At 37.9% G+C, this 63883-nt stretch overlaps 1 protein-coding gene across 1 annotated transcript; it reads left to right on the forward strand.

Annotated features, from left to right (window-relative positions):
- Positions 1 to 17697: 17697 nt before the first annotated feature.
- Positions 17698 to 42968, forward strand: LOC140238667 (uncharacterized). The gene is made up of 12 exons (XM_072318567.1): positions 17698 to 17830; positions 19391 to 19563; positions 20598 to 20703; positions 21509 to 21609; positions 23198 to 23359; positions 27318 to 27411; positions 32050 to 32214; positions 33380 to 33831; positions 36457 to 36514; positions 39228 to 39445; positions 41017 to 41228; positions 42695 to 42968. The coding sequence occupies exons 1-12, from the start codon at positions 17698 to 17700 to the stop codon at positions 42966 to 42968; spliced, it is 2148 nt and encodes a 715-aa protein (XP_072174668.1).
- Positions 42969 to 63883: the final 20915 nt, after the last annotated feature.

Consider the following 63883-nt stretch of genomic DNA (forward strand, 5'->3'; position numbering starts at 1 on the left):
ATATATATATATATATATATCATGTATGTATGTATGCATACAAGTATGATATCGCTGTTGGTTTGACAGAACCTCATATCTCAAAAATGTCAAACAAACAGAAGAGCGAAGAAAGATTAAGAAGAAAGATATTTTCACCAAGATTTAAGAACAATGTGTTATGCCTCCACCCCACGCGACGACGGGTTGTCACAGTCCCAGGGTGGAAAAGAAAGTTGTTAGATATCAATCTTACGGCATTCCACTCATCCTACCAAGCTCCAAACAGAAAACCATTATACTCCGCCGAGAGTCGGCATACACGTTATACACAATATTTCGAGGGCGATTGGTTAGGCCGCTGTATTTTGGAATGAATTGGAATGAAATTGCCTTTTAGCGTATGTGGATTCCGTACGCGTCACGTTACAATAGGCCTATACACTATTAGATACCTTCATAAAAATCCCTTGTTAAACAGAACATTCCATCAGTATACAAATCAATTTCTCATTGACTTCCAAGGATGTGCATGCTTTGTGTTGAAGTACCACTAAAGGTATTTTCTGTTTAATGACAAACATCTTTTCTGACCCTTAAAGGACAAGTTCACCTTCATTAACATAAGGATGGAGAGAATGTATAGCAATATTAGTAGAACACATCATTGAAAGTTTGAGAAAATCGGACAACCGGTTTTTGAAGTTTTGTGCAGTCACCGCTGGATGAGAAGACTACTGCAGTGTATGATGTCACATGCGTACAACAATATAAGGAAGATATAAAGAGATTTTTCACAAAATTTCATCTTGTGAAAAAAGTACACATTCCCCTGACTCGTTACTGACATATGTTATGGGTAATATTATTCCCATTGCATTTAGAAAGAGGCAAGTCAATTTTATAAGTGATCTGTTATTATGCGAAAAATTGAAAGTATGTCTAATTTTTTAATTTTTTTTTTTACATTTTCTTTATACTGTTATACTCATATGACAACACGAGCCTTAGTAGTCTCCTCATCCAGCGGTTCCAACACAAAAATTTTAAAAATTCATAACTTTTACATCGATTGTCCAATTTTCCTCAAACTTTTACTAATGTGTTCTACTAATATTGCTGCATTCTCTCAATCCTTATGTTTATGAAGGTGAACTTGTCCTTTAAATTTACCCATGAAAACTTTCAGACTTTTGAAAACTTTCAGATTTTGGAACCTTATCAAGGTTTGTACACTTTCTTCGTTAACTTTCGTATTTTTGCGAATATCTGGTGTAAAACCTTCAACACGTTTATCTATTTACTGTCATCATTTTTATTTTTGCATCAAGTGCGCTTCTATCATTTGGAATCAAGTGGATTTTGAGCCACATATAAATCTTATATACTTCATTTTCATTATTATTTACGCAAGAGTTGATGAAAGAAGTAGCTTGAGGCAATGTTGCTTTGTTGACTTATAGCGATGGCATCGGAAAGATTCTTTGGGCTGAAAGAATTTATCGAGCGAGATCTCGATGAGATTCGGGTTTTATGCTATTCAGTAGAACCTTTGGCCTAATTATTATTTTCTTTTATTTATAGCCGTCACTTCTAGTGATAACAAAGCGTTACCCTAATCTCCAATGAGAAGAATTTCTCCGGGCGCAGTTCTGTTTTTCTTTTCCTTTTTGATACCGAACTATATCACGTCAATAAATTAGAAAATGACTCTGACGTATATACAAACCTCTGATATGACATGAAAGGAATCTACAGCCTGAAATTATGAAAGAGATCAAAAGTTCTCCTAGAGTTCTATAAAGCTCGCGGACCGATTCTAAAGGTTGTAAGGTCCGAGGTGAGTAAAGATAGGAGACGAGAGTAGAAGACAAATACATTTGCATTGTGACATGTGATATGCGGTTCAAAGATTTTCATTCGCATCTAAAGAGTTAATGGCTGGCATGCTTACGATAGTTTTGCTCCGTTGTATGAGAACGGAATTTTTAAAGAAGGACTTGCCAATTGGTTTGACACTTCGTGAAGGGTTTATGCCTTCCTGGATGGACAGCGTCGTGTTGAAACCTGCGAGGACTTAACCTGTTAATGTCAGAAGGTCTTTATTTTAGCAGGTCAAGGCGGAAACCATGTAGGCGCCACGCATTTCAAGCTTAGAACCACACGCGTTCTGGGTGGACATTATATTTCTGTGAGGAGGCGAACGGGGCCATCTGCGGTGCGGTGCAGGTTGGAACAGGTGCTGACCACGAATACTTAGTCAGATTGTTAGATGTCCCCAGCAAAAGGACCGCCATAGCCTTATAATCAATCCTTTCATTTTCGGGTTGTCTAGACGGTGGTGACTGCACACCTCACTGGTATACCCTTTACATTTTCCTCACTTCCGGAGGAGCACTGACGAGAAGCCATGGAGGTAAAATTACAGTATATATTAATCCATATCCAGATGAAAAAAACAAAAACCCAGCTTTGATTCAATGTAGTTCAAAATGTGAGTTAGGGATAGAAAAACCAATACAAAAATGTTGATCAGTACAGTATAATCAATGTTAGATATTGTTGAATATACAAAAATAAAATGATTTTGATTCTAGAATAGACCGTCTAAAGTAATTATAGTTTATTGAGAAAAATAGTGATATCTCCTTATGTTTTAGGCCTTACTGCGAAACTTGTATTAGGTAGGATGTGTTGTTGATATAAGTTACTTACACATGATAATGCATCAAATGTGATAACTCGATTTTTTTTAAACAGTAAACATAACCTTTAATAGATCGATCCAACTGCTTAAATTCCACTTGTTGCATTCGACAGAATTTCCAACAATCTCACAGCAAGTGCCAGGTTTAATCCTTCTTTTTCAGACTAGTTCATATAAAAAAAAAAGAAGATATGTCTATCTTTTATTGTAGCAGATTAAATCAGACTTGCTATATTGGGGAGACTTATTGCAGAACCTCTCCAAAATAAGTTGTACTTAACTTATATATTGCAACTGATTGGCATGCATTTGAATTATGCGTTTGTGTCTGTGTGTGTGTGTAACAGATAGTACGTAAGCAAAGTGTCAACTTCAATAATGGCTGACATTGCTCAATTTATATACAAAATTTCTCAGAGTTTATCTGGAGTTTAGACTATCGTGGAATAATCTCAGTGAAGTTCAAAGGAGAATCTTTAAAAATACCGATATTATAAGCAAACTTTAATACATGTATATACCAGGGGCGGATCCAGGGAGGACCTCAACCGGCGCACGCCCCCTTTATTTTTTGTTGAAACAGAAGAAATAAAAAGAAAAAATGGGGGGAGGGGTGCGTGCGCCCCCCCCCCCCCTTTAATTTTGTAAACACGCCCCCTCTTTACGGAATTCCTGGATCCGCCCCTGTATACTGCCGAGAAGCGTCTTACGAATGATATATTTGTATTCTCATTCTGTCATTACATTGTTACATAGCATGGGCAAACACATTCACTTTAGATGTAAAGCATTAAATAATTATACATAATAAAGTAATTCGAATAATTTCAAAAGCGCAGCCACGATCACAATGTTAAACCACTTTATCAGGGATGGACACTTCTGTATGTCACTGAAGTTGTGAGATATCAACTGGGCATCTTCACTTTATCAATGGGTCAATGGCCTTCTGCCCACTCAATTCTCTAATCTGCTTTCATTGTCAATACAGTGCCCGTTCCTCTTTATCTTCGCACCTGCACAAATCACGCCACGGGACGCCCAAAAATCTGGAACGAGATCCCGCTCCTCATGCATAAAAGCTTTCAGTTCGCTAAACAACTTCAAAACTAAAAGAAAATTCATTCCATAATATTGTTTAATTCTATTTCATGACCTCGCGTAGTATGAATACACAGAGGGTATGTCTTTTTTTTCTCTCTCTCTCTCTCTCTCTCTCTCTCTCTCTTACTGTTACTCTAGGTGCCTTTATCTCGATCTTTACTGGCTGCCTAATGGCTGTCCCCAATTTTCCATTCTTTATGTACCCTCGACAATCCTTCTGCATTACGTTCGTTTGTTGGGTGCCATTATTAGTGTTATATAAATCGAAATTGATGTCCCTATCAACGTCAATGCTTGTATGTATGCCGCTGTTCCCCCCCCCCCCCCTTTTTTCTGGTTTTGTCTGTTTATATTTCTGTCTCTGTATTTGTCATGTCTTGGTCTGGTATTTCTGTTTACTGTGATACTGCATTATCTCAGGATATCACACTCATTAATGTTAAGGACACACTCACCACAAGTTTTTGTTCTTCTGGAGATGGGCCCCCAGCATTTTCAAATAGATCGCGTATTGATTGTATTGTATAGTATTTTGTACTTGTATATTTTCAGGATAATGTCATTGGACCTTTTTACCTGAAACATAATCAACTCACTTTATAATGTTATAACACTCAGAACTGTTTAGCCTTACAGTAGTACAAACGTACCTCAGAAAAATTTACTTTTGGGAGCAGTGATTTTAGAAATGATCAAGATATCAAATTTGATGCGTGTAGGTCACTTGTATCACAAAATAGCCTGCATGCCATATAAAACTTTCACAATAAAGCCTAAAATACAAGGAGATATCACTGTTTTTCCAATTCACCATAACTGCAGACAGTTTAGTCTGGAAACTTTGTTATTATGACTATTGTTCAAATTTGTTTATTTAACAAAACTTAGCATCGATTATACTGATTCAAATCTGTACATTGGTTGTTTCTATCCCTAACTCACATCCTAAAACTGTTTTGAAGCACAAATGCTGTTTTCTTTTGTTTTATATGCAAATGGTATATATTATGCCTTTAACCTCTGACATTTTATCTTCTGCAGGCTTTCCTTCTGTCATATTTGCATCTTACGTACTTATCGCCGATCAATCATCATAAATAAAATCTAACAAAACTTCAAACCAAATATGATACTTGTTAAAGCAAGAAGTGGTATCTGGGTATCTGTTTACTAAAATACATAATTAGCCAGGGAGTTGTTCATTTCAAGCAAAGGCTAAGCCTGGCTGTCAACTCTCATGGTATCACAAGAAAATGAGCGAGAAAGCTCATCACTTCAGAAACCACGGCTTTCTTAATACCCAGAAACAGTACAGGGAGCCACGTACATGACCGAATAAACCGCGATGGGGAGGTTTAACTCTTTTGGGTTAAAAGGAAAATCGGCTGGCGTTGACAAAAACAGAATTACGTGCACAATCACTCTACCAACACTTTTCTCCTCTCATCTCGTTATGTAATTGAGTAGGCAAATGAATCCTTACTCTTCCTATCGTTGATCTTTTCCGTAGCCGTTTAATATCTCAAGTTTTAATCCAGATCTTTCCGGAATAGCTTTCGATGTCAAAAGGACTTAAGAAAGGAAACGATAACAACCAGCTTAACTCTTCTTTTTCTGCTTTTCGATATAAACGTAGTAAACAGAAAATTACTTAATTTTGTCATCATGCTGGACTAGCATAATGCTAGTCCAGCAAGAGATAGACTAGTTTAAGTTTTCAGAGTGTAGTAAAAAGAAAATTTCTAAATTTTGCCATCATTAATTGTATATATTCATGAGGAAAGCGCTTATCTTAGAAGTTATCTTAGAAGTTATAAAGGCAAATGAAAGTTTCATTCTATGGGAAATGAAATGAGAAAGTTCTGGAAGCATCTAAAAATTTCATAAGTCATATCGGTCTTTACCACAACCAGTAAGAAGTAGATGGAACCATTGGTTTGAACCTCAAACGAATACAATAAAAACATTTTTTTTTCTTCAATAATTAAGGAGGCACAGTTCCTCATCATAAAAGTCATCATTGCTACGTAATGTATGGAAAGATTTACTAGTTGGGAACTCCACAAAATACAGAGCGTAGTTTGAAATGTATTGATTCTTCATCTTTTCCTTTCGAAGATGGAAATTGAGTGAAGAAAAAAAAATGTAGAGTAGAATGGAGGTTGGTTGACCTATATAGTGAAGCATTATGTACTAATACTCTGAGTACTATGTTTTCTACATTGGTGTAATATATTTGAGACATGCCCTCTGCAAAATATCATAATTTTTTGTTAATAATTTTTATTTATTAGGGTTTAAATGTTAATCTAAGATAGTATGCAGAAAACGAAAACGACTTAAAATAGACTAGTCGACCCCCTCAATTCTTTCAATGAAACGATGTCGATTTTTTTTTTCCAAATACGTATTGTATCGTAACAATAATGAACGATAGTGATATGCACTGTAATGCGCGCTCAGCTAACCAATTGACATGGAATCTCGATATTATTTTTAAAAACGTACTATTATAGGCGAATAACTGGAACGCGCACACATCAGTACCGGTGCTTACGGAGCAGAACTTTAACCCGCGAAGAACAAGTGCCAAATTGTTATAGAGATAATTTTATGATCTGCTTTCTTTTTTTTTTCTCATTCGAAATATGTATGATACACTTTCAAGGGCGATCACAGGTGAATTATAACTGTTTGTTGTGTACTCTAGTTATACACATATTTGATTTCCAGGGTATTGCACCATGTAATAACCTCATAATCGTTGACATAATGATTGTGACCAACTGTCCTCTCGGAAACATCCTAAGTCGTGTGAAACTGACTATAAAGCTAATGTCCGTTCTTAGTTATTGATTTTCTTTTTCATTTTTGATGATTTTATACTCTATTTTTCCGAGTTGACTTGATCATGAAGATGATTTTCACTTGAAAGGTCGTCGTGCAAGGGATCCAAACTCTCAGAATATCCTTCTTAACGGAAGGTGACCCACCCCTATGCACGTGCAACCCCGTCATCATGTCCTATATTTACAATTAATTGCAGGCAACCTTACCGGCGCAGAAGTTGCTCATAATGTCAGTCGTGAACGATCAGGGATGGCATTTCAGTCACATCGAGGTTCAATGCCGTCAGAACAACAGTTCGGAAATGACTACCACATGGCTGCTTCTAGAGTTGACATCCCCATTTATCATATCGTTCGACATTGCACATATGTTTTATCAGAAAAAATGTCTTTTGTTTCGAGGAAAAAAAAGTATGTCCAACACTTCTGTTACCAGCGTTAATTTTATTTTTTTTTTCTCTAAGACAAAATATTTGGCGACAAGAAAGCACTTAATTTTCGCTTAAAGATCTACTGATTTGGTTTAGATGATGTTTTGTTTTTATCTATTTTCATAGTAATCCCATCATGTAAAGTGTTCACGTAGCGACAGAGATGGCTTAAAGGTAGGGGATACCTTTTACAGAACTCCCAAAATGCAGCAAAACATTAAATATGAACCTCAGCACTTGTTTAGGCCACTGCTTAGAAATTTGGAAGTCAACAGTTATCTACAATTTGAATAATGCACAAAACTCAACTACTCAGTAGTTCTGTGTGTCAGCCACACTTAAGCCTTTTTGTTGCAGTCTTCTGTATTCTTTGTCTATAAACACAAATCTAAAAGTATTAGAGCTGATGTAACAACATATAGAGTGTGTGGCAAGAATGTATATAGAAATGTTTGTAAGTTTTGATGAACTTTATTCACAAAATATACATGATGGACACACATGCAGTGCATGGGTCTGCAAAGGTAGCCTAGTAATGTACTGGAATTTACGGTGAGCCCCGAAAAGAATTCAATTCAAAATCTAACGGTCAATAAAAATGTACTAAATGTTACCTTCCACTTTCAATACTTTATGGGAGTTTCTAAAATGATACTCTCTTCAACATACCACTGTGTTTATACAACTCTTCATCTAAGGCATGCAAATGGGATTCCCTACCTTTAACGTCATGATTATCATTATTCACGGGATATATAGTTGATGGCGTGATTACAGTCATGCAGCATCGCTCGCCGATTGATTCAATGAGACTCGGACACAGGCCATTCGATTGCAAGGCAGATGTGGCGAAATTATTCACTGCGAGTGAGTCCCCTCATCACCCTGATATACTGAGATCAAAGAGTTATAACTCCTTGCTGTGGTGACGGAGACGATCACTTGTACAGGATATGTCTAGCCATAGGACAATTGATAGCACAGAGTGTGTTTTTACGTGACTGAGTACTACAAATATAATCTTTATTTTACTTTATGTAATAATGCTCATGATGAGGTTTATACATAATTGATAACGTGATATGACAAAGTAGAATTATGTATTATGATGTATACTATAATATAATAAAATATAATATAATATATATTATATTATATTATATTATATTATATTATATCATTTTATATTATATCATATCATATCATATTATATTACATTATATTATATTATATCATTGTGTGATATCTAAGATGAAAATGAGGGCGACTCGGATTTCTGAATGGCATTTTTCCTCTCAATAAATAATACTATCAGTAGGATCGTGCGTGGTGTCATTATGAACTCGTGTAGGGACACAACAGCACTTATTACTATCAACGATAATGCACCTGAATAATATCCCTCTGAATTTGAATACTTTAAAGGGGAATCTCATGTTCTTCGGATGTTGCTAACTTCTTCTTTATTTCATATTGATTCATCTGACGCATCTTTTACTCGCAAAAAGCCAGGAAATTCCTTTGTCGGATGTTTCACGTTGACAGCTATCAAATGACCTTCCTCTTTCACTTTAACTCTTTTATTCCTCCCATCCATTGCCATCACTTTGAATTACAATGATAATATTTCATATCTATAGCATAAAACCTGGATTTTCACCGTAATTATACTCATCAACTATTTTTTTCCCATCTAGTTGAGTTGACATATAGAATAATTACCCAAGCTATAATACTGAATTTCGAAAAATTAAAGATAAAACGTTACACGTTTTACAGTATATTTCTGGTAGTTCGGGTTATTTAGCGACCTGTTGTTGTTTTTTAAGCGAATTTTATGGCGACTCTGCTGCCGTCAGATTTGCTGTTATTTTACAGCATTTTTTTTTTTAAGTAAAGCATGCTTTTAGCGACTCTGCATCCCTTGTTCGTTAGGTGCCTCACCTGAATAAATACCGTATACAACCCTGACTGGACTGTGAGTTTATAGGCATATTTCAATAGCAAACAATGCTAAAAATGCTTTTATAAGGGTCATCATTTTATGACGCCGTCGTCCACCCTGACGTAAGGTCACAAGTTTTTCGACTTTTGACTTCTTTCCTTTTGAAGATTTCAGTTGCACACAAAACCACATTATTACTCTGAACGTCACAGATACTGTAGCGATGCTTCGTGCAGATTTTAGGCGGCTGTTGTGTGGTTTTAGTATGAGTGGCTACGGCTAAGCTGGGTCGGTCAAAGTTCCTTTGCACCTGTATATCAACTCATTCGTTCTTATTCTGAGCCTGATCTGAGCCAGAGTCACTAGCTATATCCACACCGTTACTTAACGGTCGATGAATGTGATTTACCGATGGACTGTGACATTGCTCCTTAAGTTTGGGTTTCTTGACAGCATGCATGATGCTGATTGTCCATGACCAGTCTCATAGCTTTTAAATAAATGATGAGTACCACCCAGTGATAAAGTTCGGGTAGGGGTGAATGGAGGGAGGCTGTCATTTTGTTGTTCAGGATTTAACCACGCGGAATCATCTGGCAAGAAGTGTTGATGGTTACTACGAGTCATGCAGTCCCTAGCGTGAAGTCTAACTCCCTTCCGCACCCACTCACCCGCACCCATGGAAGTTTAGTGAACTCCAAGGCAACATAGAGTTAAAGGGGAATAAACCCAAATCTCTAACGAAAGTCTTGTTATAAGTTCAAAAGTTATGCATTTGTAAAGTTTCGGTAAAGCCACCGCTGGACGAGAGTAGTACTATATAGTGTTTATGACGTACCACAAGTATTGAAAAGAAATTTATGTAAAGAAATATGAAATAGTAGAGCAGATAAACCGAAACATTTTGCAAAATTTGACTAAAGCGTGAAACTTTCACCAGTGTTTGTACATGTTATAAGATTCATTTTAAAATCGGGAGGTAAGTCTGAATTGACCTCTGATAACCTCCAAAGGTCAATGACCTCAAAATGAGATAAAAATGATATTTTGCGTCATTAAATAATGTTAGATATGGTAATGGTTAGTAAAAACTAATTTTTGTTACAGTGGAATTGTCTTCATGTTCCAAAGAATCCTGACAGGTTTCTACCTTTTACCTCTGATGACCTCCAGAGGTCAATGACCTCAAATTATCAGAAGTTTGACATTTGGTGCAATTGGTTGATGATAAATATGATAACGATGTCCTAAAAATCCATTTGTGTTACAACTGGATCGTTTTCCTATTCCTCAGATCAAAGGAAATCATCTACATATCTCTGCCTTTGACCTCTGAGGACTGTGACAGGTCAATGACATCAAAATATCTAAAAATGATATTTGACGTATATTCAATGGTCAACTGTATACCTGGTATGCAATCATGCATGATGCTATTAGCATTTATGCTACAATAGAAGTGTCTTCTCATTCCACAGAACATTGGTCATTACCCTGTGTATATCCAACTTTGACCTCTAAGGACAATGTTAGGTCAGACTTTTAGAATATTAGAATTTTGTGTAGGATGACAAATATTGATGTTTAGCTTCATTGGTTTAATCAGGGAGGTGAGACTCACCTCCCTGGTTTGATCCTGAATGTTTGATCATGTACAAATCACGCCTTGACGTTATGATCAAAGTATGTATGCAAATTCCACAGAGCATTGGTTCATAGTAACAGGTCTCAGGAATGTGAGCGGTCAATTACTTCAGAAATGAAGCTTACGTGTCTTCAGTGATGGCAGTGACCTCAAATATAATATTTATGTTTGGGTTAGTTATGCAGCATAGCTTGCATGAAATTAGGTGCAACATTATCCAATGGACAAAATTTGAACGCTTAAACATGAAAGGTGGGGAGAGGAGTACCATATTTTGGGTTGATGCTTGATAGTTTGTGAACAGGCATATGGCAAAGTCCCTTGAACTGGATGAAAGGGTGAAAGATGGTAACCATGCAGAAAACAGCAGGCCCACCTCATCAGGTGTACGTCACAAGGCAAACAACCCAAGATTCGTACAGCCCATGAGTTACGCAGCCCACGAGTAATACATCCCGTGACCTAAACACTAGATGAGCAAGGTCCATGAGCTCGACATCAAATATAATTGGCCCACAAACTGTACGGTCCGCGAGCTCGACACTCAAGGAAACAAGGCCCACGAGATTAATATATATGTATTACATCAGAGAGCTTAATCTATTCAGTGTAGGTCTTGTGGACCCCCCCCCCCCCCCCCCATGTGTCGGACTCTTATGGGCCTGGTTTGCCTAAGTGTCAAGCTCATGGACAATGCTCCCTAGTTTCGGCGAGCTGGCGGGCCTGTGTTGGCCAGTGTCAAGCTCGTGGGCTGTATGGTTCCGATGAATGACTCATGGTCCTGGAGCATACACTGACGTCATGGACCATCTAGAAAACGACATACTGTGAGGCCTGAACATGCATTCCACATGGAGCAATCCTGTGTCTTGCAACATCCAAAATAGGAGTGGAACTACTATTTGCCCTAATTGTCTTCTTTATACTCGATACGTACTCCATAACAATTGGGCCTGGCCAAGAGTTGTGCCCCCATGCCCAAATATTGCTTGTTTCTAATATGGCCGCCATCCGGTTTGCATCCAATGTGTAAATCAGGGTACGCTGGCATCGGGTAATATCACCAGAATGATCCGGTTAAAACTCTCTGCCAGCAAATGATGATTCAGTGTAACCTCCTGCTGAAATCGGTCTAGATCTGTACCCGCGATTTCTATTAAGACAGGGCAGCATCTGCGTCTTCAGTGAAGCACGCGATTGAGCTTACATTGCACGGATCGGCACACAGATCTTAATCACGACTAATAGACATCCTGAGGTCAGACCAGCGTTCTTATAGGTGTACAGCCACCGTATGTGATCATCAAAGTCTTCCAATGGCAATATCCAAACAGTTTGATTGAAGGCAAGCTTGTCTCTCTGATGGGTGCATTGCACATAGAGTACAGGATGCACGAGATGATAAGATAAAGCTTCTTTTTGGCTCGCGGGATAGGCTACATTCCTTTCCTAGGCAGAGGTTCTGAATTATCGGGTCGTGCTCAGTCTGCACACAGTGAGCTGAACACCAATTATACGTATACGTGTGCAATGATTGTGTGTAATGGTATGAGAAAATGCATGGAGAAATCAAAATAATTATGTTTATATATTTTACGTGGAATCAGTTCCCGTCTGTTGTCTTGGCAGAAATGCATCAATCTTGCAATGTTGTTGTTTATTATTTTCCCTCTCCATCACGAGTATCTGTAATACCAAGGAGGTATGAGAGACGATCTCTCATACCTCCTTGGTAATACGTACCTGTGTTGATCATTTCACGTGAAGTTGTTGTGATGTCGGAAAATGCGAGGCTGTATTGCAGGTGACCTAGTGCAGGTGGCCTAGTTCAGTCTGTTTTTCACATTTTACTGACATGTTTAACAGACTGTTACTCACCAAGATGCCTCTTGAAATGCTTTTAAAAATTTCTGCTTGATTTCACATGAGCGGATGATTATTAGTTGTCTTTCTGAAGGCGTTGTGGTGTAGATAAGGATCTGAACATCTCTCATGAAGCGAGACTTCTCTTTTCTTTTCTTTTCCCCACTAACAATGTGAAACAGAGTATTGTTTCTCTTCAAAAGATAGCGTGCCAAATATTCTGTACTTACGGTTGGTGCTCTATACAAGACATTCCAACCCACCTCCAGCTTAGATATCCGTAGGCGTTGTGGTGTAGACATTTGTTGGGGCGAGACTTCTCTTTTCTTTTCTTTTCCCCACTAACAAATATGTTTAGCAGGAGACATAGAAGCATTCGCACATACTGTTTACATTTCCCATCACATGCTTTTAAAGGGTGTTTACAGTTCTGGTCGAGGTGAGGATTTAGCTTTTAACGTTTTGTGAGATATTCAGAAACCACTCTATATGAGATGTCAAAGAGCATGCAGGTCTAAGGGATATCAAAAGTTTATTCGATGAAAATCGGTTTTGAAATGGCTGAGATATCCAAAAACAAGGTGAAACAAAGAGATCCTAATAAAGCTGTGGCATGTCGCCTTTTTAGCACTTTTTTGAATATCTCAGCCATTTGAAAACCAATTTTCATCAAATAAACGTTGAATCCTTCTTAAAATTACATGTTCTTTCATATTTCATAAGAAGCTTTTCATTATCTCACTTAGGAATGTTCAAAACATGAATCCACACCTCAATCAGTACTGTACAGTCTCTTTAGCATTGGAATTTTCATGTACACATTTTTTTTTTTTTTTTTGCCTGAAAAAGAATTACCAAGAACTTTTCAACATAATACATGTTCAAAAGAAACCATTTGGTTCATACATGATTTACTCGACATAGTGATTTATAGGGGCCTACTTATCACCGTCCATGTACTCGAACAGTTTTCGCTAACTATACAAATATGTTTACAAGACTGCAAACAGTAAAATGATTTGCCTCAGACTACATATCTTGAAATGTCTTCAAATGTAAATTAAAGTTATTCCTCTTACTTGATTACTCTCTTATATATATATGTATATATATATATATATATATATATATATATATACCTACTGTCCTACTTTAGCGGGGGGGGGGGGGTTCGACAAATTACTCAAATCCGATTTATTGGTTTTCCTGGAAAAAAAATATGGCGAAGAATTCAATCCTATTGAGATATGTCATTGGAATCGTCAGCGCAATACTTTTTTTTTATCATTTATAAGAAATATATCTCATTTGTCACTTGCTGCCTTTTACCAGGGTGGGGCGGTACAGGTTAGACAGATCTGCGAGTGCATTATACAGTGTAATTTCTTCCCCGGGGACATGGTGACATGCACTTTACAATTCCATGTTCACTTTTTTTCTTTTTCGTGTTCACTTAAACACTTAAACACTTAAACAGGGGCGGCGGAATTGTGTGTGTGTGTGTGTGTGTGCGTGTGTGTGTGTGTGTATGTGTGTGTATTTTTCTATTAAGAGCGTGGGTGGGGGGGGGGGCCCTCCGGGGCAGCGTTTTTGGCAAGGGTCAATGGTCGATGTCTTAATTATGCTTTTTCCGTTTTCAGTATGCACTAGACCAGATTAGTATATAGGGCCAACCACTGCTCTCTATAGAACATCATCATGTTTACCATTAATCAATGATACCAAACATTAATATTCTGATACTTTGCGGTCATTGAACTGTTAAGGTCATCGGAGGCCAAAGGTAGAAACCTGTCTGTGTTCTTTGATATAATATTTATATTTGAAATAATATTTATATTATATGAAGACAACGTCATTATTGTGTAAGTTCCCCAAAACTCCTTACGACTTTCTCCAAGCCGGCGACCAATATTATTGTACAGAAGCGAATAGATATTGGATTGGTCATCACATTCACAGCGTAGGTCGATGGTGCTCTGAGCGTCGATAAAGATTAGTTGATTGACTTGGAGGGGGCATGATGTACCAAGGAAGGGGAGCTCCTGACTTCATCTCTGTGGTCTCCAACTATTCTCAAAGTTCCTCAAACTTCCAAAATACTCTGCAGCCTTTGCTTCACTACATAGTGTGAAGCCGCTCCCATTGTGCTTGCCACTCTAACTGATTTCTCGGCTCAAACATGTTTTGTTTTTGTTTTTGTTAACTCACTAACCAAGTTCCTTTCCCTAAAGCATTTCATTGGCTCAATCTTATATTTGGGTGTAGTGTTCACTAGAAATTAATTCCTTATTGGTCAAATGTTCAATTTGCTCCTCCTATTCGTTTCTGTGAAAACTCAGTTTTCTATATATGATTCATCTCAATTTCTGATTAACTCGCCCACTGTCTTGTAGTTTCTTCATTTACTTCTTCTCTGTAATCACTGGTAAAGATTTATTGTTTCTTGGATAACAAAGTGATAAACCAAATGAATATTAGTGTCCTTATGACAACCAACGTCATCCTTGTTCTGGGTCGTTGTCCCTGAATTTGTCTTTGGAGTTCCTCTTTGACCCACTCCACTAAACAATAAATGCTCTGGCAGGAGGGCGACCTTCCAGCTCAGAGGGTCATTTATGTTTGGGGATCAGAGGGCAAAAACAACACGTCATCATGTCATTCCCCGTAATTTGGTGCGGGGCTTTGGGGATGGAGAGTGCATGGAACTGACCACTAGCGGGGGAAAGTAGCCAATGTCAAACTCATAAATTCCTATGACCATAGACTTTTCTTGGGAGAGGGGGTTTTGACCACAAAAAAAAAGAAGAAGGAAATAGCTGGAAGGAAGATAAACAGTTTCATAAACTCCAAGAAGGGGACAAGAATGAGCATATTGATGTCACAGGGTGACAAGGAAAACGAATACAGTGTTCTGGTTTCTTTTACTCTTTATCCTATTCTATTCTATTCAATTTCATTCTTTGTTATATGTGCTACTACCCATCTGGGCTACAATTGTAAAACAGATATGTTTGTTTTGTATACATCCTCTAAAGATCACCAGAGGTCAAAGGTAGAGCCCTGTCTGTGCTTTTTGGAATATGAAGACAATTCAATTGCAAAACAGATATGATTGTTTTGTACATCTAAACCATGTTTATCATTAAGTAATGACACCACAGTTCAATATTATGATATTTTGAGGTCATTGACCTCTAAAGGTCACCAGAGGTCAGAGGTAGAAACCTGTCTTTGCTCTTTGGAATATGAAGACAGTTTCATTGTAAAACAGATATGCTTGTTTTGCACATCTTAACCATATTTGTTACTAACTAATAACATCACAGATCAATATTATGGTATTTTGAGGTCATTGACTTCTAAAGGTCATCAGAGGTCAAAGATAGAAACCTGTCAATGCTCTGTGGAATCGGAAGATTTGTAGTACAAATGCATATTTAGTGCAGCGTAACCAAGATCTAGGCCTATCATTCACAAAAATGCCTCCAAACATCAATATTCTGATATTTAAAGTTCATTGACCTCTGGAGGTCATCAGAGGTCAAATCAGACTTACCTCCCGATCTTAAAATGAGTCTTATGGTATGTACTAACACTGGTGAAAGTTTCATGCTTTAATCAAATTTTGCACAATTGTCATGATTTTGAGGGCTTAACTGCTCTACTGAAAAGAATTTCACAAAATGTCATTCTTTATGAAACGTACGCATTCTGTTGACTTTATACTGACATAAAGGTAGTATCATTCCACCTGCTATCCTCAAGATGTATATCCTTCATTATGCTTGAAAAGCGAAAATGTGTTACTTTTTCGTCTATATTCTCTTTATACCGTTGTCCATTACGTGACGACACAGAATGTTGTAGTTTTCTCATCCACCATTGACTACACCTATACTTTGAAATTTCATAACGTTTGAATGGATTGAATACTCTGATATTCTCAAATTTCACTGATGTGATCTACATAATAATGGTGCTGCATTTCAGTCAATCCGCATAATGCATTTGTGTTTATTCTCTCTAACCCTTTAAAGCACAAGGAGGGGAGGGAACATTGTGCCCCCTGTCTCATTTTCATTTGCCACTCTCATACAACCTTCACTCATTTTCAACCAAATATGGTGATTTTTTTTTTCTATAATCTTATTGCAAACAATTTGTATACTTTGGTGGTAACCATGGCAACCGTAAATTAACAACTATTTCTGTGGAATTTTGCATACTTTTTGTTCCAAATTCGGTTAAAAATGTTCAGTGGATAAAATCAAATAAGGTGTTATTAACCATAATTTGCTGAAGGACCAAAATATGAAGCAATAACCGTGCATCACAAAACGTACAAAAAGTCGCACCCCTTGAGTTGGTCAACCTAGTCAATCTTGATTTTTTTCATATTTTCTGTAAGAGCTATCCTTCTCCTACGTTATTCTTAAGTTTGGGATCATAACATGAATGAGAAAGTGTGTTTTCAGCAGTTTTTCTGCAACCCATTTTTGGGGGAGAATAGAATGATCGGGTATGTCTTAGAGTCTCCTTTTCATTTCTTGACCTCCTTTACATACTCTTCACTTTCCAGTCTAATACCTATTGAAAAGATAACTCTGCTAATCTGAAAGTTAGCATTAACCATGGACAGAATGTGTAATAGAACATGCTCAATATCAGCTTAATTTGGTAACCCCTGTTGCTCCGGTACATCATGTGTTTTGTCCCTTTCATTGCACAGCTCGCACGGCTTGGTAAAGATAAAGCGCTTGAATAGACCCTGTACTTCAGAGCCTCTTTTCTCAGTTCACACTTTTCCAGAGTGTGTGCTTTCTTTCTAGTATTTAGATAGGTTAGGGGAGTCCATTTGAATTGAGTTATACATTATTTTACAGCTTAGAGTCTGCTCTTTCATGATCTATCCTCAACTAAAAATCCATATCTGGCAACTTTTTGTTCATTTGTGATGCAGGGTCACAAATATGGTTGTGAATGGCTGTGAAATAGTCTTCTTATTATTTCCTTTATTTTTCATGTGACAAAAAAAAAAGCATCAAAACAATAGATTTGAAAGAAATGATTAAAAATAACACTCTAAAAAAAAATGAATTCTGGGAGCCGAGGGTTAATCGTTGTGTGTCTGTTTCTTTATGGTTCTGTAGTTCAGCGAAAGCGTCTGCTCCATGTCGCCATCGAGGAAGAAGGTCACCCTCGACTTCACTGACCTCTGTCTCCGCATCGGTCAGCGGGATGTTCTCAAGGGCGTGTCCGGGGTGGCCGAGCCGGGACAACTCTTGGCGATAATGGGTCCGAGCGGTGAGTAAGAAATTCCATGATCACGTGGTCGGCGAACAGTGCCACCTGATCGGTCTAAAGTTTGACGTATAACGCGTGTACGCAAGCTACCGTGCGGAACGACTGCGTCAGCCTTGATGTTTGCTTTGCCCATAGATATCGGAACCCATTAAGTAATATCTCATTAGGCGCGGTCAGACTGGCAAAAGATTGAGAGGTTTAAGATCGCGAAGTTTGGGCCATTCGTACGCGCGCAAGAAAGAGTGCGCCGTCCGATGGCTAGTGATTGTGATGTAACAATGCACATCTGAACATGACAATGGCCTCGCGCTTCGAAAACAACGCCCGCAAACAGATCGAGAAGTTTCACGAGAAGTTTCGCGGGAAGTTTGCGGTCACACTGGCAAATCTTCGAGATCTTAAAGATCGCGATCTTAAACTTCGCGATCTTTTGCCAGTCTGACCGCGCCTATTCTTTTCGGGCCAACATCTCATTAAAGATCTCGTTTGATACACGTATAATACAGTGCCAACCGAGGATATTACACGTTTCCTTAATTCCAACTTTTATGTCGTTGCCAGAATTTAGAGCAAATTTGATGGCTTTTGCTCCCCTCAAATTTTCCTCCAGTAAAGGATCGAGGCACGCGTGTTGTTGTCATTATGCAGAGGGGATATTGGGAGAAGAAGTGAACATAGTGACACTATTCTCCCTGGGTAACAAATATTATTATGTGAGAAAGTCAAGTGAGCGTCGAATGCTCCTTGAGGGAGAGAAAATCGACACAACCTATGTTGTGACAGAAAATAGTGCCTGTTCAAGAAAACGGTCATTTCGTCGAGATTCTGCAAAGAACTGTCTGTCACGTACGCAAGTGGAAAAAATGGTTAAGTGGGTATTATGTGGAGGGTGTGCCCTCTAGGATTTGCTCAAATGAATTGATGACTTGTTCTTGGTCGCCAAGATCATCAAGTAGGCGTAGACATTATAGGTTACTTCTTAGATCTGTGTACTCAAGAAATAGGATATCTCTCAACTTAAGGGAAATTTACCTGAAATATTCTATGCAATATGTGGATTCAGTGATCGTAGGAATATTTTTTTTCATCTTATAATGTTATCAAGTTTTCATGATGATTTCATTTTTATGAAAAGTACACATTCCTGACATGTGTGTTTTACATGTTATGCTTATGTAGTGATATCATTCCCCTGACTTCTGAAAAAAGTTAGTCACTGTCTCTTCATTATAACAGAGAATTAAACATAATTATGTTGAATTATCTTTGTGTAGTCTTTATATTGTTGCCATACCGCGACATGCGGTCACAATCTTCTTAATCATCCAGCGGGATGATGGCAAATTGATTTTACCAATTCTTCCTATTTCTGAACTTCTGAACTGCTACAGTCCGATTTTCCTAAACTTCACTGATGTTTATTGCTCATCTATCTGCACATAAAATATATCTTTGGTGTATTAAGATTCCCCACTAAATTGGGACTGAACGAGCATTTGTGAGAACTCTTATTTCGTTTTATTTTTTTTTTTTCCATTCATGCCGACATGCTTGTGTCAGGGTCTGGTAAGACGGTCCTACTGAACTGCCTAGCCGGGAGACATCGGCGACTTGAGGGAGGTCGTATCCGTCTCAACGGACACAGACTGAACAAGCAGCTGAGAAGACAAATTAGCTTCGTACTCCAAGAGGATCTCTTCCTCGATCAACTGACCCTTAGGGAAACTCTGATGGTAGGCTATCTGCAATACTTACGTGACTTACCTGCATGTACCCCTTTTTTGTCGTCTGCACGTTGCACTTGGAGCAACCGCCTGCATGGTCCATGCTGATGAGACAAAAAATAACAACAACGACATGAAATTTGGTGATAATTATAGTCGAGCACTCCGGATTAGTCAAACCCAATGGCCCGAATTCACGAAGGTGGTACAGTCTGTGTCCGTGGTTTAAACCATGGACAAACGTATGGTGCGCCAAGTGTAGTATGGCCTATTTCGTGACGAAATGACTGATTGCGTAATGAAATAGACCATGCTACACTTGGCCCACCATACGTTTGTCCATGGTCTAAACCATGGACAAAGATTGTACCACCTTCGTGAATTCGGGTCATTGAGAATAAGTTTTTTGATACTCAAGAGGTAGATGTTTGACTTGCATGATATCATCAGCAGCAGTGGATTGACACTCTTGATCAAAAATGATTTATATCCGTCTTAAAACTGATTTCGACTTAATTGAAATTCTACCCAAGCGACTTCGACCTAGGCAAAGTTGATAGTGACGATACTCACGACGATGGTATAAACTAATGATGGCAATGATTCCAAACAAGACGCTTAGACCTTTCACTATAAAAGAGGTATCCTTGGAGGCTCCATGTTGCCAAATCGCTAACCCCTTGGGTGCTTTCAGTTCCAATTGGCAGAGAAAAATCCATTGCGTTTGATACGCTGCTACAGTCTATGACACAGAAAGAGTTGCTCGATAAGATTCTACTGATAAATCTATTAAAAGCTTCAATACAATGTCAATACTGCGACGGTATTAAGGGTGTTCGAGGGTTGTTAAATCAGTCCGATAACAAACAAAACTGCGAATTGTTCGATATCGTGGTGACCTCAGATCGCATTACTACATAAAATCAACAATATCTGTTCACCAAATATCATCTTTATAAATGCATTGGTAATACACCTTGTTTTATTTCTATACACTGTGATAATTCCACCATTGCTTGGTACCGTACACCTGGTCTCTACAGTTCACAGCTCAGCTTAGATTACCCGACAGCATGAGCTACCAAGAGAAGCTGCAGAAGGTGGAAAATATCGTAGATGTGCTGGACCTCCGCAGGTGTCTTGATACAAGTAAGTTGTGCCTGGCACATTGTTGCCCTGGCAACTCTGACATCACGAACTGATGAGATCTTCTTATCCAGCGATGACACAGATTTAACCAAACTTTGGAAATATTTACCTGCTGATATTGAAGATTGTCCAATTTTCCTCGAAATTTACGTAAGTGTCCGATTAATATTTCTGACGAACTCTCAGACGAGCTTTGTGCTTACACTTTTACCACAGAACGAACAAAAAAAAAAACAGTTTTCACTTTTATTGACTCGCGGACAGATTAAATCCTTTCCTTTACGGGTTACATCTTTGAATTTTTTTTTTATTTATTTATTTTTTTTTTTTACTGGACCTCTCATTTCTCTTTTTCCCCTTTAAACATAACTTTGTATTTTCCGGTATGTGTGCATAACTTATATTTATTTAGATTGTTGACTATCGTTTATTTTTCGTACATTGTAATGCTTATGATAGAATTCCTGAGTTACCTTGTGTTATGTTTTGTTGGAAGAAAAATGAGAATGAAATAAATGAATTCAATTGAATTGAAAACAATGCAAATAAGGAGGGTTTGTCGAATAAGGCTTCAGCTTCCAAAGTGGTGTGGATCAGTGAGAGCAGAATAAGAGCTTCTTCAACTTCGGGTACTCCATTTGGCGTTTGAAAAGAATTCATGCATGTAGTTATAAGCTGTTAAAATAAATGTACATTAATAGATATTTTTATAATTCAGACTATTATGTATCTGCACAAAATCTCCCAATCGTGCAAAATGTATTTTGGGTGGTTATCTCCTTTCTTCCCTGCCCGTAATTTGCAGAGATCGGAAACTCGTTAAATCGTGGTCTGTCCGGAGGGGAGAAGAAACGGGCTAACATCGGCTGCGAATTGCTTACAGATCCGTCAATTCTCCTACTGGATGTGAGTGTTTCAGACAATATAAAGGACACACCCTATCATAAGGCTTATTATTCTCTCGGATCTTCGCATGCAGACAAATATGCCGCTGTTCACGTGTATAACCGTGTTTATGTTTTCGTCTGTTATGTTTATGGTTTTCTTGTATATAGGTGCAAAATCGCTTTGGTTCTTGCGTTTTTGTTTTATCATTTATGATTTTTGTTTCGTTTTGTTTGGTTTATCATTTCAGCATTTTTCAAACACACACACAAAAAAATCATACATAAGATGATAAGATGATAACATGCCATATATATACACTGTAGGGCCTACCTTAGAAAAATAGCTGTATGTTTATCTATTAATATCAATTTCTTGAGATATTTTATTATGTACAGGTTAAATTGTTACATTTATTATAGCTTTCTCTTTATATATTTGGACTTTTTTTTTGTAAACTCCTTGTATTGTATATTTGTTTTCGGATTCTTAGATACAAACCGCTGCTAAGACAAACATCTCCGTAGGCCCGATTTCTTAAGCTTTTTGCAGATTACAGTTATTTTCAACATGTTTATTTAAATGCCCACTTCTTCTAAACATGATTTACAGTAATAGCCAGTTTCATGTGGTAGTTTTTGAATCATAAGGAAAGATATCAATTTCCATGCCACATGCTTGAGTTTCCTGTTCACTTTTTTTATCGTCTTTGAAATGAAGCAAAGCATCACTCTGCGTACTCATCACCCTGTGAATGATTATATAGGAGAAATAAAGAGGATGTACTATGTTCCGCACGCGCGCCCCGTCCCCGACCTTTGCGGTCGACAGCGTGTGTGGTTTCCGTATAATGAATCACCTAGACGATCGGGCTGTTGCGTGAATGGAATAGCCCTCCCAGATTTTTTTTTTTATTTTTTTTTTATTTATCTTTTTTTTTATTGGAAGGCAGTCCACTTTTCCAATCAAAGTTGACGCGAATATGACACCTTCCCTTGCGTGCTAGAATGACACGCGACAAAAATCCTAGGTTAACCTACATTTCGCCATAAGGTACTGGTGAAGAAGGGATTATGATGAAAATGTAGAATCTAATTTTTCGGGATGGAGGGGGTATAACAGGGGGATGACTCCCCGGAGATCTAACGTTATTATCAATGATAATAGTGACCTGATTGAGATATATATAATTGTTTTTAATTTGGCATGATCACTTACGCAGACAAGGGGCATTGCAAGACAGATCGATTCTTACCTTTGTCATTATTATCATTGATGTTATTACTGTCGTTATTATAATCATTATCATTATCATCATTGTAATTGATACTATTCTTATGTTAACTATTATTATCAGTATTATTTCAACATCATTATTATTATCAGCATCATCACCTTATCATCAGTGCAAAAAATTCAAACGTCAAAAACGTCAAACTTCTCAAACTGTGAGAAGTATGCAATTGATGGTAAAATGACTCGCGCTTCATTTTGGCAACAGACTTTGCTTTAAATCAATCCGAGTTAATCTTGATAGTAAGAGTTGGTTTGTTTAAATCACTGTGTATTTGTGTCTGTCTGCCCGTCTGTTTTCCACGATGTAACATAGGAACCCACGTCTGGCTTAGACTCGCGCACAGCCTCCGACCTGCTTGACACGCTGAAGAGATACGCGATCTCGTCCAACAAGACTGTGGTAACGTCTATCCACCAGCCATCAAGTCACGTGTTTCACTTGTTCGACAGGCTCCTTCTTCTTTCTGAGGGGCAGGTGAGTTTGTGTGTGTGTGTGTGTGTGTGTGTGTGTGTGTGTGTGTGTGTGTGTGTCTTTATAGTAAAGAGGTAGGATTTTGGACAAATTTGGGGTTCCACTTTGCGCATGAGCAGAAAAAGAAGTCATTTATATCAAGAACGCATGTTGGTTTATAAATTCACCTTGATAAGCATCTATGATATAAAGATCATTCAAGGCCCCTTGTATAAATGTTACTTGCTAGCACATCAACCTGACGGCAAAAGTGGTATTTAGCAAAATCAATAGAAAAAACAAAAATTGTTGATGCATTCAATGCAAGAGAATGAATTTTCCTAAGTGCTTATTGATGGATCATTATGGCCACCTGGTCTACACAAGTTCATCTTTTGTTTGAACAAAATCGATAAATTCCCTAAATATATTCATTGTTGTGTCGAGCAAAATTATGCATTGTGTCGCTTTGTAATGAAGTGCCTAACCATCTGAGAGAGAGAGAGAGAGAGAGAGAGAGAGGGAGAGAGAGAAAAAAAAAAAAGCCCAGAAAGGTCGTTTAACTCTGAATTGGCTTATGGCGTGAGGAGTGAGTGCAAATTGTGCCGATGCGTCAGACGCGTGCGAACAGCGACAAAAAGAAAAAAGAAAAAGTGGACTGATCTGGCGGGCTTGCGATACACATTGACATGACTTCATTTTGAAATTTTCAATCTTCTTGTGGCACTAAACATGAGTCGGGTGCATTACATAAAAGCTCACATGCGAAATTAAGGAGCACCTGTCATTCAAATTATCATTATCCAAACATGGACACATCCACATACAAACTAAAATGTACCATGGCAGTCATTAAGTAATTTCCTGTTTGAATATTTCGTCTAACGACATGTTCTTCGGGGGGGGGGGGGGGGGAAGTGATAAGATACAGAACAATATCAGCTTGTTACTACGTAAGAACTGAGTGGATTTTGTTAACAAGGTTTAATTCCTCTACAATGCACCCTAGTGGATGATAAAGGGATAATAAAGGGATGATAAAGTTTCGGTTGAGATGGGGCTTCAGGTTTTGAAAGAATTTGATGATTTTTTTAAAGATAATGAGAAACATCTTATGAAATATGAAAAAAAAACAACTTAATTCTAAGAGGAATCCAAAGTTTATTTGATGAAAATTGGGTTTGAAATTGCCGATATATCCAAATTAAAGCTAATCGAATAAAGGGTGGGACCCACCTTTTATTAGGATTGCATTGTTTTACTTTTTTGTTGTTGAAAACTCACCCATTTCAAATCCGATTTTCAAAAATAAACTTTGAATTCCTCTAAAGATTGTATGCCCTTTTCATTGAGTGGTTTCTACGTATATATCTCGCAAAAAGTTAAAAGCTTAATCCTCACCTCAACCATTACTGAAACGCATCCCTTTAAATGTAGATGTACAGATAAACTACAATTTTCGTCGGCGTCTGGATTCACCATTCTGCTTCCCGAACATGCCACATTGCGTGTGAATAAAACTACAGTCAGCCTCTGAAAATCTTTAAGCGAGGTTTAAGCAGAACACCCCACCCCCTCTTCTTTATTTTTAGAGTCGAAGGAGACATTGTTTTCTTTGATACCACACGCGATATACATCGAGTCTCTCATCTCTTGTACGGGAATGTATTATTTTTATCACGCAATTCTCGGTCGAGAATAATAAATGAGATCCCATTCGCGCGTGCGCAGTTAATTCATTCATAACCATTTTGTGTTTCCACACCACTATTTGTGCGCGGGAAAATTTTTTAGATTCATGGGGGTTAGTATATCAACAAATGCCGTCAAGATGACGGCCATTCTCTGAGAGCGACACAGCCTATACTGTCTCAAGTTGAAGAAGATTGTAGTGTAGTATAAAGGCACTGAATTTGTCCCTTGTTTATCCCAAAATAATTTTTCTAACATCCCCAAATATGAAACGACATCATCAACAGTTGATTTGAAATTGCTTCGGTTTTTAAGTAAAATATCAAGCATCAACAAGAAAATGTTCTCATCCCTACATGCCATACCACTACTACTACCGCATAAGCGCCCAAAGGAAAGAAAGAACGGCGCATAGAACTTGCAAAAAGACGACAAACCCAGATAAGTTGCATCGACAACCATTGAAGCAAACATCTGTTAATTTCACGGACAACCCTATATGGCGAATATCATTTTGAGATTATGGACAGAGTACCATGATTATTTTTTTCTCACCTTTCGCTCGTCTTCAAGTTCCCGGATGTAGTATAGTAATGCCTTGGTGAACCACAAAAGCGCATGATCTCGTCGTCTCTACACATGATAGAGCTAATCAACCCGTTCCGTACGGGAACCTGGTGACCTTCGTATCAAGTTTATGAGGGTTTCGTGAATTCAGTATTGAACGGGTAAAACTCAAAATGACCGGTGGGGATAAGGAATAGACATCACAGCCTAGTTAGGATAAAAGACAGAGAAGAAACAGCAATGTATGCAGATGTCTGACAGGATTGTGAATTATCTGCTCTTTTAGATCGCATTCTGCTTTATTATGATGATAAACACTTTTCAGTGTTTGCGCGTTATTCACGGGAAAGTCACGTACACCATATACTGCTATATCATACATGTGACTAATAGGAGCTGACCTGGGGGCTTAGTTCATCACGGAATGCTCCATCTGACACGGGTTATTTATTTATTTATTTTTTTCATTGGAAACACATGTCGGTACAGAAAAAAAAATGTCATGAAAATCACTCAGCAGGGGGCCGTTGACCAACTGCTAAAAATATATACCTCATGGATGTCATGGTTTAGCTGAAATGCTACACGACACTTGTCCACCCTGCCCTCGCAGATAGCCAGTCAGAAGTACCTAAGCGAATTATGACCAATCGGAAGAGAATGTAATTGACCAGTCTTTATGGGCGAAAAATTTGCAGACATAGAGGTCGCATAACGGAATATTTTTGTTTTCCCCTAAAAAAACAAATGAGGACTTTTTTTTTTCAGTCTCTTGGGATATTTGAATAAGTTCAATCAGCCTGACGAAGTTACAAATTGAGGATGAGATGAGGCCACTTGGAAATAAGTTTAATCTTAAACCGTTTCCGTGAGAAATTTGCCATTAGCTCTCTTTCCCTTTTCCCTTCTCCTCTTAAAGAAGAAATTCCCTCAAAATTTTTGTCAATATCGTAAGAAAGACAGAAAAAAATCCCTGCAGAATAGAAAACTTATCAAAATTGGAGAAGAAATAAGGAAGTTATTACATTTGGAAATAAAAAAAAAAATCGGAAATCACTTCTTGACCAGTCCTTATGAATATTAAAACCAGAAAGTTGATAGTATCATGCTCTCACAATATTCATTTCATATACAGAAATGACTCAATCTCATATTTCAGCTGCATGAATCTAAAACTTGCCTTAAAACCACTCCCCAAAAAGAACAAATGTTACCTCTGATATATTTTGGTATGAGAAAAAGCTTCTACCTGCGAATTTGCTAAAAAAAAAAAAAATGTCCAGTAGCTTGTTTTAATAATTGCACCAAAAAAAAAAAAAAAATCAGGAAAAAAGAAATAATTTTCGCTGTTTCTGGCAGAAAATCTGAAATATTCGAAATGACTGAGATATATAAAAACAAAGTGCCCCCCCCCCCCAAAAAAAAAAAAAAAAAAATGGGTCCCACCGTTTCTTTGGACCACTTAATTTCTGGGTATCTCAGCCATTTTAGAATCGATTTTTAGCCAATAACTTTGACTTCCTCTTAGAATTTGATGCTTTGAATTTGATGCTCTTGATGCTCTTTGATGCTCTTAGAATTTGATGCTTTTTCATATTTCATAAGTGTTCTCTCATTATCATTCCTGAAACCCCATCTCAACCAAAATTATATCATCCATTTAAACTTTGCTAAAGCTTCGTATCACTTGCTGTATATTACGTGTTTCTGTTTCATTTCTCAGACTGTTTATTTTGGCGAAGCTTTTCAAGTTCTGGACTATTTCGCTCAAATGGGCCTCCGCTGTCCTCAGCACTACAATCCGGCCGATTTCATCAGTAAGTATCACCAGTTATAAAAGGATCGATTTCATCAGTATATTTTCACCAGTTATAAAAGAAAACTAAAGTCCAAATATAAATGCGGATTGAGTGATAGCAGCAACATCAGTAAAATACAAATAAACTACAAATAAATTTATTCCATTCAAATCAAGTCATTAATCGCAAGGACACAATTTACAAGGAATACGATAGCTATACAGAGATCTGATGAGGACATGTCCCAAGAAGTTACACTAACAGTTAACTTGTGTTGGGATGCCCTGATACAATAGAACAGTTTGAATACAATGATACAAAATTTATGTACAAACGCACACAATTACGCAATTACACACACACACACACACACACACACACACACACAAAGAAAAAAGATCTAAGCAAGGTACAAGTTCACAGACATTACAACGAAAGAAAAAAAATGAACATTTATGCTAGTTTATCAACCCTTGGTCAACAATTCTTAAATCTCAAATATTACTCTTAACAGTGCATTGATAACAGGTATTGCTTTTAAAAACATGCCCAGATGAGGCACTGGTAATGTGCAGGGGTAGTGAGTTCCACAGTCTTTGGTCTAGTAAAACAAATGTTGTACTGGTATAACATTGTTCTGTGTCTTCCAAGGTGTATAGACAAACCGATGATCGTGTGCTGTAATTATGAAAACTCTTTTTGAGGGGGAAAAGGTCTCTAAAACAGCATGGTATGGTTTTGTTCATAATTTTGTACACAAAAACACCTTACTGAACAAGTAGTAGGCCTATAACATATATTGTCATCAGCCCAGGGCTGCCAACTCTCACTCATTGAGAGTGAGACTCACTCATTTTGGTCCTTTCTCACTCTACTTTATTTCATTTGCATGCATTTCTATTGATCTCACTCATTTTGACTCGTAAATTATAGCATTGGCCTACGGGAGTCTCACTCTCAACTAGTTTCCAATGTTAAAAAAGCCTAATTTCATGATAATATTGTCACGATTATTCAGCATTACTATAGGTGATACGCTTCCTGAAATAATCAAGGAATTTTATTTTGAAGACAAATATTGCTATTGTTTTTTCTTTTTACCACATCAGTTGATTAAAATTTGAGGAAAATCAGATAATAATAGTACTGCTACTACTACTACTACTACTACTACTACTACTACTAATAATAATAATAATAATAATAATTATGATATAGACATTTATAACGCGCAATATATCTACTCAAAGGTGCTCAAGGAGCTCACAATAAATGTTTATTACCAAAATAATACACAATCCGACGGTATATTATATATAAGTTCCAACAGCTGCAACATGTTCCTCCTCAAAGAAAAGTAGACCAATGTGCAATTTTAGTTTTCTCTTTAAGTCATTGACAGTGTCACAATCCTTCACTGAGTCAGGGAGTCTGTTCCACGTGGGCAGGGAGCTGCTGACACAATTGCTCTATCTCCCCATGATCTTTTGGTTTTGGGGATGAGAAGACAAGAGGCCTTACATTCTGAGAGGAAGTCAAAGTTATTGGCGGAAAATCGAATCTGAAATGGCTGCAAAAACTAAGTGATAGTCCAAAGAAAAGGTTATATTGTCAAAATTTCCTTGCCCGTTGTACTGGATAAGAAAGCTACCACAGTTTATGTCGCTATTAATTTAAAGAAAATATAAGGAGAATTCCACAAAATTTAATTTTCCATGAAAAGTATATATTCCATGGGCTTGTTACTGACACAATAGTGTTAAGAGCGGGATTATTTCCTACTTTCCTATTATTTCCTACTTTCCGAAAGAGGTGAGGTTATATTGAATTTTCTCTATACTTTCTTTATATTTCTGCCATGATGACGTCATAAAGTGTATAGTCCTTAAAATTCCATCGATGTTTTCTGCTAATGTTGAGGCTTTCTGTCAATTCACATTTATATTTGGGATTTGGTTTCCCTTAAGAATTAGGATTAAAGTTTCCAGATCATATCTGTGGATTCACTGAATACATGGGGACAATAGTGAGACACGCAGTGGGAGTTAGAAAAAACAAAACAAACAATGGCACCACCCAATCAAAATCTGTGAGTTTTATTCGTTCTATATTCAATGTGACATCTTTGCAAATGCGACACCATCCTGTTTTCAGTTGTAAAGAGATAGTAAGGGAAGCTTAAAATGGATTTGACGAACCTTAACATGTTTCATCAGCGCAACGCTAATTTATTTTAGGATTTCAATGTATTTCGATGTGAGGTAAACAAGAGGTTTGAAGTTCCGAGTAAATTGTCTTAAAAGCAGTTGCATTAGAACCCCGAACAGACTATTATGACCTCAGTATCCCCAGGTGACTAACAACTCCGATAATTAACTCCAGACGAGATCACGGCTGGCGATAATAGCCAAAAGAAACTACAATCCTTGTCACTTTCCCTAAATTACAAATTACCGGATGATAAGCTCTCCTAATGACACCGTCTGAAAGTCCCACCGCGAGTATTCTAGTGAACTTTGAAAAGACATTGACTCATGATAATATCATTACATCGGAGAAAAAAAAAAGTATGCGATCGCAATGAGATTTACAGTTGTTATTGTTGTTGTTGTTTTGAATGATAGTCCGATGGCTTACTTACTTAAGATACACCTTTTTACTTCTCTGGTCAGATTATATGAAATGTTACCTGTGAATAGATGAGTGGATAGATATGCGATCTTTGCCACCCCAAGATGTGATCACGGTATTCAAATAGCAGTATGAGTTCCAAACTTAATATTATGCAGAAGCCCCCCCCCCCCCTCCCACTCCAAAAAAAAAGAAGAGAAGAAGTCTAAAATCTAAAGTAATATAAAGAAAATATAAAGGGATTTCCACAAGAATTCATTTTTCGTGAAAATTACACATTCCATCAACTTGATACTGACATATGTATAAAAGGGTAGAAATTATTTCCCATGTTTTCTGAAAGCGGTTTGTCAAGTGCTCTTTCATTATGCCAGAAAAGCGAATTTTTGTGGAATGTTCTTTATATTTCTTTATATTGTTTTCCACACATACATCATAACCTCTAGTAGTCTCCTCATCCAGCGGTTCCAACACCAAACTTTAAAATTTCATAACTTTTGCATCGATTGTCCGATTTTCCTCAAACTTTCACTGTTGTGTTCTACTAATGTTGCCGCTTTCACTAAATCCAAGTTGCTGTTTGGGTTTGGGTTCCCTTTAAGAGTTGTATTTTTTCAACAACTGTTCGAGGAGTAGGACCAGGGGTATTTGAATATTATATCATACTTGTCTCTCTGACAAGTGCTCAAAACCACATTCATTTTAGAATGATGAGTCATACCATAACGTCATTTCCGCTCCTCGATTGTTCACCTGGTTGTTTTAGCTTATGGATGAGTTACTCTTTTCCTAACTTCGATAATTAAAATGTGAAGTTTGAAGAAGTGAGACCAACACATTGCGTACGTATCTGTAAAAAAAAAAAAAAAAAAAAAAAAAAAAAAAAAAAAAAAAAAAAAAAAAAAAACGAAAAAAAAAAAACGAAAAAAACCCCGAAAAAAACAAACACACGTGCATGTCTCACTAACCATTTTCCCACCGTTAACCAAATGACGGGAATAAGCTTGAAAAGGCACTCCGCGTTTCATATTGGCTTGCATCGAGAGAGAGAGAGAGAGAGAGAGAGAGAGAGATGTCGAACAGCCTGGGCAGTGAAATTTTCATTAAAACGTGACTTTGATAGGTAAGTTATGAAATAGTTTAAAGGAGACCTCCGGATGATTTTTAGATATGTATTTGAACATCTATAAATTGTTTATATTCGGTAGAGTCTCAAAATTTATAGTGATTGGGATGAGGAATATACAAGAATGTTTTCAAAATTCATAACAAATCACAATGAACAAGGACGATGACATAACAGCTTCACATATAATTATGAATGCATGACTGGGTATTCTAAGAAGAAGCCATGAATAAATTCCACACAGGTGTCCTTGTTAAGCAAGTTCAATTGTTATGGATTACGTTACTACATTTACTAGAATGTGTGAGCCCTCTATGTCATCATACTTGTTCAGTGTATTTCATGTGTTTTTTTTAAGTATTGGTTTATCTGCTCCAGGATCACAATAATTTCCACAAATCTTTACGTGGCACTATCGATTTATGTATCCCCTGATGTGAAAGCTTATAGTTGTCTTGAATGCCCTTTAAAAGTCACGTGTTTTCCAGAAGCAGTATCATTGGTCACAGACTATTATATATTATCGTGCAAATTAGATGAAGTGATGATGTCATTGCCTCAAACGTCTCCACTCGACCTGCACACGAATCTCCATTTACTTGTCCTAGATAATCTAAAATAAGTTCGGGGGAATGCATGTGAGGAAATTCATGTAAGTAAAGATGTTCCGCCGAGTTGCCGAAACTTCGAAATGTTTACCGTCACGTTTTGACTCATTGTTGAAATGTTTGGTGTTGATGATAACACATATCCGGGCACATGATTTTATTTCCAGAGAGTAAAAGTGAAGAAAACATCATTGCTTTGTAGGGCCTACTTTCTGAGAACATTTGACAATGACTTCTTTTTTCTTCAATGAAAAGTGACTTCCTGTCCACTTTCCTCTGTTTTCGCTTCAGTTGACAAGGTTAAAGGCACCGATGAAGAGCGAGCCATAATCCACCAGATCGCGCGACAACAGTCGTGGAACGAGCCTCACAATAATGTCAGACACTCCGTGGTGACTATCAACAGTGACGTCATAGATGTGGCTTTGAATGGCTTCGAGGGAAGATTCAACCACGGTAGTTCTAATGACCACGGTTTACTTTCTATATCTTCACTCATAAAAACAGAAACCAGAAAGTATAATTCTACCCATTCCAATTTTCATCTCCCTCTATTTTTCTTTGCCATCTCGATCTATCTAAAATTCCCCTGCCTTATAATCTCCTTCTCTGAGTAATTATACACTACTGTACTTGTACACGCAAGACAACTATGCTTTTCTCTCTCTCTCTAGCGATCTACTCTCACGCCCCGTGCAAATGAACATGTATCCCCCTGTCATTCTTTAATCCCCTACTTTTTTAACGTCATTCTCTTCCCTGGTCAATGCTCGTTTCCTTGAACACGAGGCCTTGTGTTCCCTTCCCCTCGAGGCCTTGGTCACGATGGTCAAGATAATGGCTCACAATTTTCCTGTCTATTTACGAGTCCCAGGAGCAACCCCTTTCTAACCTTGTCCAATTCTTTGTCACGTCCGCCTCTAACCTATATATAACCTATATATAACCAGATCAGAGAAGTTCAACTTCTCTGATCTGCAACAGAAATATTTCTACCTTTAAGGGGGTGGAAATGGGAGAGGCGGATGAGGAACGAAATGGGAAAGGCTACATAAAATATTCCGTCTGCTAAGAATGATAAAATCCTCCATAATAGTGACCCCTTGAACCACCAGAAGCATTAAGTCATGTGAGAAAAACCAGTCAACCTATCATTTTCGGCTGACACCTATTGCAGTCTTATTAAACCTATTGTTATCAATCACTTTCACTATCATGATGACAGACGAGTATATTTTCGTTGTTACTATTTTCGTCCTCACTAAATTGTTTAAAGTATCCTACGTCATGTTGGTGTTGACGCCTACACCGCTGCCAGCATTTCAACATCCATGCCAAACATCCTAAAGCAAAAAATCATTAAATAAAAATGAGAAAATTATTAATCGTCTGACTGTCTGATTACTGTATTTGTAAACTGTTTTGGCATTGTGACTGTTTCATGCAGTTGATTAGTTAATTTGACATTTACAAGCAAAATGAACATGTTTGTGTATGCAGTTTTTTTTTTTTTTTTTCGTGCCATAAAAACAGATATGACCGTATACTCTCAGAATATCTGTCTAGATTTCTGATAACGTTTCGTGTTTTGTTTTGTTTTTTATTCTTATTATGGCATCAGGGATGTCCATCTGTAGCGTGACGGACCTGAATGACTCGGTGTTTACCAATAATCTGGTGAACGGTACGGACATGGTCAGCGTGGGCAACACGGTAACGATCCTCGGCAACGCGAACGTCAACACGAATGCGGCGTCGCAGAAGGCGCTACGGGCCGACTACAAGCTGCCGCGACACTTCGGCGTCTCGGCGGACGGGCGACTGAAGGGGGCCCAGAGGGTCTCGCGAGAGAGCAGCGTCGACAGCAGTTCACACGGGTCGCGGGACGACAAGTGGGTGACGGGTTTTCGGAGCCAGCTCTGGACGCTGACGAGGAGGAACTTCCGGCAGAACAGAGCAATCGTCCTGTCACCGCTGGACGTCTTCAAACATACCTTTATCGCATTTGTGGTCGGCTGTTTGTGGTTCCAGATCCCTCACACCGAAGAGAACATCCGCAACATATCTGGCATGGTAAAGACCGAGCTATCGCTTCTAAAACTATTTGGGCTCTTCGAAGGGTTGGTCTCTACTTTAGGTCAAAATGACAAGTGCAACAACTAATCAAAAAGAGAGAATTAAGTGTACTATTAGATGGCAAAAACCCCAAAAAACATACATCTTACCTTTTTAGCTTACCTTACTGCGAAAGTCGTGTGTTATCGTTATTCTGTGTTTGAGAAAAAAATCAATTAATATTAGTAGTCACAGTTAACTTGAATTGAAAAATAATTCAAATTGAAAAACAAACAAACAAATCAACAAATCATTGAGAAACACAAAGTTCTTTAATGCAGTTTTTTGCTGCCAACATAATCTCATGAATATGAGACAAAATGTTGTGCAATTCTTATATCAGTCTGACAATGTGCAAAAAACAAAAACAAAAACCAGAGGGTTCCAGTGGAAAGCAAAGCGTGCATATCCCTCAAAAAAAAATCAAATCATGTTAGAACGGAAGGAAGAGGTGCCACCAATCGAAGTCTTCTCCCATCATTTTAGTCATTCCCTATAGATCATTTGAGTTTTTCTATTTGTTGTTGTTTTTCTATTAGTAGTCAACGTCTATTTCAGTCAATCAGGAAACGTGTTATTATGGACTTTAATAGCGACGCTCTTTGCAAACAAGAAGAGTATAGAAACAACTGTTCCGCCCCCCCCCCCCCCCCCAAACAGAGACCTAGCTCGGCCTTTTGATAGAAATAACTTAAAAAAGGACCACCACTCAACCATAATACAGAGCCCCGATTGCGATCCCAACGATACCGAAGATCACTATTGCTATCGTCTGACGTTTATATCCTTACAGACTGATAGACATATAGTGTAATAGACAAGTGCAATTTTAAACAAGAGTGTTTCGAAGAATTGTCGCTGCACGAACGATTTTCTTTTCAATCAATAAACGGGCAGTCAGTGAGGGAACTATGGTCAGCAGTACTTCGTGGATGGTTCTCCTTCGGATGTGACTGGTTCAGCCGAAATATGAAAAGAGTGTTTCGGAAATTGTTTGTCTTCGCTCTCAAAGTTTGATGTAAATCCTTTCAATTTCCCCCTTTATCGGATCCCCTTCTCCTCTCTCCTTTGATTCAGACGTGAGGGTGAGAGGGGAGGAGGATAAAGAACAACTACTAAAGGCTGTCACGACAAACCTCGCAAGCTAAACTTTTCCTTTTCAGGTGCAGTTGTGGATATCCAATGGGGCGTTTTAATTGAATAAGACGTAGCGCACTCCCTCGCATATTACACTTTCGTTTCCGTCCGCCTTCTCTTCAGCGAGGATTCTTGAAACGTAAAATGTCATATGTTCAGGTCGAATTCGATAGCGAGAGAGAAAAGTCAGAGAGATTGAAGAATAGAAGTACTTGGTGATTTTCAGATCAATCAGGTCAAGTAGGGACATTAAGGCTATGACATCATCGTCTTAATAAAGCCCGCCATACATTATTCGACTCACGATTAAACGACTGACAAAATTTGGATCTGAGACTTTGGATCTGAAATAAACAAGCGTGTTTATTCTGAGGCTATTGTGATTTATGTCGGATCCAAAGTCTGTCAGTCGTATAGTTGTGAGTCGTATACTTTATAGCGGGTTTACGTGCATAGTGATGTCTTTGCGACAAATTAATTCATGGAAACATTTAAATGTGCACAAATCCATAACTTTCTAATCAGAGGATCGGTTTCGCTGAAACATCTGCCACTTCGTTCGCCTGAGTTTTATTTTTTCATCAAAGCTAACATCTATATCCTTCGAATGGAATATCATGCACTTTCAGAGATGAGTTCATGCTTGCGTTTTGCCAAGAAGAACGAGGGCGTGCACTAAGGCGTGCATTACTCCAGTTCTCCAATCCCTCCACTGGCTCCCCATACATCAACGTATCACCTTTAAAATCCTCCTTATTGTTTACAAGATATGTAATAATCTTGCCCCATCTTATCTTAAAGACTTAATTTCCTTCCGCTCCTCCGCTTCTACCCGTTCTCTTCGTTCTTTCTCCACTCTCCAATTATCACATGGTCCCCGCACCTGTACCCGCTATGGTGATAGGGCTTTTTCTGTTATTTCCCCATCTCTTCGGAATAAACTCCCTCTTTATATTCGTGATGCTGAAAATGTTGGTAAGTTCAAGTCATTGTTGAAAAACTTATTTGTTTACTCAACCTTAATTCTGTTGTTGTTGTTGCTGTCGCTATATCATAATATATACATAATGCTGTATTTTACCTCAATGTCACACTTTTTTTCCGGATTGATGTGCTTAGAAATATCAGTATTAAGCGCTATATAAATGTTATTCATTATCACTATCATTTTAACAACCGCAAGCCTCACGCACACTTAGTACTAAAGTATTGTTATTAACCCGCAGTTCTTTCGTTCAGTCTCCCTCCATCCCACACCCCTCCATCCCACATGCCCCCCTTCCCATATTAAAGTCTTATGAGTTCAGTGATTTCAATTTCTGAAGGATTGAACGCTTACCAGAGGGGCTATAATGATAATATACATTCTCTCTATTTGCTATTAAAAGAAACAAAAAGTTCCATGTAAAAATGTTGTGACTGACCCCTCTCTCCATCCACCCCCAGGTTTTCTTCCTGACCGCCTACTGGGGTTTCGAATCCATCTATAGCGTGCTAAGCTGGTGTAAGTACACTTCCTTCCTCTGCAGACATTACTCGAGTGTATGTCAAGCGTATTGGATGCCTTCGGATGTTGATTTTTTTTTCTTTCGATTTCCCCTCTTCTTGTAGCGAAAGCGGGAGTTTTTAGTTAAAGTAGCATAATTATAGAGAAAATGAAAATCACATCTCAATAATAGCAAGAGAATAGTGATGAGAAAATGAGAAAGTCAAGGAGGGGCAGATCGAAGAATAGGTGGTCTGGTAGGAAACGAGTTAAGTCTGCATGACGTATCAAATCTATCTGAATGATCACTGAAAAGGAATGACGTAATGACGTCTTGGTCATGTGACCTAGGTTATAAAAGCATAATGTGAACACTTTGTTCTTCGTGTATCATCGTATTGAAAAACAATGAAAATGTCATATTTTGCCATTGATTTAGAGAGATGCTGACTCTTTCGTATGGATCTTGCGTAGAAATGATTTGTCTTTTGATATTTGGCTAGTGTTGTAGAAAGAGGCTCGTACAGAGGGGTTATTCGGAGGTTAAACACACATACATTTTGATATGCAATTTTATGATTTTAGTACTTTTCTTGAACAACGTAGAGTGTCATTGACAACTCCCATTACAAAACAGAAATCCTTCATAATTATAAAGTCATGAACAATATAGTCATCTCATAAACACTTCATTTCTATTCATTTTTTTTTTTGAATATTCAGATTTGACAATTCACTAAATTCTTAACTTTTTTTCTTTTTTTCTACTGAGAGAAAAGATTCGGTAAATTTCCTTTTTCTCTTTACGCATCTCCATGATAAGGACAAAGTCCGGTATAAGTCTGAAATTTATTTTTTTTTTCCCAGTCAACATTCTGACGTAATACCTGAGGGTTAAAAATAGTCATCGAATCAACAAACCCATGGGTACTTCTCACTTTTTTTACCCTTCATTGCCCCTTTCCACAGGATGGAGACCATTAGGCAATCTTTGACAAAAAAAAAAAAAGACAAGATCACTCAGTAGCCTTCAAAGCGACTTAAAAGAAATGTCTCTATGTGGAAACACCCTGGAGATTCATGAGCAATCGATACTTAGGTTCAAGCGATGTTGTTATAATTTCAGTGATTAATTTAATGTTTTAAACTTCAGATGATCAGCTTGTAGTTCAGCACTCACTCGAAAGCTGTACGAATCTGTAAGATTGATTAGTCGAGGATTCAAAACCGCAAGATCACTAATCTTGTAGGTTTTGAACGTCGTGAATAAGATATTTAGTCTGTTTAGCTAGTGCAGTTGAACACGGGCTATCCAGCCATCTTCTCAGATGGAAAAATGAAGCATACAAACAATTTAAAGTGGAAAAGAAAATATGACAGTCTTTGGAATCATAGTTTCACGTAATTTTGCTGAACAGCGATATTTCACAATTCCTTTTCAGTGGCGGATCCAGGGAGGACCTAACCGGGCGCACGCCCCCCCCCCCCTCCCTTATTTTTTTGTTGAAACAAAAGAAATAAAAAGACAAAGATTTGGGGGGGGGGGTGCGTGCGCCCCCTTTAGTTTTGTAAACGCTCCTCCTCTTTACGGAATTCCAGGATCCGCCCCTGCTTTTGATATTGCTGTTCACTGAAAACGTTTCAAAAAGCCTGTCACTTACGCATGACATCTGTCCAATGTTGCGTAGTGGGGACCCACCTCCTTTTTAATACAGTCACGTCTACGGTCAAGGTTGCGTGGGTTTCTCTTCGATACATTAGACGATAATGTGAGGACACAAACTATAGGGGGTAGAAGTTTAGCAGGTTGATTATTCCACATGGTTTGTCCCCCACTTGTAAATTTTTTTTAATGTCATTCATTTAAACAGGGGGAGCGAGGCACCTATAGTTGGCTTTAGTTGCGTCGTTGTGTTGTCCTCGATAGCACAGGTCTATGAATCACCCTTCATCATAGATTTATTATGATCATTTTCTTCTTCTTCGTCGTTGTTGTTGTTGGACACTTCCGACCGGATGTATACTATTTTGTTCTTTGTCTGTATCACATTCCACAACCAAGGTCGAACTGACTGTCAAACTATATTAGTATTCTGTTCTCGATACGATGTGTAATAGTCGTGTACGGCATCGTACCATTCGTGTATTTACACGTACTCGTGGAGGCCCATAATGGTGATAATGATAATAGTGACGTCCAACAATCATAGCAAAATACTATGTTATGATAGTAAAGTGCGTAAAATAATAATAAGTGATGATGATGATGATGAAGATGATGATAAGAATCGAATTAAAGATGAAAAGTATTATCTGTCTGCTACTCTTTCAGAGTATAATATGTCTGATAATATATAACATGATTAAGGGGAGTTTAAGAAAAACTTGGATCTGTTCAAGTATTATCTTTCCGCTACTCTTTCAAAGTATAATATCTGATAATATATGATTAAGCGATGTTTAAGAAAAACTGGGATCTGTTCAAAGTCTTGGATCTCGTGACAGCCCAACGAATTATCAGGAGAAAGGATATAGTGTGAATAGAATATCACTACATCTGTTGGCGAATATTGAATCCGATTTCCTTCCCACCCAAAAATAAACAATTATGATAATCAAGGTGCCTTGTCCATTTCACGGAAATTAAGGCATTGCCTTGCGATTTCCGTTACATATCACAATCGAATAACTGAGATGAGATTTTTTTTTTTCTGCAACATTTTGCCCACAGTTCCGAGTGAGCGTCATGTCATATTCAAGGAGCGTTCGTCGGGAGCGTACCGGCTGTCCGCCTATTTCCTTTCGAAGATCATCAGCGGTTTTCCGCTCAAAGTCATCATGCCTGCTGTTTCGGTCACCCTGGCGTTTTGGCTGGTTGGACTCCACCTGTCGGTGGTGGCGTACCTCTGTTTCTTAGCTACCGTGGTGATCGCCGTGCAGGTCGGTCAGGTCAGTATTAAGTTTATTAAAAGTCTCTCAGAGGGAAAATCCTGGCCTGATTTACTCTTTTTTGTTAGTCCGATACGAAAGAGTAAAAATGAACAACAGTGAGAATTTGATAAACATCAGATCAAAAGTAAGGAAGTTATGAAATGTCAAAGATTCGCTAATTTTAGTATAACAGTTCTGAAGCAGTTGATATATCAATAATGTAAATGAGTGAACTGATGATGTCATCGCCCCAAAATTTTCACTGAACATGTACGAAAAAAAAAAAAACGACAAAAATTCAAGTCTCGGATACCAGTATATCAAATGCTCATATAACAGGCCGTTATTTTGAAGTCATTCGATCAGGAATAATATTATGACTGGGCATAATTGTGTTTGATCAAAAAACAAAACAAAACAAAACAAAACAAAACAAAACAAAACAAAACAAAACAAAACAAAACAAAACAAAACTGGAAAAGTCATGATTATATTACTATTATAATGTATGGCAAATTGTGAGGGATGACATCATTAATTCAATATTTGCATAGTCATACGACTATTTAAGAATTGTTTCGTGAAAATTAGTGAAACTTCACAATTTCATAGCTTCCTTAAATTTCATCCGATTTTGATCAAACTTTTTCTACAATGTTCTTTTTCAGACGAACTTTTATTTGTCGCGGTTCCCACACCTGTAGTTGAGATATGAAGAGTTTAATCGCAAGACGAGTTAACTCCATTCGTGTTAATTTGAGGTAATTGTGATTAAAGCTGTCATAAAGACAAAGAAAATAATAAGTAAATATTATGAAATATTTGAAGAGTTTGTTTGCAAAAACCGATAAGTCCATTTTTGAAGATTTTGAAGTACGGTCCCTGTCGTAAAGTACAAAATAATACCTTTTAAATGATTATATTAGTAACTACATATAAAGGTACATTTTTGAAGTTATGGTCAAAAGAAGCAAAAATTTTCTTATTATTCTCTTTATTTTTCTCGACCTTTAATCGCAAATATGTCCATTTGGCAAATATGGACTTATCGGTTTTTGCAAACAAACTCTTCATTTTTTATTCGTAATTACAGACCTATTCTCTCTTAGGTAACAAAATAATAAGGTATAAACTACTGGAAGTGTTTTGTTTTTGTTCTATCTTATTAATCCATTTTGCGATCAAATCTTCATATGATTTTAATCATTATTTTTCCTTTCTTAACACGTATATTTTTGATGCAACCGATGAGCCAACTCTGGCGCTTAGAACAGCGCAGTTACAGATGATTGACGACGACGACGACGATGATGATGACGATTGAATGATGATGGGATGGTGATGACGATGATGATGATGACGATGATGAGATGATGATGATGATGTTGATGATGAGTTATGGTGATGATTATGATGATTATAATGATGAGAGGATGATTATCATAATGATGATGATGATGATGATCATCATCATCATCGGATGGTGTTCATGATGTTCACGATGATGATGATGATGATGTTGTTGATGATGGTTGTTATTATCGATGATATTGATGGTTACAGTCGAGAATTAATCTCATTCGCTCTAGGGAATAGGCCTGCTGATCAGCGCATCCGCCTCATCCACCCACCAAGCTCTTGTGGTGTCCAGCCTCGCTATGCTCACCTCGATGCTCCTCGGCGGGTTTTACGTGGAGACGCTGCCTAGCGCCCTCCGGTGGCTGCCCTACACCAGTTTCACATCCTATGTTTACGGCGCCTTTTTATCAGCCGTCTTCGTTGTCGTGCCTCAACCTATAAGGTACACATAAGCAGCTAGGACAAGACATTAGCTGTGGCCCGGTGGTCCGGGACCACTAGAAATTAATGTAGGGCTACCAAATCCCCCCCCCCCCAAAAAAAAAAAAAAATAAATAAATAAATAAATAAAAAAAATAAAAAAATAAAAAAATAAAAAAATAAAAAAATCTTTTGGTGGCCCGATTCGGCTCATAAAACTAGAATTGAATTGATATGCTTTTCTTTCATTTTGGGCAACTACCTTTCTTTTTCGGCCACTAGAATTTAAGATTTAAAGGAAATCAAAGACCAAATAGAAATTTGGATTGAGTGAAAGCAGCATTATTGGTAGAATGCATCAGTAAAAGTTTGGAGAACATCGGACAATCTATTATTTTATAAGTTATAAATTCTTAAAGTTTCTGTGCAGCTAATTATATCGCTGAATGAAAAGACTACTACACTTTGTAACGTCATTATGTGCAACGATATCAAGAAAATATAAAGATAAATTCTTTAATGAAAAACACACATTCTCTAGACTAAAGTTACCGACCCATATTAGGGATAATAGTGTTCTCTCTTCCCTTTGACAGAGGTAAGTTGAGCGCTCTTTCATTTTGCTAGAAACATGAAAATAACGTTGAATTCTGTTTATATTTTCTTTATATCGTTATATCTCTACCGTATCTCTCGCCCTCCATCCCCCCTCCCGCCCTCTTTATCTCTGACGGTTGCATGTTACATCGTCCCGTTCTCTTCTTTTCTCTCAAATCTCCTCCAAGCAGTGCCAGTAACATCAGAACAAAGAAACTGAAAAACGCCATTTTTTTTTTTCAAGGAAAGCAATACGGCCAAAAAAAAAAAGAAGAAAAAAAATGAAACTAGCTACAGGCAACAATGTGATGGGATTGCTCACTTGTCACGAGTACCGGTATCATCAATACATCAAAAATATTTCTACCTTTATAGACCAAACTCATATATTTTAACAAAATTCAACAGTTGTCTTTTTGTCGTTTTGTTAATTTACCGGTATTCATGTAGTCAGCCACTGGTCTCATAGATAAGGCGCTTTCACATCAGCCCGATGTTTCGAAAATAAATGGCGCGCTATTTTCTTACTTGGGAAATTAACCCGATCACGAAATAGCGCGCTATTTGATAATATGAATACAAATTAGCGCGCTAATTGATCGATAAAATTTTTCGAGTCCAACTCGGGAAATTTCCGAAACAGCAGGATAATTAATGCGAACTAGCGCGCTATTTGATAATGTTCGGGCTGATGTGAATAGGAAATGAAATAGCGCGCTAATTTGCGATCGCGAAAAATATCTCGAGCTTGGATTTCTGTCGGGCTGATGTGAAAACGCTTATTTCTTTCTTGAATTCTTTCTTTCGTTATTTGTTTATTCATTCATTCATTCGTTTTTCATTTCTTTTGTTAATTATTTCTTTCATTTATTCTTTATTCATTTTACACAGATGTAGTGTCACAGGTGTATCCGACTTTGCGGAATGCCTGGTCACGTCCGCTTTCACGAACAGCAGTGATGGAGCGGCTAATGTCAGTGCCCTGACCAACACAACGACGTCGCCGGAGTTTCGGCAGAGCTTTATGAGCAGTGCCGCTTTGGTCGACAGTCTGACCATCGTGTCGCTACCTATTTATGGGTACTATGCCGCGTTAGGAGGGTTTATTGTCGTGATCTACACCCTTTCCTACCTAGTCCTGAGATTTGGCCGCAAACCAAACTGATCATGCATGATGGAGAAGGTAATGATGGGCTCGATTTGCTCTCGACTCTCGTCGCATCGTGACTGTGAAACATTTGACTATTTCGACAACATAAGATGCAACAAAAACACTCAACACCTTTGATGCAACTTGCCCTGGTGTAATAGCTGTCCATATGCACATCTACATGGATCTTGACTGCTGGGAAGTTTGCTTCATTTTATGCTAAGTCAGTCACTGTCAATATCGCTTTCCAAGCCGTCGCAAGCAATCGGATCAAAATCGAATAATGTCTGCTGCACTGTGGACAATGAACATGATGAACGAAGATGTACACTGTACTTTATTTATGTCATGAAGTGCATTTTCATGACCCTTACCATCCTTCCCGGAAAAAGATACAGATATATAGGCAAATACATAAATATACATTAATCTTTTAACCTTTTGCTCTGCTTGTCCGTTCGGGCCAACAGAAACCTTAAATTTGAAGTGTTGGTGACCCAAAAGAAAGTGTAGTGGCACTCAATAAAAAGAACTCGTAGTCTGACAATGTTTAATTTGAATCTCAACTACCCCACTAGGCAACCAAAAGACATAATATTATTTTTTTGAAAAAAAAGTTATAGTGGCCCGACATTAATTTTACAGTGGTCCCACGGGCTACCATCAATGTCGAACCGTGATTAGTATAATAATTATGTACGACAAAATACACAGAACTTTTGCAAAAGTATTTTGTAACTTACTGCAGTATTATCATACCAATGAACAATGGCGTATGTATTCTGACGCGCAATTGCTAAACAGATATTGTATCAGAAATTCTCTGTTAAACTCGAAATAGCTATACAGTATGTCTACCCCCCCCCCCCCAAAAAAAAAAATACAATCGTATTTCTGCATTGATAACTTTCAAAATGATTAGACAATCTGAATGCTATTTCAGGGAATTAAGCTATAACTTTCTCACCTTCATTTTGGAGAAAACCCCATTAAATTTGGTTAGGTGGTCACGGAGAAATGTGCATTGTTCTAAAGTATTTCATAGGTCTGTTTCTTCCAAGTTCAGGACTTGGATGCTCTTGGAATTGTGAACACAATCAGACAATGGGCAAAGCTTGGAGGGAAGGGATTCCTGACATGCTCTGCATAGATTCTTATTTCTCTTTGAAACAAATTGAATGGGGGTTTTCTGTAAAAGATGTAGGTAATGAGTTATAGTTTCCTACCTTGAAATTTCATTTGGGTTGATTTACTATTTTTAAAGTTATCGTTGTAGAAAATCCGATTTTCTTCTTTTTTCTTTTTTTTTTTTGGGGGGGGGGCATAATTATGCTATAGTGTGTCATCTTTGTATTCGTCTGCTCGAAATCTGTACAGTGTGTCATTCCTGTGTGTGTACGTCAATAAGTTTTGTTTGCTGTTGTCACCCGACTGATTTCACTGAAATATGAATCATTCAAGTGTATTATTTGAGATATGTACGAGGTCCTCAATGCTGTTATGTCTCGGTATATATACCGTAATGTTACAGTCACTGCTTGTGCACTCATCCCGTTTATATAAAGCCTGTATAGATGATCGATGGAATCGCTAATTATCTTAGATAACAAATAAATTTGAAAAGTTATTGAAATATCGCTATCTTAATAACCACTGAAGATGAATGAGGAATATAGAAAATCCAAAGTGTTGTTATTGAACTGACTTTAATCCCAATTTAAGAATATATCATATATTCACTTCATATTTCACTGTTCAAGTTCACTCTAACCAAACTGTGGCCTACTTACGGTCCATGATCATGTTAAATGTAATTAGAATTGGTAATTTTTGCCACGGCAAGCAGTACTCGAAGATATTTTTCTTCAGAATTGGCAAAATATTGATCAAATCCTTCAGTGTCTGGAAATGTTAATCCACCGATGTAAAGTTTCAAATATCGAAGGACTATGATGTGAAAAGTGGAAGCAACTACCATTTCTAAAGTATTTCCACAGCACCATCACTGTTAATTATCATCAAATGTCAAATGTTTCGATATAAAATTCATAATACGAATGCATATCTATATTTCTCTCTTATAAATCTTCTCCATGTAACTATAATGTATATCAATACTGAAGTCAAAGAGTTTTATATCTCTACTTTCTATCATGTACATGTTATAAATATATTCAAATACATTTATATATATATATATATATATATATATATATATATATATATATATGTATTACTAAACGTGAATGTATATAAATAAACATTTGTTGTGTGTGTCGAATAACACATTTTTCACTATACGCTTAATCTCTCATGTGTCTCTTAATCAAATTTGAGTCAAAATTCTATCCAGGGAACATGATCAAATGACGTCATAATATAGCTTCGCAATTGACCACTAATGGTGTATGACACAAGAAGAAAATTGGAAGCTATGATATAAAGACTAATTTTACCACAATGGAAGGGATACTTGATGTATGGCAGTTGAGAAAAGTCCCCGTCTGAAGTTAACGATAAAATTGCCCCAAAGTATTTGATTAAATTTGTAAGAAATTTCTTAGGTTATATGGTTTATGCAATCATTACAGACAAATTACAAAACTTGATATCACTGAGACAGTGTTTAGATCTTCTTCTAAGCTGTGAAGATGGTAATGAAGAGAGAAAGGAGTAGGCCTATGTACTGCAGGGCAGGCAGACACCGAGGCTTAAAGGGTTGGTATAGTTTGGTTAAGACGGGGCTTCAGGTTTCGAATATTTTTTATGGTGATTTTTTGAGATGATTAGAAACCTCTTATGAAAATTAATATGAAAGAGCATATGTCTTAGAGAAATTAAGTTTATTTGATGAAACTTGGTTTTGAAAAGGTTGAGATATCCAAAACAAAGCAATTCTCGCATAAGGTGGAACCCACCTTTTATTAGGATCGCTTTGTTTTGCTTTGTTTTGTTTTGTTTTTTGAGATCTCAGCCATTTCAAAACCAATTTTCATCAAATAAACTTTGACTCACTCTTTGAATTATATGCTCTTTAACATTTCATAAAGTGGTTTCTATAAAACTACAACTGTATCTCGCAAAATGTTCAAAGCTGAAGCCTCATCTCAACCAATACAGTGCACTCCCGTTATAACGAAATGCTCGGGACCGGCAGTTTTCTTTCGTTATAACGAAATTTCGTTATAACCGAACAATACAATATATAACGAAAACAAGGAAACCACATATATATATCATATCTTGTTTGCTGAATAGTCATCATACACTAGAAAGCTATGTGAAATGTTATGGGATAACTGTATTACAATAATAAACGCAAGTTCCCCTCAGAAACTGTGCATGACACAAGGAGCGAACTCACAGTGGTGTGAAGCGTTCACCCATGCAGAGACACTATATATGCTTGTTCCGCTACATATTTTCGAAAGCAATTCGCATTTCGCTATAACGGAGCACATTTCTTTTATTTTTCTTTGTCTGTGGCGCTCGGAAAAGACTTCGTTATAACGGAAATTTCGCTATAACCGTGTTCGTTATAAGCGAATTTTGTATCATAGACTTTAATGGTGATAATTTTGGGACCAGAAGATTTACTTCGTTATAACGAAATTTCGTTATAACCGTGTTCGTTGTAACGGGAGTGCACTGTACCACACTGTCCCTTAAAAATGCTGAGATGAAATGTTGAATAAATAATTCAAATTATAGACAACATTAGGTAACAAGGTAACGAACGAAGCAAACACATTTTATACTATTATGCAAAAACCAATTTGTAAAAATCCCATGAGACAAAACTTTTCGTTTTATTCTTTCGTAGTTTTAGGGGAATACAGTAGTCAATAAAGTTTATGGGGAAATTACAAGCCATACTTTAAAAAAAACTAATCGCATAGTCAATATGACCTGTAATGGAATTTTACCGATTCGCGAAGTCAACAATGTACCACTTGACATTTATCCATCAATAATCGACAGCAATCGCGAAGAGAATGAACCCTCACCAAGAAAAAAAAAAAGCACGTGTTCAGTATTCTCATCTTTCTCTCTTATACTACCCGATTTGATAATGCAGTGGGCGATATGTTTACCTAAATTATTTCAAACATAATATGTAGACGGAAAACACTTCATCATCAATCGTCTTGTTACTGGAATATTTGTGCTCGCCCACATTCGATGAAAATACTTTTGCTATGACACAAGATGAGAGAGTTTAAACTGCTTGTACAACAAATCTTCGGGGGCGGTGGGTGGAGTGGGGGTGGGGGCAGAACATGTTATGTATACTTTGCAAATGTCAACTCACAAGAGATTATACGAAGGGCTGGTCCCAGAGGCGTCCTTGCTCTGAATACCTATTAACCCACTGAAGACTGGTCGCGACCATACTTGGGCAGGTGTCTATGGGAAGTGCGTGTTATAGAAAAATCTGTTCGTCCTCAGCGGGTTAACGCTCTCTTCTTGAAAGACATCAAACTATAGTGCCAATGTTTGGGCCAGATTGATAGTTCAAATCGCGCGGTTTCAGACATCTTAGCAACCCTGTTTACTCTCGGCTAACAAGAAATTTAACAAGTGGCTACATTATGCAGAATGAGGAATAACTCGATAGCAGTTCCTAAGGAATGAACGGGATCTTATTTTTTATACATTAATTTTCCTGTGAAAGAGAGAGTTTTTCGAGAAGATTAAATCTATTATCGTTCACTTTGGCCCGAATTCACGAAGGTGGCACAATTGAAACCATGGTTTAAACCATGGACAAAGACCGTAGTTTTGTATGAGGCGCCAAGTGTCGCTGTGCTATTTCGTTACGAAATCAGTCATTTCGTCGACGAAATGACCATTTCGTTAACGAAATGATCATTTCGTAACGAAATTAACATTTCGTCGACGGGATGAAAAATGACTGATTTCGTAACGAAATAGACCATGCGGCACTTGGCGCCCCATAAAAAAAGGGATGGTGCAGTATTGGTGGAGATGAGAATTGGGCTTAAGTTTTTGCAAGATACCAAGAAAACACTTATGAAATAGTACAGGGCTTACCATTTTAAGAGGAATTCAAAGTTTATGTGATGAAAATCGGGTTTGGAATAACTGAAATATCCAAAAACAAAATAAAACAAAGCTATCGTAATAAAGTGTGGGTCCCACACTTTATTAGAATCGCTGTGTTTTGGATATCTCAGCCATTCAAAACCAATTTTCATCAAATAAACGTTGAATTCCTCATGGAATTACATGCTCTTTCAAATTTCATAAGAGGTTTCTCATTACCTCAACAAAAAATTTTAGAAACCTGAAATTAGGCCTCAACCAAAACTATACGATCCCTCTAATTTATGGTTTCAGTACCACCTTCGTGAATTCGGATCTTTGAGTCGAAAGTGGGTTACCTACACAAATGATGATTTTTTTTCCCAGTAATGATCTCGATCACAAGACTTGGCAAATAGTGGTTCAATTTCGAATTACAATCACCAACCATTCTATTCATTGAAGAATACATGTACTTAAAAAACTTGAATTTCGTTTTTGCGTTTCAATTTAAGGTCCGTACCAACCAATGCCGCTCCTGAGAAATTCCACTCTGTGATGAAATCTGCTGTTTTGACTAGATCTTCACATTACAAAATCAGGATTTCTTTTATTGAGATATGTATTACAATGTTTAAAATCATTTTATTGTTCTTTTTTTCCTTCACCCACGAATCTCTAACTCCTAAAAATCGTTCTTGCCTTAACGAAAAGTGATGAAATCGAAGTAAATGGACAATGTTGCCCATGTGCATGAGCATCTTCGACGAAGATGTCACAGTATAGACACTGATTGATCGAAATAGAATCCATCCACATTATTTCAACGTTTTCGATCTAGCTTGACAGCAATAATGGAACAACTACTAGACAGAAACAATGAAATATCTACTCGATAGAAACAATGGATCCCCCCCCCCCCCCTGCGCTTCGCCACAAATATAAATATGTTCGGAATAACGTACCTTATTTCACTTTCGGATTATTAAAGGAACTTTCGGGAAAACTAACCTTATTTCGTTTTCGGATTAACAGTACATGTAATTCGGAATAACGAACCTTCGAAATAACAATCCTAATTTTACCTTTGGATTGACGAACCTTTGGAATTTTTTACTTTATTTTATTTTCGGATCAACATGCATTGGGAATAGCTAATCTTCGGAATAAAGCCACAAATATTTTGATTAATGACCGTTAGGTTATAAGGTAATTCATGTGTTTTGAAATAACGAACTTTCTACATGAATAAAGAAATAAATAAATAACGCTTATATAGCGCTGATATATATATATATATATATATATATATATATATATATACATATATATATATATGATACTGACGTTTCTCACCGCATCAATAAGGAATTATTGAATTAAATACAGTATTATATACAAATACAACGACAACGACAACGACAAAAATAAGATTGGGTAAATAGATAAGTTTTAAGCAATGATTTAAACTTATCTACACTTCCACCATTTCTAATATAAGGAGGGAGTTTGTTCCAAAGAGATGAAGAAATGACAGAAAAGCCCTATCATCATAGCGGTCGGGTACAGGTACGGGGATCTATTGTGATAATTGCAGAGTGGAGGAAGAACGGAGAGATCGGGTTGAAGTGGAGGAGCGGAAACATAACGAAATATATTCCAATTTCTGATAAAAACGAAGCTTCAGAATTATCTAAGTATACATGGTATAGGGAAGTTGTGTGTTTCGTAAAAACGAACCTTATTTCATTTTTGGATTAATAAACATTGGGAATAACGGACATTACCCAAAAAGGACAACCCAGGACTCAGACTAATGTCTTTCGCTAGGTCTTGTTACTCGACATCTTGATTCAGTCAATGTAAATAAGCGTACAGATTCTGAAGGAGATTACTCCCGGTGCGATGCAATAAGTACTGTAACTATTTTGATGTCTTTCTCTTCTATTGATGCTTATTTTCAGTCCTGTTTTTTGATCGATTGGAATTCTCTGTCATTATTTTATTTGACCAAATTGATTCAAAAGGATTGTTTAGTTTAATCATGTCGTGAAACCATGTTGCCGTTGGCGAATGATCAATCATTCTGTAATGGTCTATCCTTTATGCTCTTCTTTGACTGCACCTAGTTCTGTAGTTTGCACTTATGTAGTGACATTTGTCAGACAAATGTGCAGTATTGACAGACCTAACACTCTGATACTACGTAAATTTGATATTCCTCAAGAATGGGACAAATGATGGATTTTGACCGATTGCACTCGTAAACGGGTTCAAGTGGAAGGTACAAAGCCCTCCCTTCCCGGGTAAGGGACCTTTAAAAGGGGGTCCAAGTGAACACCTAGTTCAGATTCAGGTGGGGCTTGCACCAGGGTCGCTCATTCCGCTGCCATGACAGACCTGAGGGGATCTTGGCGCGTCCTCGCGCCTCTGCTCGCCCTCATCGTTCTAGTGGGGTTCTCCTCTCGGGCAGCTGTTCGCGCTAATGAAGTTGTCGAGCTACCCGATGAGTATCCGGCGTATGGTGCCGAGGAACTCGAGGCAGCACCAGAAGAGGCAGCAGTGGACAACGACATCTACGATTACGGCCAGGGTGGAGGTGGCGGCGTTGTCGACTCAGGGGCTGATGAAGAGTATGATGCCAGAGATGATGAATACGGTTACGATGACGATACTCTTGAAGAAAGAGACGATGACGATGACAACTTCCGGCAGATTTATGACGGTACGTTCGTGGCCGACGAAGAGGAACGAGATTTCCAGGAAGACAGAGACGGCTACGATGACCGGGAGATCGACTACCACCACGGCATCGGTTACGACAGGTTTCGAGCCTCATATGAGTCCACGGAGGAAGAACATGAGCTAAATGATGACGTAGGGGATAATTATGACCTCGAATACGATGCCGGAGGAGAGGGACTCCAGGTCGATGCCGATGCCGATGATGTGGGACAGGTAATCTTGAATTATAATTTCCCGTTTGCTTTCTTTCCCTTAACTTATATATTATATAGATGATGACTGGCGGGGAGGGAACATACCGAATGTTCCACCCGAAGGGTTTGAAATGCTATTGAGGGAGGTTACAAGTCCCGAGACGAAGTCGAGGGACTTAAAGCCTCCCGAAATAGCATTTCACACCCTGAGGGTGGAACGTTTGGTACATGTTCCCGACAACAAAAATCATCATCTGTTATATTATTTGGGTTAGTCAAATACGTCAACGTCAATCACCGGCACAACGTACTCGATCGCTCGCGCAGAGCCAAATTCACTGTACACTGTGCGCGGTACCCGGGTCCTTCTGTCATTTGTTACGTGAAAATGTTTTCCCATGGGAGAACATTACAAAAATATTTTCCCATGGGCGAACATTACAAAAATGTTCTCCCATGGGCGAACATAACCAATGTTCCTCCATCACGTGATTGTGTTTAGCCAATCACTAACCGGTATTTGACTAATCCATTTAATGGTACATGTATTGACTAACCCATTTAATATATAACATAATATATATATATATATATATATATATATATATATATATATATATGGGGTATATTTGCTGGCATCCGAGACCAATATAGGACTCTTATGCATTTCAGTAGAAATAATGTCATAGTCTTCAGCGAAGTATGATATTTTTTTTTATTTTTTTTATTGGAGGGGGTGGGGTTGGGGAGGGGGTTCAATTAGAAACAATCTGGCCTCGTGAAACTCTTTTGAATAAGAAATGTAAAAGAACACAAATCAGAAATGTTTTGCTTTGAAAGCAGGTCAGAACTGTAATATTCAATACAACCCGAGACTGGTATGTTTGAGAGTTTAAATAGAGTATGATGCAAGTTACTTGTTACATTTGTTGTTGTTGTTGTGACAGTGCATGTTATTATTTGAATGTAATGTGTGTGTGTTTCTTTCCGTGAAATTTGATTTTAACCTGAATTCATGAGTTCAGTAACCTTGTTATTGGAATTCATAGATCAAGTAGTGATTCTTTTTTTTTTAATTCAGAGTCCCAACTCAGTATCTAAATACCATGGAATATCGTAAAGTGTTACTAAAATGTATCGTGCTAGACCCGAATATCTATGCCTTACATGCCTTAGTGCGTTTACATCGAAACAATCTTAGTGTACGCTTGTTTGTTTGTTGTTATTTTTTTTTTCCTTCGGAAACCCAATTGCTTGTACTCACTATGAAGTTATGCTGTCAAGAATTAATGTCAATGTACTTAATTATCAAACTTGATTTTTTTTTTTTTTTTTTTGGGGGGGGGGGGGGACAATTTTGGTCTGCTTCACCGTGGCACAAGAAACGTAGTGTATCGGAGCCAATTTGAGACTCTTTATTTGTGTTTATGCTTGTACTTTGTGTTTGACCATTGTATAAAATTCATTGAACAAAATTCTGTGAAAAACAAAAATACACAAGAGTCTACCTCCCACCTACCATATTTCACGGTTTCTTAACTGTATAGAAAGTGTCCAAACAATGCCAAATGTATACCGATAGAAACGTCTTGTTTGCTTTGTTCTTTTAATTCCTTGCCATAATCTTATGACAGTGATCATGGTTGTTATCATAATGATCTCAGCTAAAATAGTCAAATAATGCGATGCTTTCGCATGTGCATCAAAAGCAGATTTGACAAGAGATCCCTAGCAGTGATATAGGACTCATGTGCATGTCCTATGTCCTAGAGATGGCATAATTTTTGGTTGAGATGGGGGATTCAGATACATGTATAACTTCTTAAATAATTTATTAGATAATTAGAAACCACTTATGAAATATCGAACAGCATGATATTTTAAGACAAATTCAAAGTTTATTTTTGATGAAGATTGGTTTTGAAGTAGCTGAGATATTAAAGACAAATGAAGTGGTCCTACTGATAGGTAGGTCCCGCGTTTAAGTAGCATCTCTACCAAAAAAAAAAAAAAAAAAAAAACCCAAAAAACTGTACCATCCCTTTGATCTTTATAATAGTGTGTTTGTTGTGTGTTTGTGCGATACAACTTGTATGATATCATTAAATGGAATTGGTTTACGTTTCTTTTCTCCCTTCAAGGGTCTTGAGATGAAAGAAGGGGAACTCGAATCTATGGATGCAATAGTGCGAGAACTAGAACTCTTTTCAAGAGGTTGCAAAACCGGCAATTGTGGTCGACGCACTGGAAGCAGAGGAAAAGGGTCTGGAGGAGGCGGAGGCGGTGGTGGTGGAGGAGGCGGAGGAGGCGGCGGTGGTGGAGGTGGCGGTGGTGGACGGGGTCCTTGCAATGGAAATAATGGAGGAGGGGGTGGAGGTGGCGGAGGAGGAGGTGGTGGAGGAGGGGGAGGTGGTGGTGGAGGAGGCGGAGGGTATAAGCCGCGTCCACAGCCTGGAGGAGGGGGAGGAGGAGGAGGAGGGGGAGGAGGAGGAGGGGGAGGAGGAGGAGGATGGGGCGGAGGAGGAGGATGGGGCGGAGGTGGAGGTGGTGGAGGAGGAGGAGGAGGAGGAGGGTATAAACCCAAGCCAAAACCCAGGCCAAAGCCTAGACCAGGCAACGGAGTAGGCGGAGGTGGTGGTGGTGGTGGTGGTGGAGGAGGAGGAGGGGGAGGAGGAGGTGGTGGAGGAGGAGGATGGGGCGGAGGCGGAGGATGGGGCGGAGGCGGAGGTGGTGGAGGCGGAGGAGGAGGATACAAACCTAAGCCAAAACCCATGCCAAAACCTAGACCAGGAAACGGAGGTGGAGGTGGTGGTGGTGGTGGAGGCGGTGGTGGAGGTGGTGGAGGCGGTGGTGGTGGTGGAGGTGGTGGTGGTGGAGGTGGTGGAGGCGGTGGTGGAGGTGGTGGTGGAGGCGGCGGAGGGGGTAAACCGCGTCCCCCTCCAAGGCCCAAACCACAACCCCCGGTCAGACCACCGAGCCCCAAACCCCCTGCCCCCAAACCACGACCCCCTCCAAGGCCCAAACCACAACCCCCAGTCAGACCACCAAGCCCCAAACCCCCTGCCCCTCCTCCCTCTCCAAAACCAGGCCCCGCCCCGCGGCCACCCTGGTGGCACTGGAGTGACAGCAGTAGCGGCAGCAGTAGCGGCAGCAGTAGCGGCAGCAGCAGCTCTGGCAGCCGTAGTGGTAAACACAGCAAGGGGAGCAAAAGCAAGGGCAGCAAAAGCAAAGGAAAGCATAGTCACGGGAGCAAAAGCAAAGGAAAGCATAGTCACGGGAGCAAAAGCAAAGGAAAACATAGTCACGGGAGCAAAAGTAAGAGCAGAGGTCGAAGCCGGGAGTTCAATCTGCAAGGAGAGATGGGGCATGACCTCTTGCAGAAATGGGCAGATATGACTCTCCCTTAGAGGACGTTTTATGTGAGGTGGTAGTGCGGTGACAGGACGAACAATGTCATCCAAAGTTACCCATGTTTGTTCATATATTGCTCACTTTAGGCCGATTTTCCAGGATTTCAAATGATTATGGTGCCTTTATAATAATTGACTTGGGCTTCACGCATAATTATTCTTTGCCGAGTAACCATTCAGCCACTTCGCAAATGAGTTCTCGTTAGGGGTAACGCAGCACATGTCGATATCACGCTGCTCGGTATTGCAATTTCCCCGGCAGCTTTATTTAGTAGTTTGCTCCACTCGTTGAAACAGCAGAATAGCGAGAAGTTCGACATCGTAGTTCTATCGCTGCACACTCTAAAAAGCAGACAGGAGGGAAAAAAAGAAAATGAAAAATACAATAATTTAAAGAAAAAAAAAAATCGGTGATAGGTCAAGCGTTGGTTGTTACTGCATTAGTATGAATTAAAAAAAAATAATCAAAATAATAATTATGTTGGCTATTTCAGTGTAGCCCAAAATTCTGTTATGATTGTATCCATTTCAGGCACATGTAGCGAAAGATGGTTTGCATGGCTAGCCAAGATAATTCTTTGTGCTTCTTTTCCTTCTATTACTGTGTATTTTTATGTCACCCAAGCAATCTTCTGCAAAATAAATACATCACAATGGAAATCTTTTACATTGTTTGATACGAGCTGCATCTCAAAGTGTCTTCATTAATCTGTCGTGTCATAGATTTGTCACGTAATTACCATCTTTAGCAATACATAAATGAACACCGCAACTCTGACGAATTATAAAGACACGAAAAATGTGAATGAAAAGTATGGAGAATGGTGCGTTATGTGATGAGGTTTTGAACAACTTCGATACGGACATTCCTGGATGCTTTCTATACAAATTGGTTAGTTGTTGCAACGATCGACATCGTGATGATTAAGAAATTATGAATGGAAAATTGCATTATACATGTAATACAGTATCGTTTTACAGAGGATGCCTATTTCAAAATATGATTCCTGTTAGCACATGTTATAACAAAACACTAAGTCGATAAGGACTGATTCTTTCGATGAGTCAGCGAAATAGACCCAACAGCTATCTGTTATAAGGGGGAGGGGGGCACCAATAACCCCCCCCCCCCACACACACACACACATACACTTACAAAATCTTGGCTTCAAAACACAAATAAACAAGAAATCCATTAATTGCCCAGGATTTCGTCGAATTCATGGAGGGGGGGGGGGAGCATCCAAATATTCTGAGGCCCAAGCGTAAAGGTGGCATTAGTCAAATTCGCTTTCATGTTCTTCGGTATCTTCAGTATCTATTTGCATCCAGGTATCAGAAACACACAGAATAGATTACAAATGTCTTATTTTACCTTACAATTTAAAACAAAGATCCAGGTATAAAAATCAATACATAAACCTGTGTTTGTGTGTGTGTGTGTGTGTGTGTGTGTGTGTGTGTGTTGGATGCGAAAGGGTTATTATGTGAACATTGAATAATTTTGATAATAACTCGTAAATATCACCGATCTGATACAAAATTCCGCATGAAAAGAGGGGGTGGAAATCTCTGGCCTACTAATGTACAATGTAAATGAAATCATTCGATTCACTTCTTTTTACTTCATTTTTCAACAGAATACAAATTAGCAAGGTATAAGTATATGCAGATGAGATGACAAGACAGTGACGTCTGTTTGCAAATATCACATTCATTTGAAATAAATAATGTGCTTGCCAAATGCCAATTAGAGGTAAGTACACAAACATGGCCAGTGAAAATGGGGTGACCCACTAAAGAGCAGTGATTCATTGTAAACCTATAGTTTGCAGGTCCCTCAAATAAAATCAAAACAAGTGGACGAAAAATGTAATTACAAGATATTGTGTTTATATACTGGGATTGACATTAGCGGTGAACCGGTGCCACTAAAAGTTGGTGTCGGGCTACCAATTCATCTTTTGGGGCCCTATCGGACAATTAAGATTGATTTTTTTTTTCGTTTTGCTTTTATTTCAGGCCACCATCTTTTCGGGACACAAACAGAATTCAGATTTAAAGATTTTATATAATGTATATAGTTCTCCGGACGTTGTTGCGACACGTTGCTGCAACAGCTTTAAAGGGGAAGGGGTATCTCACTGAGCGGCGAACGTTTGCGACCGTAGCGAATTTGGGATTTCGCCATCAGGGTTGGTAAAGGGTTGCAAAAGGTTCGTTAACAGTTGCGTGAAAGTTCACAAACGGGTGGTTTTTTTTGTCGAAAGCAGTTTTTCTTGTCGCAAAAAATTTTGAACATGAACGAACATTTTCGCTAACAGTTGCAAACATTCGCAAAACACTCGTTAGAATTCGCAAACGGTCGTAATACGGTGTCGCTAACATTTTTATTTGATTCGCCACTGCTAGCGAAAAAGTAACCATACGGTTCCTATGAAAAGCTCCTGAAACAGGCAAGGTTCCACTCTAAGAAAGTTCTTGAAGCTCTTCACATCTTCATCATGTAATTGCTGCAGAAGCTTTTCATATTGGCCAAAGTCTGTCCTCTGCAACAACCACTCTCTGACCCAAACGGTCTTTCTTTTCTTCTTCCTTTCTTGTTTTTCTTCATCTTCTTTCTCTCAAGTTGCACGGCAGATGTAGCAGCAGCCATGCAAAGCAGCTCTTCAAGGATAGCAGCACGTTGAGCCTCTTCTTGGCAGACATTCATTTCCATATTCTGGAAATTCATCTTGAATGGTGGTCACAAGAGATCTGATTGCAGTGGAAGGTTGTACGTTCGTTTTAAGGGTCTGACTATACGTAATTGCCTGGTGTTTTTCCAGGTCCCAAAACATTCGCAAATTGTCGCAAGGGAATTTGCAAACAGTTGCTAATATTAATTTTGCAAAACTGTCGCTAACATTTGCTTTAACAGTCGCTAATAGTCGCCACCTTTGCTTCCCAAAAACTTTCGCAAACATTCGCACAAGCGTTGATAATTGTCGCTAAACATCTCTGAAAGTCGCTAACTGTTGCTAGTGGCAGAAGCGAACCTTGATTTTTCGCAAACATTCGTCAGTAATTAAAGTTGGCGAATCTCAAATTCGCTACGTTCGCAAATGTTCGCCGCTCAGTGAGATACCAGCTTTAACCCTATAAAGCCCAAGGGGGGGGGGGGGGCACATTGTGCCCCCTCCCATATTTTCGTTTGCCGCTCCTATACCCTTTACCCGATTTCAACCAAATTTGGTGACTTTTCCCAAAATCTTATTGCGCACATTTTGATATATAACTTAGCTATGTCTGATATTGCTAGTTGCCATGGCAACCATAAACTGACAACCATGTTCGTCAGATTTTGCATGATTTTCTGTTCCAATTTCAGTTAACAGTATAATAATGGATGAAATGGGGTTTTTCTTAGCTGTAATTTGCTGAAGAACCAAAGGGTGCAGGAATTATGGTTGTGAATTACCCTGAAATGGTTTTCTTATTATTTCCTTTATTTTCTATACGACATAGGCATCAAACAATAGATATAATAAAAATAATTGAAAATACAGCATTTTCCAAAGACTACCCTTTTATTTTGTCTTATTTTCACACAAGCTGTGCCTGTAATATCATTTGTTTATCATATTATCAATCTGCAAACTCAAAATTACAATATTTTGGAAATATGAAATGCAATACCAATACGATTATGTATTCATTCCAAGCAATACATTATAGGTTTTATATATTTCTTTATTTTGTAATGAAAAGCGCCCCCATGTGTTGACCTTGAGAAATTTCAACCATAACAAACAGTGAAGGCTGACTTGCTTTTCCTTTGTGGTAAATATGAAAATGATTGATATTTAAAAAAAAAAAAGATATATATATTGGGGATAAAGAAATAAACAGAAAAAAACATGATTTTAGCGTATTTCCTATGTATTTCTTTATATTTTGGTAAACAGCGCCCTCAGTGGATGACCTTGAGAAAGTTCAAATGTTGGGTCATGTAGAGTACGAGTTGCTCTACCCATGTGCCAAATATGACGGTCATACATCATATAATAAAGAAGTTATATAGGGGGGCACAATGTGCCCCCCCCCCCCCCCCTTGGGCCTGGCAGGGGTCAAAATAGCTTGGGCTTTATAGGGTTTATAAGGCAGACTTGGGGGGGGGGAGTAGAGGAAAGAGGTAGGGGGAGGGGGGCCTAGGGAGGAGAAGGGGGAGGAAGAGATCTGACACAATACAAGATCAACATAAACCAGCAGAGCTTGTATGGGATGAATACTTCCCATAGACTTGTATGCATTGCGTGCATTCTCTATAGGGCTCACACGGGTAAATAATTCCCCATAGACACGTGTGTTAAAATTCAAAATTAAAATGTCAAAAAATTCTGTAAAATAGCTGGGAGAAATGAGGTGTTTCATCTTCACTAACCTGGATAAGTGATATATACCCTGTCATCCATCAAATTTGCAAGGCAGGTTCTTCTGCTCGAGTTCTTGTCACTCAAAAAATCACCTATTTTCCGTACCCTCAAATTCCATCAGAAAAGCTTTCACCTTCCAACCAAAATGCAGTTTGTAGAGGAATTCATACTCAATATCTACAGCTATTCAGTTTTTTTGCCAAACTACATCATTGATTTTTAATTAATGTTTTTCTTCATTCATTTTGGTATCTTTGGTACGAATTTGTGAAGGGGTCTGGGACAGTCCATTTTATTTACAGGTGTGAGTTAGAGTTATCACATAGAAAGTGTGTAAAACTTCAATCATGTTGATTATACAGAAGAAACATAGTTAAGTATATAGTCATGGTATTGTGCGTTGAATGTTTTAGTTATCATATTTTCCGAGATCCGGGCATGTATTCTTTGGTCCCTCATGTATGAGAGTGTGGGCATTATATCAATCATCTGCCTCCTTATTGTAAGACCATATATTCAATAACGAATAACATTCACGTTATTTATAACAGACGTGAAATTTGGCACCTTCTCATTGTTTAATTACGTTCATTTTTACGATTTTATGCATGTCTAAAACGTCACCAAAAATCAAGATCTTAACGACAAATCAATATCCATTAATAGCAAGTTTCCAAAGATTTAATTACTGTACCATTAATACCAATTTCTGTGCTCACTGAAGCGTAACACATTGAGATATAAGATCAGAATAGAAGAATACTTTCACTTAACCCAATTAGATATATTGAATTTTGATATGGCACGATAGGAAGCACATTAGTTGTTTGTTGCCCGACTGCTTATGCTGGATATGTGAAATTTGTTAAATCGAAGTAACGAAATTGAGTTGTGAAGTTCAAAGAGTGACCATTTTGCCTTTAGAGTATGCCCACTGAAGCATGACCGTTTGATATTTCACATGAAAGGAAGCTAAGAAATACAGTTACATGCCTCTGCATTCATATTTCCTCAAAGGTTCCACATTTAGAAATTAGAGTGATTTGATTTAGGGGGGGAACTCTTCGTTTAGTGTACATCATAATGTACAGTACATATATAATTATATATATATTACGTGAAAACCTGAATATATAAACGACCCAAGTCCAAATTAGGCTATCGCCTTTGGAGACCCTTTACATTACAAAGTCATGCATAAATAGATAGATATAAAATCAATCAAAGGAATGTTTTACATTTAAATTTGTATGAAAAACATTTCACTCAATAAAAATAGCTAGATTCTAGCTATTTTTATTGAGTGAAATGTTTTTCATACAAATTTAAATGTAAAACATTCCTTTGATTGATTTTATATATTAGAAACATTAGGAAATTTGAATGATTTCTATTTTTTATATTTTCTGGAATCTACTTTGGTTGGGTTTTTTTTCAGGTAAATATATATATATATATATATATATATATATATATATCACCTCATTATGACAATAAGCGAACACATTGTCACATCCAGCGCATCACGTAAGCTGGTGTTAGCAAACACACTAACACGCAACATGTGTATCAAACACTATATTAGAAACAGTGGGAAATGTTTGACCATGAATGTACCTACATGAACAGTGTTGGGGGAGGGGCAGGAGACACAACAAAATTATTCATCATGACAATTTTTTTTTTTAAGGTGAAGTGGACAGTGCGAGCGAGCAGGACACATAGATACTTATAATCGGTCTTTATTTTATGCTAGTTACACTTGCAGTAATAGAGTAATCACATAATTCCCATAACAAATAGTCTGCGATGAAATACACTGGTGTTCCCGCAGTAAAAATCATTCAGTCAGAATTACGCCGTACACAACTTGATGGAGCTTACACGATAGCACATTATTTGGCATTGTGACGAAGAACTAGAACGAGCACAAAAACAACAACAAAAAGACAAGACTAAAACGAAATTACAATAACATACTACATACACATCAGTTAAAAGGAAAATTCATCATGTGATACAGCGCCATATGCAGCAACCTAGTTCTCGGGCATATGGACATTTTACTCGTTGATATTGACGGACTTTATGTAGTCCGAAAGAGACAGGTTCACATCGATTCGTTTCAATCTTTATTATTCACCACCATTACTACTGTCATACAACTGAATTTCTCTCTCCCCCCTCTCTCTCACTTCCACTCCCACAATCATACACATCCAAATATCACAGCTATACATCTCTTTCTTTCCTGTATTGTGTTTGGTCTTTTTCCTTCTTTCTTGGTCCTCGCCACCATACATTTTGATATTAAGAAATTAGCCCTGCAAGTTAATAATAACAACAGCAAAAAAGGATAATGATAATAATAATAATAATAATAATAATAATAATAATAATAATAATAATAATAATAATAATAATAATAATAAACAATAATGATATTATTGTATTTTGAAAATGCCTGAATAGCGACTACACAGTCTAACGGGTTGACGATACGAAAGGTAACTGCTACAGACGAGTCCTCCCATTCAAGTCACATCACTCGTTGAGGCATATCTTGCGCAACATTTCTTCCTTTCTACATCATAAAAAAAAAAGAAGAAAACAATGCTATTCCTGAGGAAAGAAGCTTCATAAAATCAACTGTTTCTATTTTCATCATGTTTGCAGCAGAAAAAAGCACGAGGGAAATGAATAAAATCTGATGCAACTGGGTTCATGATCTGGTTACAGTATGTGCTAATTTCCTGCATATCAAAAATTAATTTCTGCACGCCCGTCGTGTGGTGGGGAGTCGAAATGATTAGAATAGAATAATGTGTGTTTCATTTTAAATTACCCGATGTAATATGCAATTTGCTCGATGTAAATTCAAACACACTTCGGTTATAATCCTCTGTCTTACTTGAGTCTAGCGGGCATACATTTAACATGATTTTTCATATGAAAAGAATGGTAAAACTTTCTATTACACATGATATTTATTCTGCGTAAGCGATCACCAAGTTGGCATAACGCCCTCCACAATGTCAACTGTCGACTCCTTTCACACAAATGCACACACAATGCATTTGGACGTAAATGTACATAAACAACATGCATACTAAGGCTATGGAGGTCGCTGATGACACATTCAACATCATTCAAGCGAGACAACCATTTCTTTGCTTCTGCTATGAAGTGTCGATTGTCGATTGACTTTAACATTTTCTTGAGAGACGCATATAGAGTTCCAAAGTGTGACGTCTTAGCTTATTGCCATGGAAACTGGTTCTAGAAACAACCGCACCTGGCCCGAATATCGATCTGTGAGCACACCTGGTTCCAACCCAAGCTATAACACAAGACTGTGACATCATCACTTCCATACTCTATTTCCTCAAACATCTGTTCATGACATACCAGCGTATCCGGGCAATTACCCCCGGAGGGCAATTACCCCCCGGCCAAATCCTGGTTAGTGGTAAGGTAAGAGTAAAGATTAGGGTTAGGGTTAGGTTTAGGGTTAGGAGTTTGGGTTAGGGTTAGGGTTAGGTTCAGGATTAGGATTAGGATTAGGGCCAGGGGAAGGGTGCGGGGTAATTGCCCAGGGGGTAATTGCCCTAGACCCCATACCAGGGGTATCGTATTGTTACATGTCGTCAAAAACACTGGATATCTTTCCATCTCTGCACAAAAATGTGCACATGAAAATAATGTGACTGCACTTTTCTTTTTTCTATTCAGTCTTTTTGAGAATTAAACTGATGGAAAACATTGAGCATCCTTTAAACTTACGGGACTGTAAAGACAATTTTGATGTTTACCTTGACAGCTTTGATGATGGTGCTCTGATGCTCAAGCTAGAATCATATCAAAAATAGATCTATGTGAAATTGGACAACTTGTATCAATTCATTAAACTCAGACAGTTAGCTCGGCTAATGCACTAACAATTGTATTTCAAATGTACACAAAACATGGGGGTTAGTTGCCCCGTCCATCTGAAAGGAGAATCCATTCCTTTAACAGACACACAGAAAACTGAAAGTCTGTATTGCTACCGCCTATTTTAAAATCTCCACTTATGGTCAATGTTTATGAATCAAAATATTAGAAATTGATGGTCACTTGATTTTTTTTTTTTTTTTTTTTTTTTTTTTTTGCTAGAGTATGGTAATAAAGTACAATTCTTTGTCTCAAGGAACATACATTCAAAAACTGCAAATATCTATAGGATTTCGAACATTCTTTTGCTCTTGCAAAGACATAATTTTACTTGGCTTTAAAATAGAAGAAAAAAAAGAACTACAACTAGCTGACTTACACAATAATAAGCCTGAGTGAAGTTCCAGAAAATATTGCAAGAATCCATTTTTTTTTTCACAGTCTACACAAGATATTATGTGACATGCGAGTAAGAAAAATTTGGTCAAGGAAATTATTTCAAAGACGCAACATTTGGACAATCAAATCACCAACTTATATTACATACGTTTCATCATTGGCTTGCATGGATGAAAAAAAAAAATAATAACGCCAGTCCCACACATCCGTATCTGTGTAAGTTGTCATTCAGCACACATGATTTCCAGTAGGTGTTTAGGATGTATCGTCACATGTGCTTACCAAAACATTCAGTAAATTTGTAATTTCATCAAACACTGACAAAATCATTCTTTTCATATGAATTTGTGAACAAGACTACGATAGGAGTTGAATACAGCTGCCACCTCTGGAAAAATTACCCTCCAATATAAAAACCATGCCATACTCAGCATTCTGTTGGTTGTACCCTGTGCTTTTTCCGGGGACATTTTGAGTATATACAGTATAAGGTTACAAGGATAAACAAACGGGGGGGGGGGGGGGGGGGTACTAAAGAGGGGGATGTATTATAATTATGCATGGTTTCAGGCTAATCAATTAAGAGTTTTCAATGAATCAATGCTAGGTGGAGTATAAAGTAGATGTTAAAAACTTATCCAGGATTGAATTGAGACCATACCACACTGAAAATGGTATGTGGTGTAGTTAAAAACAGCTTTACACTTGTAGAGAAAAGAGAACAAACAATGAATAGTGGAAGAACAAAAATCATGGTGACATCACTTTGCACAATTCTGGCTGAGTGT

Source organism: Diadema setosum, chromosome 15 (genome assembly GCF_964275005.1).
Source record: "Diadema setosum chromosome 15, eeDiaSeto1, whole genome shotgun sequence".
Lineage (NCBI taxonomy): Eukaryota > Metazoa > Echinodermata > Echinoidea > Diadematoida > Diadematidae > Diadema > Diadema setosum.

Coding starts and splice junctions, on each gene's coding strand:
- LOC140238667 (XM_072318567.1), top strand. CDS start 17,698: ATGTCGCCATCGAGGAAGAAGGTCACCCTCGACTTCACTGACCTCTGT. Junction 36,515..39,227: donor CTATAGCGTGCTAAGCTGGT/GTAAGTACACTT, acceptor TTTTGCCCACAG/TTCCGAGTGAGCGTCATGTC. Junction 41,229..42,694: donor GTCGTGCCTCAACCTATAAG/GTACACATAAGC, acceptor CATTTTACACAG/ATGTAGTGTCACAGGTGTAT.